Source organism: Seriola dumerili, unplaced genomic scaffold (assembly GCF_002260705.1).
Source record: "Seriola dumerili isolate Sdu_G_001 unplaced genomic scaffold, Sdu_1.0 BDQW01000273.1, whole genome shotgun sequence".
Taxonomy (NCBI): domain Eukaryota; kingdom Metazoa; phylum Chordata; class Actinopteri; order Carangiformes; family Carangidae; genus Seriola; species Seriola dumerili.
The window spans coordinates 2,185,724-2,248,367 of record NW_019174528.1 but is presented as its reverse complement, the minus strand read 5'-3'; the positions used below and the strand labels follow the sequence as shown (position 1 = coordinate 2,248,367).

The 62,644-nt window shown below is 41.4% G+C and overlaps 3 protein-coding genes and 1 long non-coding RNA gene across 5 annotated transcripts; 1 reads left to right on the top strand and 3 right to left on the bottom strand.

Moving 5' to 3' along the window:
* Window positions 1–5,522: 5,522 nt before the first annotated feature.
* Window positions 5,523–16,017, bottom strand: LOC111230611 (glucocorticoid modulatory element-binding protein 1-like). Of its 2 annotated transcripts, none has more exons than XM_022757407.1 (10): window positions 15,978–16,017; window positions 14,327–14,519; window positions 14,000–14,052; window positions 13,766–13,881; window positions 12,028–12,131; window positions 10,075–10,223; window positions 9,247–9,372; window positions 8,996–9,133; window positions 8,570–8,707; window positions 5,523–7,410 (listed from the first exon to the last, which is right to left on the bottom strand). In XM_022757407.1, exons 2-10 carry the CDS (start codon window positions 14,452–14,454, stop codon window positions 6,557–6,559), a joined length of 1,806 nt encoding a protein of 601 aa, XP_022613128.1. In that variant the 5' UTR covers window positions 14,455–14,519; window positions 15,978–16,017; the 3' UTR covers window positions 5,523–6,556. The 2 variants fall into 2 exon arrangements, with proteins under 2 accessions (XP_022613128.1, XP_022613129.1); XM_022757408.1 differs by having other exon boundaries at window positions 8,570–8,692.
* Window positions 16,018–19,026: 3,009 nt separating this feature from the next.
* On the bottom strand, window positions 19,027–23,860 carry LOC111230590 (ras-related protein Rab-39B-like). Its single transcript, XM_022757375.1, has 2 exons — window positions 23,476–23,860; window positions 19,027–21,658 (listed from the first exon to the last, which is right to left on the bottom strand). The coding sequence occupies exons 1-2, from the start codon at window positions 23,688–23,690 to the stop codon at window positions 21,217–21,219; spliced, it is 657 nt and encodes a 218-aa protein (XP_022613096.1). The 5' UTR covers window positions 23,691–23,860; the 3' UTR covers window positions 19,027–21,216.
* A 706-nt stretch (window positions 23,861–24,566) lies between these two features.
* Window positions 24,567–26,765, top strand: LOC111230573. The gene is made up of 6 exons (XR_002665450.1): window positions 24,567–24,623; window positions 25,460–25,519; window positions 25,758–25,810; window positions 26,006–26,058; window positions 26,286–26,362; window positions 26,556–26,765. It is a non-coding gene; the product is annotated as an uncharacterized LOC111230573 (long non-coding RNA).
* Window positions 26,766–26,827: 62 nt separating this feature from the next.
* LOC111230572 (CTP synthase 1-like) lies at window positions 26,828–35,284 on the bottom strand. Its single transcript, XM_022757353.1, has 19 exons — window positions 35,032–35,284; window positions 34,147–34,331; window positions 33,876–34,046; window positions 33,688–33,788; window positions 33,421–33,537; window positions 32,764–32,847; window positions 31,970–32,050; window positions 31,721–31,872; window positions 31,464–31,596; window positions 30,760–30,848; window positions 30,548–30,642; window positions 30,375–30,437; window positions 28,727–28,770; window positions 28,535–28,631; window positions 28,387–28,442; window positions 28,200–28,296; window positions 27,945–28,089; window positions 27,739–27,830; window positions 26,828–27,116 (listed from the first exon to the last, which is right to left on the bottom strand). The coding sequence occupies exons 1-18, from the start codon at window positions 35,139–35,141 to the stop codon at window positions 27,746–27,748; spliced, it is 1,905 nt and encodes a 634-aa protein (XP_022613074.1). The 5' UTR covers window positions 35,142–35,284; the 3' UTR covers window positions 26,828–27,116; window positions 27,739–27,745.
* Between the last annotated feature and the right edge of the window lie 27,360 nt (window positions 35,285–62,644).

The following is a 62,644-nucleotide window of genomic DNA, read 5'->3' as shown; positions in this document are numbered from 1 at the left end:
TATACAGCCATGAGTGACACCAGCGAGTTACAAAAAAAGGGTCACTTCTGCTTTTCTCTGGAAATCAGCTCCTGAATTTGTATTGCAGTCAAAGGGAGAGGTGGAGGGTAGTCCCATCACATCCTCAAAAACCGTTTAAGATATCAGAATTAGACTAAAACTGGGTGATACAAGACAAAAAAAATGTCTATATTTTTGATATATTGTCAATGAAGGTTGGAAATTGTGGGATTTAAAAGAATTTGTGTGACCTTTTTTGAGGAAGATTTTCAGGGATGGCAGTTACAGTTTGCAGTTAGCTCCAGTAGAATAAAGTAGACTACACCACTGTACACAACCACACGCACACGCTTTGTCAATTTCTGCCCGGATACTGCGTTAGTAGCACCTGCTGAGACCTGAGACCTACTGTTTGCTATCAGCTTCTGAATTTGTATTGCAGTCTATGGGAAAGCTATGATGGTTGAACAGTTCCTGTAGCTCGAACCTCAAAGTAAATTCAATATGTCTGCTGCTGTAATACTGTTGTAGTGTCCAGTCTGAACTGTAACAGGGCTGCCAACTTTTCAAAAAGCCTTGGAGTGAGATTTTTTGCGGGGCCAACCAAAATTTTGCCGTATACACGCCAATTTTTTGTTTGGCCCATTGCCATACAGCAAAAAACATTTACCGCTTACCGTACATCAGTGGTTCTGAATGTAATAGCCTTAGGCCCTACTCAGAGTGTACAAATGGAACCAATTGAATCAACAGTAAGACACAAGACACAGCATGGCCCATTTCGTGCATATTTATTTTGGGGAAAAGTAAACAGATATGTAGTATACATAGAGTATATGTTGAAACATTTAAATAAAAATGAAAAACCCCAAAAACATTTTTTAAACATCCCCGATCTATATGCCTCTAATAATGCAGAGGTTAATGTACAGTAGGGGGAGTAGGGAAAGCTGCCATTTTCAAACTAACAAAACAGACTACTCATCTCAGGCTACTCATTTCAGTCCTTGATGGCTGTGTGCTTGGTTGTACTTGCTCGTGGCCTTTTTTGAGGCCTTGATGATGTCCTGGGAGGGCTCCCACTTGAAGCAGGGCTCCAGGCCAGCCATCTTGATTTAGGTTTAATAAAAGTGATGTTAGTTTAATAATTATGCACTAGTATATTAGTTACAATATGTTTTTTTCTGGCGTACAATTTATGTTGGGCTTATTCTGAATTCAATTTTAATATATCTTAAAGGAATAGTTCACCCTAGAAACAGAATTCAGTCAATATCATGTGTGCTTTGTTCTTCCAAAAAAGTCCATTTAGAGACCCCCGGGTAGCCAGTCCTGCAGCGAAAATACTTTGAATGGCCGTCAATTGCGACCGACACGAAAACGTCCATAAAACTACACAAAAACTTTGTAATATTCCTCCATACTGCTCGTCCGCGACAATCCAAGTGTCCTGAAGTGGGAACATCCAGAGTTTACTCGCAACGACGTTATTTAGTACATGTTTATAGCCGAAAACGGTGGCTATGGTCAGCCAGCCCGGATGCGCACAGAGGCAGCTTCTTCCTGGCATATCACAGTTAGATCTATCTCTATAGCTCTGGCCAGGACGAAACTCAGCGTGAGAAATCGGGGGTGTGGCGTGAGAGCGTGTGAAGTGATTCAAATGAGTGTGTCTCACGGCCAATGCGTGAGAGTTGGCAGCCTTGTAAATGTGAAGAGGTTTTGTTTCCCAGAAATCATGTAATGTTACATCATTAAACTTTACACTACAGGGACCAAACGCAGGGGTGAAGATGGTCTATAAAATCTGTTGGCAGCAGTTACAGCCATCAATGCTGCTCTACTTCAGGTGTAGCCTGGGTTACAGTCCACAGTTCTTGTTTCCTATGGTAAAGTAACAAAAAAAAAGGAAAGAAAACTATATGAATTCAATTTAATGATCAGAACTTAGGTGTTGACAGTACAAAAATGAACTAAATGTGTGTGCTCCATGTCTAAAAATGCTATTGAACAAAGGGCAAAATCAAAGGAAACTGTTTGCTAACATGTAAACAGTATCAGTTACTTAACTACAGCATAATTCCTCCCAGTCCACTTCAGTGTATTTTTTTGTGCTAACTGCAAGATTTATTGTATGTGTGTAAATAGACAACACTTTGCTAACACATTAGCCATAACAAATTTGTAAGGTAATAAAACTTGCTCCGCAGGAGTGAGTCCTAAAACACGGAAATAAGTTAGCTTTTGAGCACTTCCGGTTCCCTCCCTCATCAAGTCTATGGGTTTTTCCATTTATGCGGGTTACATGAGCTCAAGATATTTTTTACGTTTTATGCTACGACATTAAAATACGTCAGTAAATACTCCAGACGTGATTTCTTTAAGCTTTAAAGTCTCTTTAAAAAAATACCGGTTGCTAACAGGTGGCTAAATGAGAGGTTGTCGGGGACGTCAAACGTCATCACGTCGGATATGAAAACCGATCAACTCACCGGTTCACCTTTACAGCCTCGTTGTGTTTACACTTTTACAAACAGCTACGAACTTTGTAAGAGGAAAGGCTTTTGTAGAAGCGGTAAGAACTAAATCAAACTAGAAGTTGAAAGTTTAGTGGTGGTGACGTTGAAGTCACGCGACCGTGGTGTAGTTCGTTTACAGCCCAACATTTGCTTTTTACTTCTGGTGATTGTATTAAGGCTTCAAAAGGTTCATAAAGTAGTGTTCATTTGTGAAGATTTTTCTATTGAACAAAACGTGACAGTATCATAAACGTTTGTTTCTCACAGTTTATTTTCTGTAATAATCCAAAAGCCCACGTAAAAATTCCTTTTGGCTTTTTGTGTAATTGATTAGTCAATTATCAAAATTGTTGTGGAGTAATTAATTTCTTAGTTGAGTGACTATTCTCTGGTATTTTAAATCCTGTCTCAGAGTCTTCCTTTTTTTTTTTTTTTTTTTATTAACATGTATACAGTTGTGGAGTTGACACCAAGTTCTTGTTATTATTGAGACTAATGTCCATTTACAAAACATGTTGGTACTAGTTTTAAGAAACTATGCATAACTCTCAGTCTGGGGCCTGGGTAATGACTGCAGCAGTGGTCCCAGTTCACCGGCAGGATAGCTAACAGTCGACATGTATAGAATAAATACTGGCTTATTATATAAGACCCTGCATAATTTAAAAGGACATGATTTAAAAACCGACTGAAACCCTTCTCTTACACAGGACATGTTCTGTCACTGTCTGTCACCTCATTTTTAAATCAACCATATGTTTGAGTTTTTATTTTTTTATTTTATGGGCCTGTTTTCCTCCTCTGATGCTATAGATAGAGCACGAAGCCGTTCTGTGTGTAAGATACACTGACTACGAGATGTCACGCTCCTGCATCTATTCTCAGCTAAACCTGCTATAGCCGAGGCGTTACTGACTAAATGCCAGCTGCGTTGGCCCCTCTTCTAACAGCCTCTCAACCTCTCGAGAGACTTTCCCCAACATGTAACCGATGCTCGCTCTGCTCCCGTTTTCATTGTCCTGTGCACATGTGAGGAAACCCAACCTGTAGCTTATGGAGCACCTCTGTAATTTACCCGGACAGCATATCCTCTCCTCCTGCACCTCACAATGACCCCTTCTGTTCAGTCTCTCAACCTTTTAGCCCTCACTTGGCCCCCCAGCAGCTCCACATTCAGCTGCTGATGTCAGGATGTTTCCCTTTTGTACTTCACAAACACACACACACCTAAAACCAGTTCATGTCAGTGTCTTTTTCAGCCTTGCAGTTTGTGTGTGTGTGTGTGTGTGTGTGTGTGTGTGCCTGTTTTTGTGCTTGTATAACCCAAATCCTCATGCCCTTTCCCTAATACAGTGTCTGGGAGTGTTAGGGGCTACAAGAAGAGTGGACTGTAATAACCAGAGAGCCCCGGTGCCCTGTCAGCACGGCTCAGCCTCCAGAGAGGCCTGCCCATCACGGACAGCACCCATGACGGTGCAGATTACACCGCGTACTGCAATAAACCTGACACATGGAGAAGTCGGAGATTACAGCATCTATTAATGCAGCTGTGGCTGTGACCCTCGTCTCCAGTTTCAGGCCGTAGTGGGGCGAGCACACAGCGCACTCTGGTGGCAGAAAACGGACACAGCCACTCACACTTTTTTTTTTTTTCAGTTTTAATCTGATATTAAAACACATTACAAAGTCAGTATGCAAATACCCTCATTTGTTAAATTAAATTATTGGAAATGCACAAGTCTTGAACAAGTCTTTGTTGATGTGAGCTAAAGCCAAGAGCATAAATTCATCCAGGTTTGCACCTTAGAGAGAGAGAGAGAGAGGCCAGATGGAAAACTAATAAATATGACACTACTTTGTACAAGTGTAAAATACAGGCATACCACATTAGACATTAAGTATATATATATGTTCTTTTATATATCGACTTAAACAATCAGTCCAGTAGCTCACACTACCTATGATACTGAGAAAAAGCAATTCGATGTTCACAATGAAGGAAAAAGAGTTTTGTGAGTGAAACCAAGCAGTAAAGAAACCGCTGACAGTCCAATGAGAGGAATTCAGTCCATTGCCGTTTAACTATGCACAGAGGAAAAGGTGGCATACCCAACAGTATGGCCAAATTGTAAAGAAATGTTTCGAGAGCAGGCGTCGATGCAAACATCTTCCCGTCGTCCCAAACGGACGTCACACAGTGCAAAAACAATACAGCTTGGATGCGACACTACGACACAACAGACAGTGCAATTATTCCCAGCCTTAAGTGACCCCCAACACTGTAACTGGTAATGAGTCTGATCATCAGCGGAGCAGGCTGAGAAGTTGCAGCCTGCTGCTCCTGAGTCAGTGTAAGAGGATGTGAACTGATGAATCATCAGCACCATCGAAGCCCTGCACGGAGACTTTACAGTTACAGTGAATTCTCTTCAGGTTGTTCATGGAGGCTTAAAGGATAATTCTGTTTTGGTCTCATTCTCTCAGCTCCGGTCATCGTTTTTTTATTTATTTATTTTTTTATCAGTAATGCACCAACCAATGTTAATTACTGAGATCTGGGAACAAAACATGTTTACAGCTAAGTCTGATAAGGAAAGAACTATGAGTGGTGAGATGATAACACGGGTTGTAAACAAGCAAAAGCGTTGAGCCTATTATCTAAACCAAGAGTCCCAAACAGAACAATTTCATATTGACAGATTTAAGGACTGATATCATGACCAAATTAAAAATTTCACTCTAAGGCAGAGTTCAGGATTATTTCAGCCCTGAGTTTAAAAAAAAAGAAGAAAAGAAATCATTGATAAGATCGAGCCTGTCTGTGAGATGCTTCCACTGAGGACTTACTTTACTTTGTAATGCGAATGCCCTGGTTCGATCTTGAAAACTTTGAAGAGTCGTAAAGTCCTGTCTGTGAGTGTTATAAACTGTGGTGCAGTCTTTCACCATCTGAATAAGCCTTTAAATGCAATCTGTTGCTGTCTGACCCCCCCCCCCCCCCCCCCCCCCTCCAAGTCAGCCCTCTGCGCTGTTCAACGCACGGCTGAGTCCCCACTACACTAAGTACAGTGCGTTTAATATCTGGATAGAAAAACACATACTTTGGACCTTTTATCTCATTCACCTTCTGTCCAGCTCTCTCCGACTCCTCCTCAAACGCTCGTTAGCTCGCGGTTGCTTTCCAAGAGTAACATGAACACGGCACCCACAGGCCCGGCAGATCGAAGTAGGTGAAGACTGATGACCTTCTGTGCTGCTGACAAACTTTAGATCAAAATCAGTTCATTGTTATGTAATCATCATTCAGGTATTTTTTTTTTTTTGCGAAACATATTGTTTCCTCAAAGCCCCGCAAAGAATGCTAGAAGGCCCGGTGCTGGTCCAACGTCCGGGGGTTCGGACACATCTGATCGTAAGCACTTTACTTGGAGGTAAAAATAAAAGTCACTGTATTTTAAAGCTGTTAAGTCGACCACAGGAAGTTCAGCACGCCGCAAAGTCAGTCTCTAAACTGTGATAGTTTGTGTAATAATAATTCCCGTCTTCAATTAAATAAGTTTGGTTCACTTGAGGGTTTGTTTGCAACCTGTCTCTGACTTCCTCTAAGTGACATCTGCATCGTCAGATCTCAGCACTTAACTGGGTCAGTGCAGGGTTAATACTGCTGACGCAAACGATGGCCAGAACCAGGAGAATAAGAGCCGAGCTGTAACAAGCTGGAACTATCCTTCAAATACAAAACAAACAGGAGGGTACATTTCATTCTTTGTTGTGATGCCTCTTTGTTTCAATAAAAATCAACAAGAAGTTAAGAGGAGCATGTACACACACACACACACACACGCACACACACACACACGCACACACGCACGCACACACACACGTGCGCCAAAAAAGGAAAATGGCTACCCTAATGCTTGGTCTTAGGCCAAGTCAATCTGTGGATTTGGAAATGTGGTGTATTTACAGTTTCACAAGTCTGTGATAGCTCAGTACAAGTTCATACCTGCTTTGTTGGATAAAATAGGAGGTGTGTCTCATTTCACCTTGTTTTCTTCCTGAGTATTTTCTTCTATCACTACTATCTGTACACCTGACAACTGTCCGCTGGCGTCCAGCTGCAGCCCCTGAACCCCATCAGTCTGCCCCTCCTGCATTTGGCACTGCGTCTCCTCCCCCTCCGCAGCCATTGTCACCTCCATCCCGCCCTGGACAACCATGGCGGCCCCTTCTCTGCCTGGCTCACCGGTCAGCTGCAGCTCCATCACCCCCACCGCCTGCTCCACCGGAGCCGGGTTGATCTCGATGACCGTGTGCTCCTGGCCAGTGTCCACCTCGCCCTGCATCATCTCCTGCTGCACCAGCATGGTGCCGTCCACCACCTGGCCTTCGATGGGCACCACCTCTGTGCTGCCGGTCTGCTGGCTCAGGTGCACCAGCTCTACGGGGCTCACCATCGTGCCCAGCTGGCTGGAGTCCTGCATAGCTGTGGTGCCCAGCAGTGTGAGGCCCGAGGACGGGTGCAAGGTGATGGTGTCCGCCTTTCCGTCTCCGGTCACCATGTAGCGGGTGAAGAGCTGCGAGCCGGCGGGAAGCAGGGTGACCGTGTTGGAGGACTGGGCGAGGGAGGCGATGGGCAGGCCTGCCACAGTGAACGGCTGACCCACAGAGGACAGCGAGATGGGCGAAAGAACGGTGAACTGCTGAGGTTGCAGGGTGGCCTGCTGGCTGATGGGGGAGGTCAGGAGGGTGGTGGTGGAGGCGGGCCTCTGGAGGCGAGGCCGCTTGGTCTGGCGCTTGGTGGGAGTTTTGTTTTTGGGAGGCTGCGGGCAGGAGAGAAGAGCTCGAACCTGCTGCTGCTTCCTCTGTTCTTCCAGCTGCACCTCCAGGTCTGCACAGAGCAAACAACATGACACACGACTGAACATGAAGACCGAGCAAACTATGGATTCACAAGTATTTCAGATTAGATTTTACACAGCCTAATACTGATGTGTGAAATCAATATTCAGCAGAGATGATGAGATGCTGCTTAAACCACCAAATGTCAAGTCCGATCTCCAGTAGAGCCCGACCGATTTATATTGGCATCGTCGCATTTATTCTCCAATATGCGCTGATATGAATCCTTTTATTAAGAAGCAATAATGCAGTGGGAACGCTCGGGTCAAGTCAAGTTATATAGGCAGCATTTTATTTACGTTTGATCCTTTGTTTTCATTCAAAATATATAATATGTACACATATTTGTTGTTTATTTATTTATACCGACTCATTAACACGCCATAAGTTGTGGTTCATCACCATGTAAATGTTTCATACCTTTTCCAAGTGATTTCAGGTCACAGCGTCACACAGTGATGCATCATCGTCACATTTAATACGACTTATTAACAAGAATTAAGATATTGGAACTAGATTTTCTCTCAGAACGACTCCTGATCCTGACTGATATTTGCATTTGTAAACATTTGACAAAAGTCCCGAGTGAAATACAACTAAGCTGCAGCCATAGTCTACAGGCTTCATGTAAACAGTCAGGTTTACACTGTATAGCCGAAGCAGAGGCAGGTGTTACTGTGTGGCAAAAACCTGTGTAGATCTACTTTTTTCACTCTGAAAATTCATCAATAATCTTTCGGGAAATCGATAAAGAATCGGACGAATAAATAATGGCTTTGGTATCAATAAGGTCTGATCAATTTCCATCCATATCCATGACGAAGTTTAAACTAGACAACTCACTCAGCTGTTATTTGATGCGTTGTGTACCTTCAGATGCTTTGCACAGTTCGCACATACAGGTGTGGATGAATCTGTTCATATCTTAAGTTTCTGTGACTGAACAAGTAATTAAATGATCAGGGAAGAAGAGGAAAACACTGACGCCACGTGGGATTTGATCTGAAATTCACCCCCTGGCTGCATTTTGTTGTAGCTAGAATAATTGATGTTGAGTCATGTAACAATCAGACATCAGCGTTCATGTTTCTATGGTAAAAAACAAACCTGACAACAAATCCAGTGGGCTAAATGGATGATGTACTCACTGGTGAGTGTGCTGAGGACCTGCTCCTGGCTGGGATCCGTCTGCTGCCTCCTCCTCTCCAGGATCTTCTTGACCGAATCGAGCAGGCCAAACACCTGGGCGAGGTTACTGAGCACCGCCACCTCTACCAGACAGGAATCTGGGATCAGTGCGGCAATCAATCAAAGGGTCACTTTGTCAGTCAGAAAGGAAGAACAAATTCAGCTGTTGTACACAATGAATAATTAGGTATTCAGTCAATACTCTTATAGAAACCAACAGCAGCCTTTCTAAGAGCCCTCTGCTGTTGGTTTGTCATCCTTCAGCTTCCGCCAGCAGCTGAATTTGTTCTTTCTTTCCGTTCGTTTATGCACCTTTACGTTCTGCATAGTCTCTGTTATGAAGATGCAGTTCCCAGCAGCCAGTGTACATTAGTGTTATTCTGTACCTGTGTCCTGTATGGCAGCCAGATCCCTGAGCTGCTGCACGCTGTTCAGCAGCTCCAGCAGCTCAGTGCTGATGTTGGTCACCACTTCACCCAGCAAACCCACATCCGCAATACCCTTCCAGAAGTTCAGCGTGTCCTCTGTGGCCAAAAGAAGAAGAAGAAGACCGAGTCACTGGCGAGCTCTGTATTTACTCATGTATGATCTCCTCAACATATTATCATTATTGTGAGACGAATGATGTGCGGTGGACCTGAGATCTCATTGTGTTCCTTCTTGTCTGCAGACTCCAGTGAGATCGAGCCCCAGTCCATCTTCCCGCTCAGAACGTCTGGTCTGTCCTCGCCCACTGCACCGCCATTACCCAGAACCACCTGAGCTGCAGTCATATAGGAGAGCACCAGAGGCAGACTGAAACAACAATTCAGGGCGGGAACTGCACTCAACCTGGACCGCTAATTCTGTAAGCTAACCCTATATGTTCCAGAGATAAAAGATAAAAAAATATATGAACTCTAGGTGAGGACAGTAACAGTTTGGTATAGATAAAGATCTTACAGATCGGGTTATTTGTGTAACCAATGAAAAAATCAAAACATCTTCTTAGTGACACACAATTCAAATACAATTTCAAATGTATTTGTTATTTGCGTGAATCTGGAAACAAACAGCTTGTCGTCAGGTGGTTCTCAGCCCGTGTCCTCCACTGTAATGCAACTTATCGGTTATTGTCACTTACATCAATGCACTTAAATACTGTTTACAATAATAATAATACAGCAGTGTAATCACTGTGTCAAAAAGAACATGATGAAGTGTAAAACAGCCAACATATAACTTTATTTTTGTCATTATTTTTCCTTTTTGTCATGAATAATCACAAAACACTTGATTATTTGAGACAGGCTGTTATAAAAATAATTGTTGCTTTTGTTTTCCTTTTCATACGGTTTATAAAATCTGAAACGAGACTGACGGGGCAAAATCAGAAAATCACAAAAATCTAAATAATGCACGATCCTAGTGGTCGATATCAGTTTTTTCAGAAACTGGCATCGTCATGACTATGGCATGTTCTCACCTTGAGAGGACGTGGGCGTGTTAAGCCTGCTGCCATCCGGAGGGAAGCGTGTGTTGTTGATGAGAAGGTCAAACTTGGTGCTGCGACACGTGTTGGTACACAGCGTGCTGTGCTGGTAGAAGTCAAGCTGACCTGAATCCATCATTTTTCTAGAAAGCAGAAATTAAGAACGGTATCAAACAGCAAGAAAATAGAAACAGGAAGAAACAAAAGGACCATATTGATTTGAGGCTAAATTTGCTGGTTCTATATTTAAGTTGTGTTATCAGTTATAGATATTTAAAATATGATTTATTTTGTCCTCGCTAAAAACAAAGACTGACACAAAAGTTTACATCATTTATTAAAGTCAGAGCTGTCTCTTATCGTTTTGATATACATGCATTTTTGAGCATGTGCTGCCGGTGTACTGTGTGAGGTAGAACAGCTGATTCACGCAGGACTTGCCCACACAAACAGCCTGGGTGGTAAGAATAAAATCTGAGCAGGTTAAAAAAAAAGACCCATATGGTACAAGCATCCCACAATGAAAGCAGTGCAATGGCTGAAAGCAATATTTGTGTTTAAAGATGCTCGATGGCGGCCACGAGGTGCAAAATAACATTCCACAAAAACAACAGCTAAACAGAAAACACAACGTTTCACATCACGGAAAAAAGGTAGGGACAACAACTCTTGCCAGAGATTGGACAGAACTCAAGTCAATTCAGATTATATGAAAATAAACCCCATGACTGTCCGCAGATGTATGAGGACACAAATGGAACAACTTCAAAAGTAAGATATTGAAATCATTTCAGTAAAGCACATTCATATGTCATATATAATATGTCAGGATATCAACACGTTTGAAGCTTTAAAAAACAGCAGGACTGACTCCTCAACAAGCGACCAAGTGTCATGTTATCAGAGGTGCACAGACCAGGCCAGCGGTTTGGATACAGATCTATGTGGTTGACTCTAATGCAAGAAACATGTGTGAAAAAGAGATACGGCAAAACGAATGCTTAGTTATCTGAATCCATCCTGTCTGGGACACATCATAGATTTATTAGACACAGATACATATAAAGTAGTCTCTTATTTAAATCTGCCACTCCCTGTGTAGCATCATTACTGCGGTACAACACCAGGACCAGCTGATGATGGATGCCAAGAAACTGCAGTTTTTGAGTTGTTCTTACATGAAGAAAAGAAAGAACTTGTATTATATTTACATGCCAAATTCACAAGATGGCATGAATAATTAATTTGTTGTAGACAGCATTTCACAGTGTCGTAGTATAAGTTTCCCTGACTCAACACGTCAGAAAAACGCCTCGATTTCTGGAGGGAGTCTGGGAGAAAAAAAAAAGGAGATGCCTATATGAATTATATATTGCTGATGTCTCAGACTACTTCCTTATTCCTTTAATTTCTCTATCATAAGAGCTCGACATGTGTGGGATTGTTTGGCCTTGACGGAGGCGTGCGCTCCGCTGAGAGCCATTCTAGTTTGATAAATGTCACCTAGATGTTACTGGTTTCTGCACCTTCGTCTTCACTTTCTTCTTGTTAATGTGAATTTCTGACAATCCTGATTCGGTTTTCATTCTAAGTTATTATTGTTTATTGTTTTACATGTAGAGTTATTTTAGTTATTTTAACTATTTTCTGTATTTGGCTTGTTTTTTTTTCTGCTTTATTGATTTAGTGTGGTTTTAGTAATTGTTTGTTTTATTTGTTGTTTTGTGTGTGGTTGAATTCTTCAAATTTGGGTTGGAATTAGAAAACAGTATTTACACAGAGTCACATCTTTGTTTGTTATGTCAGCAGCAATACATATGCAGGAGTCTGCAGTGCATTGCAGACAGCGATGATGACTAATCATGATGTGTAGCGCAAACAACCAGCACGCAGATACAGAAATACCTTTGGCTTTTGGCTCACTAATCCAAATGTAAGTGCCCTCACCTTAGCATGACTCCACCCATCCTGATGGCTCTCTTCCAGTCTTTCAGAGTGGCTTTCCCAGAGATGTGCACAAACTGTTTGGGGCTTATCAGCTGGTCTTCATACTGGTGGAGAGAGTGTTGGTTAAATGACCATAGTGAGTTCATTAAGTGCAATGTAGAGGATAAAATGACAGAAACAGCTAAAAGCAAGACTACTGTATTATTATAAGTGTGGTATTGGTTTGTTAATACTGGCCTTTAATTTAAAACAATAATATCAATACATTGGTATTTTAAAGCCATAGCCGTCATGCATCATGCCCAGACAGTGTTTATGTTGAGGTGATATTATTTAGTGCAGAAGTGCGCACTACGACAGTGACTGTAGGGGTCAACCCACAGTGGACCAGCCCTTTCCTGTAAGGGTCTGTGGGCAACCCAAAGTGATACAAACATCAGAACGAATAAATTAAAATCTCCACCAACAAAACAACAATCTAATCTAAAAATGTAGCAATAAAAATACTGTCTTCCCAGCATGTCCGACCCTGCCAGCCTGTTCTGGAGCTCCCGGGTGGCGCCCCATCCCATAACATTGCCAGGGGCGGCAGTGAAGTTATTATTATTATTATAATTATCATTTTTATTATTGTCATTAGTGGTGGTGGTGACGGGTGAAGTAATAATAGCAGTAATGTCATTTTTTTGTCAGGAGAAAGACAGTATTGGCGCCTTTTCTTTTTATCCTTTCAGACTCTCTCATGTTTCTTTTATTCATCTTTTTCACTTCACTCGCCAACACCTTTTCTCCCTTTCTCTCTTCCTCTCTCCCATCCACCTTATAATGTGGTGCACTGGCAGGCGAGCACACACACACATCATAGACCTGACAACAAATATCACTTTGCTTTCTTGTTTCCTGGCTAGACTCTTCTTAATTGGCCCGTCCTATATTTACAGTTTTGTTTTCCCTTTGTTCCCCAGTCAATGCTTTGTCTTCTGTCTTGCAAAAAAAAAACAAAAAAAACAAAACAAAGCTGTGCAAACTGTTTGCCTTGGATTGACAGATTGATTTAGTTCATACTTCTGTTTTACAGCCTAATGTACTGTGTCTTTTACGATGCTGAGAGCAGCCTGCCTCCTCTTGCACCACTTGTTCGTATTTCTTTTGTGAGCCTTGTTGCTCTGTTACAGTCAACATTTTATTTTCATTCTTCAGAACACCTAATGTCCTTCGATGCTCATTACAGGTTCAGCTAGAGCAGCTATGATAGCACTATATCATAGCACTATGTTGGCAAGAAAAACCTAAAAATTCTTTCAAGCATAAAACAGAACATTCATCTTATTTAATTATTCATGACAGAATCAACCCAGGCAGCCATTGCACATGCCCACTTATAGCTGTAATCAGCACAGAGCTATTTGAAGCTACCAAGTTTAAAGTGAGACAAAATAAACAGGTGGTTCAATGCAGTTATTCTTGGACACATGTCAGCAGAACATGTTTATTTCCTGCTGGGTGATTGACTGTTCAGACGCCTCAATGCCATCTAGCTATGTACAGTGATGCTTAATAACAGCCATTTGTACATTTTTTGTTAAGTGTTTTTTAGGGTTTTAATAATACAGTTTATGTCTCCTCTGACATGTTATCAATCAAAATATATTCGCATATTGACGAGCCTTTGAGGACCAGAAGTGAAAGGTTGTCATTTTGATTCAATGTGGACTTAAAAACCATAATGAATACCAACCTTCACGCATTTCACATTGATTCCCGGGCACACAAATTTCTTCACCAGCAACACAGCTTTACTGTCGCCGCATGTTATGGGACAGCCGATCTCTACGTCATCTCCCTCAGTTTGTTCTAAAAGAAAGAGAAGATACGCAACGTTTAAAATGTATTTTTTTGTCACGTAACCTGCAAAATGTTTGAATCACTGAATCTTACCAGATGTCCAAACATCTTTCTGATAATGTCTTACCTGGATGTGCTTCAACGGCCATGACAGCTGCATCTGTTTCAGCAGATTCATCTCTGGAAAGAAAACATATGGCATTTTTACTATTTTTTCTGGATATTAGAGGATGTTGTCTATCTGCAGATAGGATGATATCTATGTTGTATCTACAGTAAGTACTTACTTTGGAGTAGTACTCTTTGTCGTAAACCTAATAGTGGTTAATCATCTGGCATTACTGTAGCTGTTTGCTACCTTAAATTGTTTTGTAATGAACTCAACTGTAATTCCAGTCCACATCCTAACCTACACCACAGTCTTTAATATGTGACACCTTGCTTCAGTACATACCCTGTGGTGATTGGTTGGAGCTGGAGGATGACCTGAGTCTTATTAGGGTCATCGGGGTCACCCTCTCCATCAGCCTTTACCATTACCACCTCCCCCATGGACACCGTGACCTCATCGGTGGTCGCCATCACACTCACAGTAAGACTCAAAGAGGGCCTGCTTTCACAGAACAGCTACCCAGGAGTTTGTTCATCTGAAGGTGGAGGAATAGAAAAAGAACACAATATGAAAAATGATATCAAACCTTGGTTTTGTTGTGGTGTGAAGAAGAAGCAAAAGCAAATTGATTTTTTTTTTTTTTTTTTTTTTTTTAATCATATAAGATCTTTTTTCAGTCAAAGCTACTTTCAAAATTAAAAATAAGACCAATCAGCCACAATTAAGCGCCTCTAGGGGTTGGGAAACACACTGCACTGAGAACTTGATGTTTAAATGTAGTTTTAAAAGCCTATGTTTAGATTAGCTTAACTTTAACTAGCTAACGTTGCGGAGCAAACTGAACTTTTAAACCAACATACTGCAGTTAGACCAGCTGAAAAAATACTATTTGCTCTTAGACTTGGTAGTTAGCTTAGCTAAATGTTCCAGCCTAACCAAACTTCATAAAGAAATGCGTCATTTTTACATTGACGTCTTCTTGGCAGATAAGAAACATAAATAACAACCACTTTTGGAACAAAAAGGTTAAATTTTATTTCAGCAATATCAAGCTAGCATACCATGACGTTATATCCACTAATTAAAACATATTTAAAAAAAAAAAAAAAAAATCATATTTCAGAAAAGCTTCCACTGATCACGAATTAATTTTTGTCTGTGAACTAATGAGAGCAATATTAACTAGCTAAATATGAAACTATATTTTTAAAATGAACGGTTTCGTGAATGTGCACAAAAAGAAATTAATTTATCACAAGACCGCAGTGACTGGTAAATTGACGTACTCCGTGTTCAGTCAGGTTATCTGTGCATTACTGCCAATGCACCCCCGCTTGTCAAACTGTCAAATTTGGAGCAAGATGTAACGGTAGTGTGGTGGGTTTCCCCGCGCACTGGGGAGTTGAAACCGCAGTTTGGGGGTGATTTTGGGGGATGGTATCCGATATGTGGTTAGTAGACCACTCACGGGTACACTAGTGCTAAATTCATCCTTTTTGATGCAGATAAAAGACTTCTATTTCCAAAGTTGGGTGGGTTGTGACGGCCGCAGCGGGCTGCTGACTGATTTTCGCTGTTGAGATCCACACAGCTCAGATCGGCGGTAGCCATTATGGCTAACGCAAGGGCGTAACTTGATGTGTGGGAACTGGACAATATTGTGAACTATACTGTCCGAGACGGGTAAAGCTTTGCATTTACAGTGTGACGGTTACGTGCCGCTTGTCTATGAACCGTACGTCCCTTCGTAACTCTGCATTTTAACTCTCCGCTCCCCCTCAAAATGACGTCTCCCTGTGCGGCGGCACGTACAGCAAACAACGGCACGGCGACGGCGTTGCCCCTCCATTCTGTACGAGCCTGGCTAGCTGAACCCCCTCCGCAATATACCCGAAACCCCCGGCGAATACAACCGTTTGTTTCGTAAGAGCGGTTGGTATTTTACCGCGAAGTATATTTAAAATCACACAGATAGAAATAGGCTTGTCCTTACCGTTTTATGAAGAGAAACACATCCCTAGATTGTGGAGAGCTGCTGCACATGCGCACTTCGCTGATATAGCTTGACTTCCTGCTGAACTGCGCTCGCTTTATTTTCACGCTCTTGTAAACCCGGACAAAATTCAACTGCAACTCACTGCGACTACAGTAACTTCGTTAGTTATCTGTATAATATAAGAGTAGAGAGCATTCCACATTTAATGACACCTTCTGTTATTATACACCTAATTTATTAAGTTACATCTCGTAGATTGTATGGATGTATTTTAATGTCCCGATCAGTGGTTTTGTTCGTGAAACATTGGCATTGTATAATATTTGAATATATTTTGAATGCTGAAGCGTCGAGCAGTGTCATTATACACTCAAACATTAGTGAGGGTTGGTCCCCATCATAAAACGAGTCTAACTTTAAGGTTTCTGTGTAAATCGGCTGTCGTTATTGATTTTCAGTTTCAACACACAATAACAACATAAGAATTACCTGTCGACCAGATGTGATAAATTAAGATTCGAGGTGAGACTCTCAGCTTTCGTTTTATTTGTATTATTTTAAACATGATGAGACGGGGCGCCAGGACATGTGACCACTAGCAGCCCCTGGTTTAAAAATTGTGCTTCCGAAATCTCTTGATGGCGATTCCGCAAGAGGAATAGTAACCACTACTCCTCCTGTGCAAATCACAGCAGAAGCCCTTTTTAACGTTACACTTGAACATCTCATCGAATAACCACAGGTGGCACGTACCTCACTCAGAGGTGCATGACCTGCAAAATTACCTCTGGGTAGATGCGTTTTTATGGTGTATTGTATAATTGCAACATACACTGACAGTTGTTATTAGAAACATTTACGTATTTGCAATTAAAAACAACATTTGAGAACAGATGGATGCGTGGGTTTCACTGCCGAAGAGCATGACGGGTAGGAAAAGGCGGGGCAGTAACATTATGTTGGCTCTCATTTGTTGCTGTACGGCTACCATCTAGTGATGCCTTCACGTAATGTGGGGAAATCCACCAACACCTTGAAAAAACAGATTTCTGTAGACTTGACTGCTTTTAAATTTGATCAGTTTATATAATTTGTATTTCATGCTGTTTAAATGCTGTTAAAAATCCTTCTCCACCTTGTGAGGAAATAATTGTGTGGTGACAAATACTACATTACTCTAATATTTGAATTGAATTTTATATTTTTTGTCAAATTTAGAGATCTCTTGTCTGAAAAATATCAGAATTGGCACTCAGCATTGACCATATGTAATTTGTGTGTAGTAAATATAATATAATATAATATAATATAATATATAATTTATGTTTTCCAATAGGCCTACTGAAGACACAAATTCCTGAACTTGGAAACACAAATCTCATGTTTTATAAAATGTCGTTACTGAAACCTGACATGAGTCTGTTGTGTTCATATAGTCTACACTGTCACATATAAAACACTTTTAATCTCTATGCCAAACTACAGCTTGCAGCTAAAACAGACTATCTACTGTTTTTCCCACTGGACTGTAGCAACAATCACTATCAGCTGCTAAATCAACAAATGTACTAATGTCACTGAACTGAACTAATGTAACTCTTTGGACAGAGGGTGGCATGGTCGCCATAAATAAATCAAAAACAAAATAACCAATCTAGGTCATGATTATTCTCCCCCTGCCAGAAGAGGGCACCAAACCCTTGTTAAAATAAATAAAAAAAAAACAACCAGGCCAAACTTTATTCATTGGACATCTATTTATTTTTTTTAACCAATCAATAAAATCACATCAAATAAGCGAATCCCTTCTACATAATATATAAAATAAATAACATTTATTCGATAAAGCTGTGAAATGTGACCATGGGGCTCAGAAGCTGTACAGGTTTTTGCTATGTACCATCCTGCAGGCCTCACAGCTGCTGATGTTTCCTGGTACTGAAGCCCGATCAGTGCAGGGCTGGTTTATCATTCCAGTGGATAACACAATATTATTAACGGCACAGTTCAGCATTTCGGGGGAATTTAATCATATTCACAGTCTCTCTGAGTGAGATAAGAAGATTGATATCAATATGATTTAAGATAGTGGTGTCAAACCTCATCTGACTCTTAAAATGAAAGGGAATAAGCATATTTCCAGATATGTTGAGCTACTCCTTTTTAGATTTCAGTAAGAGAGAGGCTGGATGTGGACTGAAGATTGGTTCTGGCCACCATCATCATCATAATCATCATCATCATTACTCACAATGGTCACTGTTATGTACAGTCTGTAAGGTTACAAATGGAGCTGCAAATGTAGTCTAGATTTTTAACTGTTTACCATTGGTGGATATAGAGGCGTCTGCTACCAGCCGATGAGAAATAAGCACAGATAATGAGTCCTTCAAAAATTCAAAATTTTTCTTCTCGTCTTTCAGTATTGTCCTTTAAATTTAACCCGTGCTTTCAACACTCTGAGGCTGCCAGTTCCACACTGTTCAGTGCAGTGCTCACGAATGACACTCATGCTCATAGGAGAACAGTTTGCTCTTCACATACACATTCAAACAATATCATACAATTTAACCCTGTTTACATGAGAGACAAAAGTGAGGAAGGTAGTTGTATTAAACACAGTCAGACTGGCTGTCAAACGGTGATTTTGGATGGACGTTTAAACTCGATTGCAAGGCATAGCACCCCTGTGATGAAGTCCTCACCTTCACCATGAACATGAAATGTTAAAGTCTGATTGTCAAACGAACAAAAAAACACATATACCGTATATAATACACTGTACTTAAACCTGGCTATAACATGTGGTGGTTTACCAGAGAGAATACAGTTTGATTCTGTACAGAAAAGTAAAAAATAAAGGGGTCGGTGCAAATGTTTTACAATACATTCCTTACCGAATACTAAGCTGCAACCACATACCGTACAGTATGTTTACTAGATCCAGCATTTATCAACTCAAAGAAAAAATGTAGGTAAGCTTGATCACATGAATGCAAAGTAAAAACTGCACAATGCATAATCTCTTGCTGTTTACACGTGTATGTGAACAAGTTTTTTTTTTTTTGTTTGTTTGTTTGTCATGAGATGCTGGTGAAAGGTGATTGAGTGATTGGTGCGAGGAGAGGTGAGCTCCCAGGGTAAGTGTACTGTAGTCTATTGTACCCTCCGGGCTGGTAAACAACAGATTAATGGGCTCTGCAAGTCAAAAGACTCTGGAGACTTGAAAGCATACATGATCCTCTGTGTTAAAGGTAGTTACTGCCACCATGTGCGGTGTAAGTCATGTGCACAGACATGCATTCATCATAAATACATCTTACTGCTAAGAACGGCAAGCTGACCATCACAGGCTCCAATTACAGCTGCTAAAGTTTTGTCAATGGTATGTCAACGTTACTTAGTTAAGAAAAGAATTTCAGCAACTTAAACAACAGCTTTACACTTGAGTATTTAGGTTGATGAAAATCCTGCCCCTTGAAAGTCAGCTGATCTACTGTAAGTGATCACTTCTGCCAGATTTCCATGATTAAGAACAAGCACTTTGATAACTTTAAAGAAATAGTTCTATACTTTGGGTCTGAGGGTTAGCCAATAAGATAGAAACCTTGTCTGTGCATTAAGTACAGAGCTAGAGCCAGGGGGCGACTAGCCTAGCTTAGCATGAAGAGGCAGGGGGAAATAGCTAGCCTGACTCGGTAAATCTTTGACTAGCAGGATGCAAGATGCAGATGGTGAGCACAGGCGTCTTAATGTCTTAACAAATTTACCACACATGGTGATATCACTCAGAAGTCACCAGGAAGTTATTTTAGCTGGCTGGAGAGAGCAAGGCTAGCTGTTTACACCTACTTTAGGCTAAGCTAGGCTAATTGCCTCCTGGATCTAGTTCCCTACTTAACACACAGACATTACACTAACATTAAATTTTCTCATCTAACTTTTAGAAAGAAAAAGAATTTCCCAAAATGTTGAACAATTCTTTTAAGGCCCTGTTGAGCAGGCTGAACGGGGGAACTGTCAAACCCAAACCGGGTGTCGGGGTTTCACGTGGTTTGCTGGACTGCTGCGTTAGCTTTTGCAGTGCCATGTTAATGTGGCATCCTCAGGTTTTGACAAATCTTGCTCTGGGTTTTCCGCTTGGAAGCCAGACGACTTTCCTCCAGACTTAAACCAACATTTCCTACTCACTGATACTTCTGGAATGAAACATAAACTAAGCAACACATCCTCAGGCCTGAATGTAATATTATTTTTGTGCATTGAGCTTTGAATGAAGGAAGTAGCTGTTTGCCTAAGCTGCAGGTGAAACTCAAACTCCTTTTTGTTCCTAATCAAACACATCTTTACTATTGCTGACGGCATAATTAAAGGTCTGATGACTGAGAGATGAATCTCTACTTGATGTCTTGCTCCTGTTGATGCTACAGTATAATACAAACCTAAATTAGACCTACCATAGTTACAGTATCCTATCTTTATGTATACACCTTAACTAGAAGTATTCTCTATCTTCTTCTTTTTTTTACAAAAACATTACTCATGTATTCACAGAATGATCAAAGATTGAAGTCAGTTTGGCGTAAGTGCACGTACAGCTTACAGTAGCAGGAGGAGCACATTGATTTCAAATGGTGACACTTATTGTAGAGAGCACTGTGTCTGTTCACACTATCATTTAAATAGCTTTTAGTGACCTTTTAGCTTTCATTTCTATAGAGTTCACTATTATTTACAATATTACAGTCACACAGGATTGCAGGCAAAGCATTGCACAAACTTTGACAGTTATAAACCCACAACAGTGCCGTATGAAATGAGAGTGATGCCAGACCACGGTACGCCACAGTCCATGGATTTACCTGTACCTTGAACACCTGTACCTGAAAAAGGACTATTGGCTACACTCTCAGTCCCAAGACCTGATCACCTCTGCATGCTGTCTGCGTTTTCCGAACCTAACAAGGCCAAAAAACAGCTTGGCTCATGCTACACCGTATGGATTTAGAGATACAACTTGTTTATAAGACACACATCAGGATGTACACAAGCCCCCTGTTGGAAAACAATCCCAGCTGTCCCACACACAGAGAGGGCACGAAGCACAAAGGTGAAGGAGTGATGGGTGATGATATCACAGGGTGCTGAGCCTGAGTGACTTGTTTTCTAATGGACAGCTGTGAGACGAGGCAAGCTCTTAGTGAGACAGGACAGTGTGTGGACACAGAGTTCTCAGTTAGCAGTGGCAGCCTTTTTCGGCAGACGCGGTGGCTAGCTCCTCTTCGTCCTCGGTGGGGTAGAGGACCTTGGCAGTGAGACCGCTCTTCACGCCATCCCAGCCGTCGCGGGTGACGATCTCCCCCATCTTCATCAGCTCATAGATGTCTCTGGTCAGCAGCTCAAAGGCCCGGTCCACGTTGCTGTTGCACTTGGCCGACGTCTCCACGTAGCGGATGCCCAGATCTGCCGCCAGTTGCTCCGCCTCGTCTCGGGTCACCTTGCGGTCCTTGTTAAGGTCGCTCTTGTGGCCGATGAGGATGTAGACCATGTGGTGAGGCAGGATGTGCTCACTCACCTCCTTGTGCCACTCCCTCACATGGTCAAAGGTTTTGCGATTGGTGAGATCAAAAACTAGCAGCCCGCCCACCGAGTTGCGGTAATATGATGTCGTGATGGACCTGGTGGGCAGACAGGTGACATGTTAGTCAGTATAAGCAAAATCATCTTTGACAAAAACCTTAACTTTGTCCCCACATAACAGAATCCTCCATTATAAGATCCATAGCTGGTCTATGCCCTTTGGTCCAAGTCAAAGGTCCAGGTCAAGTCTCAAGTCTCAAGTCTTGTAAAGACAGAGCTCAAGTCAAGACTTTGGTCAGTCAAGATAAAGCCCAAGTCAAGTAAAAGTGAACAGCAATTTGATATTTGCATTTGTCCTATTTACTTTTATTTCTGGGATTTTACCAGGTCAAAACTTGAGACTTGAATGTTTTCGCTTCTGGACTGAAGTGGGTCAGGTTTCACAGAGAACAGGTCCAAGTCAAGTCTCAAGTCCTCAATTTTGTGTTAATCAAGTCCATGTCTCAAACTACAGCTTTGACAAGATCCATATTCTCCTCACGCCGGCATGAAAAGAGACTTAAAATCACACAACTAGGATAAATCATTCGATTTTCCACCGTTTTTTTCTCATTAAAGTTTTACATTTCATATTGAAATGTAATGTAGTACTTTAGATCCAATTAAATTAATTCACAGACTGTTATCCCATTATGAGATGCAAATCCAGGGTCAAATTAACCTACAGTTCACAAAATGAGCTGCAGGCCCCTGATTGACCCTGAGCCCTCTCACTCTGTGGGCACTGTGACTGTATGCTGTTGCCTTTAACTACAGCGCACTCTTCAGACTTCAAATAGCAGCTTCATTCTGTTTCACCAACCAGTCCTGTCCTGTAATACCCCACTGCAGAGGGGTAGGTGTGTCTGATTTTATTTAACACTGATGTATCTAAGAATATGCTCCATGGATGCACAATATCCACTGAAATATATAAAAAGGTATTAAAACTAGGTTTTTACATAAGGGCTCCTTTACAAGAAAGCACCTCAAAATTAAGTAAAAACACAGGAGCTGCCTTCGCGTCTTCATCAGTCCAGTTATAGAGTGATTTGGTGGTTCATATTTAGTGGCTTTGCATTTCCCCACTGGGCCTGAATTGATCGCATTACCACAAACCACACAGTAAACACAGGATCTTTTGGGGCCCCAGAAGAGGAAGTTACCCATCTGGGACAACCTATTTACCCACATACAGGCTGCACATGCACAAGGTAGCTAAAAAAAAAAAAAAACCTGTTGGTTTATCTGACAAACACTTATCAGAGCCAAGACCCACTGAGACAGAAGAGAGGTGAAGCCTGAAGGAAAACACCCTCTGAAGCCTGAGCTTCAAAAGAGAAAGCAGATCTAAGAGCAGAACTGCTTCTCCAGTCAGAGGAGCGCTTTAAAGCAAATTGTCCATGACAGCAGGGACACATGAAACAGAACAAGCAACAGGGCAGTTGGATGCAAAACTAGATTTGGATATAGAGTTTTCATCTTCTGTGTTGCCCTGGAGACCGTGCTATCTGAGGGAAATCAAACCGGGGCCTAAATATGAGGAGGCTGCCCATCATCCGTTAATGAATGCAATGATGCGCCTCGAATTGCACTGTTTTCATATATAGGCCATGGCATCATAAGATCGAGGCCTGTATAATCGTCTCCTGACCCTTTTCTCCACTGTCCACACTGGCTTCATTACATCACAATGAGAGAGGAAATGGCCTTCATTTCATTTAAACGGTTTCATTTTTTTTAAAAACGCGACAGCGAACCAAGGCCTCTCCATTATTTAACGACAAATCTCGACGAAGACTGGTCGTTATATTCAGTTTTAGGGTGAAAAAAAAAACCCAAAATCATTTAAGCTTAATTTCTTTCTCTTTCGTACCTGAATCGTTCCTGGCCAGCGGTGTCCCAGAGCTGAAGCTTTATTTTCACCCCGGGCTCGATATCAAGCGAGCGGGCGTAAAAATCTACCCCGACAGTCGGATCCGCCACATCACTGTAAATACCATCCGTGAAGCGCTTCAGCAACGACGACTTCCCCACTGTCGAATCCCCGAGTAAAATGATCCTGAACTGGTATTGCCACAAAATATCCATGGCATGACTAGAAGGGGGATACCAGCGGTGTGTGTGTGTGTGTGTGTGTGTGTGTGTGTGTGTGTGAGTGTGTGTGTGTGTGTGTGAATGTGTATGTGAAACAAAGCCCTGAGCGCGGCGTGTTTACATGAAACCCGGGCTGTTGCTGCGGCTCCTGCTGCTGCTGCTGCTGCTGCTGCCTTTCGCTCAGGAAGAGACGCGGAGCACAGAGCGACCGCAGCAATCATGTGATAGATTTTACCTATGCTCCACTACGCGATATTACAACTAGAGACCTAGTAGTGGTGAATGAGGCAATTGTATCTTATGAAACGGTCAGAGATAAGCTGGATTTTAAGGCACAAGATACGAGTATTCAGGTTTTTATAAACTCTAACTAAGTCATAATAAGTCAGCTGCTTTTGTAGTAGGAATTTCAGTGTTAACTTCCAACGTCTTTTGTCTATATTGTGTGAAATTCTGTCAGTCAGCTTGAAATATCAACACGTAAGAGCAGTATTTCGCAACTGTTTTTGAATGCAGCACCCTTCACTGTTATCTGGACACCACGCGCCGTAGATCAGCGGTTGGAAGCAGGTTGCTGTCCGTGGTTCTGAAAGTAGCTTCATTTCCAGCTATAGTTTCGTTTTACTTAGTATTTCTCTCTTTATACACGATATATAATAACTACACATTATAGTGTTACGTAAAATCTCAGTTCGCGTCGGTATCAATGTGTCTAAGTGACAATAAAGCTAAAAGACAACAAGCGGTCATAAAAAAAAAAATCTTGAATGAATACATATCCCGTCATGCAAGTGGTCCGCGTGAGCTCTGTGGGCCAATCAGCGCGCTGCTGCCCGACGCTAGCGTGTATAAAATCAACGGGACCCTCCTTTCTATCTCTTCCCTTTCCTGTTCTTCATGAGGTGTAGAAGTCGGCATTTGATGTCGGTAAGGCCTCAACTACTTTTCAGTTTCTGACACAAGTTACATGTATGTGTGTATTGGTTTGCTGCGAATAGCTTTAGCACCTACGACCGTTGAGTGGAATTTAATGTTAGTAAGTGATTGGCTAGCTTTAGCAATGCAAAGTGCTAGCTGTTTAAGAAAGTAATGTTAGCATGTAGCCCGCTGTAGTTAGGCGGTGTCTGGTAACGCTTTAACTTGAAAATAGAACCAAATTATTTTTGTACAATATCGTTAAATCATATTACGCTGCCACGTCTTTAAATTAAACTTTGCTAGGCCATAGTTTAGCAGTAGTGCTAACGGTACATGATGGGTTTAATGCGTGTAGGCCACGTGGCTGAGTCCTTCACTCCCTTCAGAAGTCTATTACCCATAATGCATCTTTAAAAAATACAGATTTTAATTTGTGTTGCAGACGTCCTCGTCTGTTTAACCTTTTTTTTTGTTTGTTTTTCTCAACAAAATGCTTGATAGCAGACGATGCTTTAAAGTCGATCTCATCTCAGACTTGTAGCGCACTGTAAGGCCTACAGTCAGAGTAGATGGCGTTGCATAACTTTAAAATAAAATGGCGCTACTTTAAACTGCATCAAAACAATTCTATGTAATAATGTGGCATATGTGCATAGCTGCTGATAGTCAACCGTTTAATTATGGTATTGTATGTGAGTGTGAACTGTGTTTCCTGTTGTAGCTGTTAGCAATCTATACCAACATTTTAAAGTTAATCTATAAAATCCTGACTTACTAGATCCTTCTAATTTAGCTGGCTTAATGTGGACAAATGTGTATTTTATTTTATTTTTTTTTCTCTACAGGTTCAACCACTAATAGCTCTGTCCAGCCTCTCCAACCATGGATGTCTGCAGACGATGCAGGTATGTTCTCAGGAGTTCATGTATCTTTATATCAGGCTCCTATCGAAGCCGTTCATGCTGTTATGTAGCAGTGAACGGTCAACAGGAAGCCCAGATGAAGACTTTCACCGACGGTCGCTGTTCAGTTTGAAAATAACTGCTCCAGCAACATTTAGGGGAAGGACACTTGATCTGAACTAAAAGACTATTAATCAAAATTACTAAGTGATAAATGTCTAATACTTCCGTCTTTCTGCAGGTTTTGGGTTTTGCTGATGGTGAAAGGACAAAATGGAAACCACTTGCATGCAGGTAGTTTAACCGAGCAACTTTTTTTTTTTTTTTTTTTTTTTTTTTAATAGTCCTGGCTGTGATTACAAACTTGCCCTCACTGAAACTAGGTCTGATTGAGACATTTATTTTACTGAGCCACATTTCTTTAAAGTCTTCTAATAGTGTTAGTTTAAGAAAAAAAAAATATGCTTACCAAATTCTGCTTCTCTTCAGGTGATCCTCATGGCTGACCCAAAAGTTACTGCATGAGGACAGCTCATGTCAAGGTAAATTTTAAAATATTGCACTGTATTAATGTGACCTGAAGTCCAAGTTGAGGCATGCTATCCTAAGGACCTGGGCTTGTTTGTAGTCCAAGGTTCTCCATGTGCATGCAAGAAAATTGGGTGGTCTTTGACTGTTGTGGCCCTTTTTTGCCATCAGCAGCCACTCAGCTGTCCTACAGATGTTCTGTCAGATGTTGTCATGATTCTAAACAGGATGTTTCCTCCAGGTATCTCTCTGGCCCATGATGTAAAGTCTGGTATCCTCAGGCTGTGCGGGCTCTCAAACCTTCCTGGTTTCTGAAAGGTATGTAAAAGGCCTCTGTCGTATATTGCTTGAGTTCATCTGATCTATGATGACCACTTACTATAATGAGGACTGTTGGATGAAGCTTGCGGATATGGGACTGAGATCAGCCATAACCTAATGTGTTTACAGGAGGCTCTTGAATTGTGATTTTTAAATGGTGGACTTTTTTTTTTTTCCCCTTTTCTCCCAGGTTCAGTGGCATGTTGGTGACGAGCGCTGGGAATCCTAACCTGTCTGGGTGAACTGCTGCAGGCCATCCAGAAGACGGGGTGACACCGAGTTAGAAGTGTTCACTCAGATTGACCTAACTGTAAAGTGTGGTGCTAATGAGTGGAAAATCCTTGACCTAAGTTTTAAAACTTGCATCATTGAATGTAATAAAATGACTTGTCAACCATTACTGGAACCGCTTTATTATATTCCATCTTACATTCACATTATTAAAAGGAACTTTGAAAGAAGCTGCAAATGGTTGTCACTCCATATAACGGTATCTAATTACAATAAGGCCACAATAGTACAGCTGTGGGGGGGAGGGGGTGGGTCTGATAGTGGTATAGGATCTGCATATGACAAAAAAATGCCATCCAATGTCAATTCCTGAGTCTCACTGTAGCCAGATTCAGCTTGTGTGAAGGCAACACATTTCAGGCCGGGAAACCCTGAACACTTGCCTCACAGCTGCCTGGAGTCAGTGCTGCAGTGACAAGGAAACCTGCCGTAGTCCACTTCCCAACAAGTCCAGATTTGTCTGCAACAAAGAAGTTAGACTTTAGTTTTACTGACAAGTTTGTAGAGGACTAATGTTAGCTTAACTGTTAGCACTTCATTTCATTAAATATAAAGTGTCATGATCTCATGTTGGCAAACACTGATGCTCAGTCATGAGCAATGAGACAAAGGATTGGTTGAGATATAGTTTGATATCAGTACAGTTTATTTCATGTAAATAGTCTTTGTGGAGGTTTAGTCTTTTACCTTTTTGATATTGGCTTCTATAATAGTCACCTTGTTTTCACTCAGGAATTCAGGAGTTTTATCACATTGTGTAGTTGAACATTTTTATATAAAAAAAAAAAAAAAAAAAGCTGGAGGCTGAGTAATTATACTAAAGTACAATTTTAAGGTATTTCCATTTTATTCTACTTTATACCAACACTCCTGCATTTCAGAGGGAAATATTTTTTCTACTCCACTACATTTACTTGACAGATTTAAACAGAAAAGATGCTGCGAGGCCTGTAACACTTCAGGTCACTGGAGCGTGACCCTGCACTGCACTGGGTTCCTTTTTCACCCTCAAGAAAAAGTTGACCCCCCCCCTCCCAGTGTGTCTTTGTATAATTTGCACTCCGAACTTGAGTCTTCTGTACCTCCAAGTCATTCATTCGAGATAGAAGGCAATTTGAGCTCTGATATCTCGGAGTCTGGGGTGCTGCTGCCGCTCCGATCGCTGTATGTGTCCCTGTGTCAAACACAAGATGCAGCCATTAAAGTGCATTCAAGGAAGAAAAGAAAAAAGAAAGGTCTGCATACTGGTAGCGTTTATACGAGTGGAGAATTGATGGTGCATGTTTACCGTGGAGACAGACGGCAGCCCTTCTGTAAGTAGCCCTGCAGCTTCCCGGCAGCGGCCAGCAGTAAACCAAGGTAGGGGGGCGATGGCTTTATGGGACGCGAGGTGAACTCTGGGTGGTACTGAACTCCAACGAAGTATGGATGATCTGGAAATAGAGAATGACATGTGAATGTAGATGGTTGTTGTTTAAAAAAGTCCTGACTGTTAACATTATTATCCACAATAACAAACAAATCAGTGTTTCATTTTCCATACCGTCCAGTTCTATGACCTCCATTCTTTCCCCTTCCACATCTTGACCCACAAAGCGGAAGCCCTGGTCTTCAAAGTGACTCGTTAGCTCAGGATTGACCTGCACAAGAAATGAAAAATAAAATTGAAACGCTGACTCCACTGTAAACAATGTTTCTGATGCTGCTGATGAACTGACCGGTCAACATACCTCAAAGCGATGTCTGTGCCTTTCATCCACATACTCTGCGTCTCCATAAAGTTTGCCTGGAAAACAGAACAGGTCTAAAGCACCGTGCTGACGCAACAAACACATCAAAGACTGGGTTGGTTTAAAGAGAATTAAAAGTTTTTCTTACGCAATACACTGGTGTTACTCTTGAATATGGTCCGTCTCTTCCCTAACCTCATTGTGCCACCCATTTGCCCAGGGTTGTGTTCTGGCATATCGATCACCTGCAAAGATTACAGTTTGACTCGTCAGTAAATTCACCTTTTTTTTCCAGGTCAAATTACAACTAGATGGTTTCTGAATTTAAAAAAGAACTCACCACAGGATGCTTTGATTCCGGATCAAATTCTGTTGAGTTGGCATCTAAGTGCAAAACAGGGAAAGGACGTGCAGTTAGTTATGTTAGAGTTTATTCACTAGCCACTGCTTCCACTCTTTCTCTTGAGCACCTACATGTGTGAATTCACTGTGTGTGTTCACAGAGGAGCTTTTTCGGTCGTCCATCTTGCTCGTCTGACAGAGCAAATAAGCTTCTATTATCATCATTCCAGCTGTCCATACAGGCTGCACCACGGCTCACATTTCACTTGCAATATGTGAGTAAACATGACCTGAGTGTACTTTCATACCGTCACGCTACAGTGATTGTGCCTGAACGCATCCTGTCGCATCATGTTAAGGCCCTTATAAACTGTGTTATTAACAATTTTTTACAGGTTCATTACATGTCAAGCTGTGACATCTCCAGTAAGATCTAAGTCACAGGGCCCAGTGCATCGTAGCCTTTGTAAAATGGGGGGAAAACAAACAAACAAACTTTACAGAAATGGTCAACTGAAGTTCTTTATCTGTCTCTCTGAATATCTGCATGTCTTTGGTTTTCCACTGAGTAAAACAAAGAAGCTGAAGCTGTGAAAAGCAGCTGAACTCTTGCTTATTCTACAAAGACATGATCATTGGTACCCGTGAGAAGTGGTCAGCCGGACCAGTGGATTGTTTGATGCTGCTTCACACTGATCAAGAGACAGAAAAGAGGAGAGTTGTCTGAGGAAAAAGCTACAAGACCGTCTCCACACAGCGTGATGCGCAGCTTGTGACAACAGCTGCTAATCTTATTAAGGAGTTTCAGGACCGTGGGACTGTAGCCAACGATGTGGGCACAAGAGGAAAACTGACAAGACTGAACAGAAGGAAAGTTCAAATGGTGGAAAAAAAAAGACAAAAATCAAGCTGACCTCTAAGATCAAGGTGCAAGTGTTTCTGAATAACAGTGAGCTCTACGGAGGACGATGCAGAAAGAACCCACTTTAGAAAGAGAAATAAAACAAAGAAGCCCAATGGAGTTTGCTAAAAAGCATGTTGACAAGACAACAATGCTTCTGGGAGACTGCGCGTTGGACAGATGAAACAAAGGAAAGCTTTTCACTAAGTCACATCAGCTCTGTGTTCACAGAATTAAAAAAAGAAAAAAGAAAGAAGCTTTCAGATAAAAGAACACCACCCCCACTGTGAAACATGGAGGAGGCTTGGTTATGTTACGAGGCTGTTTTTCTGCATCTGGCACAGGGAGCCTTCAATCTGTCAGTAGATGTGTCTCTTAGTACAATCTGTGACCACTGTTGGACGGATGAACAAAGATTTCACAGAGTTTCTTTCTTACAGTCCAAAATCACACTGGGGCTTTCAGACTTTTTTAATATGCTAACCCCCGATGACCTCTGCAGTCTCATTTAGCTGCTTGTTAGAAACCGGCCTTTTTTTAAAGAGACGTAAAAGATTAAAGAAAGACGTATTTAATGTTGTGGAATAAAACATGAAAATCTCTAGAGCTTGTGTTAACCACAGACTTTATTTCAGCCCTCTAACCAACAAATCTTCAGATTTTACCTTTTCTGTAAAGAGCTTTTCTTTAACTATTACTACACTAACAATACTCCCCCATTGTGTTGCTGCACGTGAGGACTTACCTTTCCAGCCAAGCATGTTTCTGGCAAATTCGCACACAGCCAACTGCATTCCAAGACACACACCTGCAGGAACGACGCAGCAAAGATGTGGTTTTCTCAAGTGCATTGCACAGAAAGTCAAGATAATGTTAAAAACAGTGTGATCCTGCAGTGTCACGGCAGCTCTCCCGTACCTAGGAAAGGTTTTTTCTGTTTCCTCGCCCAGTTGATGGCGTGAATCTTTCCTTCAGTTCCTCGGACACCGAAACCTCCTGGAACAAGGATTCCACTGAGGAGAGAAGAGAAGGAAAAAAAAAAAAAAAAAAAAAAAAAAGCTGTTAATGAAACTTAAAAAATCTGAAGTCCAGGTTGTTATTACTTCCAGAAATGAAACCTCTGGACTCACTCAGCACTGCAGAGTTTCTGCCAGGCCTCGTGGTATTTCACCGGTTCCTCCTGCAGGGTGCTTGGCTCCAAATGAGCTGAGTCTATGTACTGAGGAGAGGAGACGTATAAGCTTTAGGTTGCAGGTCTAAAGAGTCAAAGATAAAAAAAAAAAGTTTTTCCATCTCACGGTTCCTGCTTGTACCTGTCCCTCTTTAATCAGATGATGTGTAGTCACTGTGATGCACTGAGTGACTTATATAGCGGGTGGAAGAAAATTCAAAACAGCCAATCATATGTGGACACATACATATCTGCCTATGGGGCTTCTTCAAAGATGGGTCGGCTCTACACTCATGTGGCTCCAGGTCAATCGTTGTCTCAGGCTGGTGGGGGATGTTCAGTAGAGGATATTGGTGCCACTGTGTTTAGTTCATAACCTGGAGAAGTGCAGCTAAAGGGTGGTGCTAAAGGGACCTTGTCCAAAAATGTGTCCAGCGTGAGACGACGAGAGAGGGGGGGAGCTGTTGTTCACGGCTCTATGATAAAATTAGGTTTTAGCTTTTATAAATAGTTAAATATTTTCGGAACCTGTGGTGGGACTGATCAGACTGTGGCAAAGGAGTAGGGGTTCTTCCACACCTGAACTTAGAGCTGTCCACTTGTGAACAGATCACCCGAGACTGATGTTAGTACCAGGTCTGAACAGGACCACCGTGTACGTACCTTAACCTCCAGTTTGTGACTAATGGCCAGGGCTGAGTGCTCCAGTGCCTTGATGACAGAAGCGTAAGAGTCTGAGAACTTGGTGTACTTCCCCACCAGCGCTATAGAGCAGTGCTCCAGCAGTCTGTCCGACCTGCGAGGAACACATGTGCGTTAGTATACCATTTCAAACAAGACCTGTAAAACCATCAAACCACGCAGGACAGAAGAGAACAGCAGGGGCAGTTTGTTTTCAGCCATCTTCATCTTTGACTCACCTGTCGGACATCTCCTTCCATTTAGTCAGCATCTTCCTGGGTCGGGCCTCGATGGGCATATTCAGCCTCCTGCTCAGGTAGCTCACCACACCCTGGTCCTCCAGCAGTAGCGGCACTCTGTAGATGGACGACACGTCCTGCACGCAGATGACCTGGAACGAGACGGGTCAGTGAGTTGAGAACTGCCGAGCGAGTCGCGGCTCATCGAAGCGAAACGATCAGAGTGTGTTAGCGTCAGCGGCGATGTACCTGTTCAGGTTCTACGTGGCAGAACATCGAGATCTTTTCTTTAACAGAGTTTTCCAGAGCGGTGGAACAGCGACACATGATCTGTTGGCGAAGATGAGAAGGAAATTTAACGATCAAATGATTGACAAACTCCCTTTTCTCTCTCATCTTTGAGATGTTTCGACGGGCTTCCTTTCCCACAAAAAAACACAAAACAAATCTCAACTTAAGGTTCCTAAGAGCATGAGTCCGCAGGACTCTAACTAAACCTGAGCAAAACACAGCCATCAGGGGAGGAGGCCCCGGGTAAGAGAGGGAAACATTTTATTGAGGAAAACTTGTTCATATTTCTCAGAGTAAGCTATTAAAAAAAGTATTATTATGTTGTGTATCAAAAGTTAGAGGCTGGTGATGTTGTGTGAGGAGAATGTTTTCATTACTGCCGCTAATATAAAATGAATGGCACAGTGTCCCTCTGCATTGTTCCTTCATGGCCACAGTCTATTCTCTCCGAGTGAAAGGTTTCAGCAGAACATTGCCGTCATGACAACACTGCTGAGTGTCACTCGGACCTCGCTGCCTCAAGATGTCACTGTGATTTAGGTCACGTGGCCTCAAGAGCATTTCACACCCTTTATTAAATTCAGGCTTTTTAAAAAAAAAAGAAAAAAGGTATCAGTCTGTTCTGGGTGTAACAATCAGGCCGACCACAGAAAATGAGCTTCCACATCTGGAGTGTAGCGCTCTAAATTCCATGATGTTGAAACATTATGTTTTATATTTAAACATTCTTACGCAAGTGATTCATGACTCACCAGGTCAGGGGACAGACCCAGTCCTCTCAGCTCTCTGACGCTGTTCTGTGTTGGTTTGGTCTTCTGCTCTCCTGTTGCACTGGGCTGGACACAACAACAACAACAACAACAACAACAACAACAACGGAGACAACATATACATTAAACTGGCTGTAAAGAACCTGCTTGCTAATCTTCTGTCTGTGCATCTGTGACACATAACGTGTAACACAAGTAGACAAAAACACAAGAAACTAACAAAACCCACAATGCATTTGCAGATATCCACGACAGTTTATCAAAAGAATTTTGTTTCAACATTTACAGCAGCTACTTCCTGTTTCATCCTAACAACAAGTTGTCTTCTTCCTTCCTCCCACTGAAGTGTTTTAATCACCTTTTAGCAACTGTCATGATAACGTCACGTTGTCAGGCTACTAGAGCTCTAAGGGATTACTAATACTAATGATTACTTTAATTAAAGAGTAAAGAGTGATGCTGCCATATATGCTAATTATAGAGGAATATATTGTTATCACATATATACATCCTCTGGATAAATGAAGACATACGTTTATTACACATTCGGCTGCATTTACAGTCAGTTGTTCTCCAACAGCGGCCGACATGTTTGCCCTCATGTAAAACCTGATCGGCCTGAAGGTGTTTCTCTCTTACCTGTGGTATCAGACTGACGTGAATGTTGCAGAAGTTCTCCCTCTTCACTTTGAACTGGAACTGCCTGAAGGCCTCGATGAAAGGCATACTCTCTATGTCTCCCACAGTGCCGCCTAACTGCAAACACACATACACACACACAGATGTTATCAGCGACAATGTTAGCAGCTTCAGCTTCGGCGGAACCTTCAAAGAGGAAATAACCCTGGACAATAGAACGTAAAATCTGAACCCTTCTGATATGATAAAATGAACTGCACAGCTTACTTCTATTACACAAACTTGAGGCTCTACGTCATCGTCATCGACTGGTACAGCGGCCTGTTTCACAACCCATTCCTGGATGGCATCTGTGATGTGTGGCACCACTAGAATGAAAGAAACAACATTATTCTTAGTTAACCATTTCTCTTGAACGTATCACGCTCTTTAGAGCTTAAACAGCAGTTGTTTACCCTGCACTGTTTTGCCCAGGTAGTCTCCCCTCCTCTCCTTGTTGATGACAGACTGGTAGATCTTGCCCGTGGTCAGGTTGTTGTCTTTGGTCAGCCGGATGTCAAGGAAGCGTTCGTAATTCCCCAGATCCAAGTCTACCTCACCCCCATCGTCCAGCACGAACACTTCACCTGGACAGAGACAGAATGACACAATCAGACTACATACTTAACACGTGGCCCCTTTAATTATGAATGTGTCAAATAAGACTGACCCTTCCCTCTCACCTACCATGCTCATAGGGTGAAAATGTGCCTGCATCTATGTTGATGTAAGGGTCGATCTTGATGGCAGTGACATGTAAGCCGCACGACTTCAGGATTGTGCCCACACTGCTCGCAATGATGCCTTTGCCGATGCCTGAGATGACTCCTCCGGTTACCAGGATGTACTTCATCATTGTGCTCTGATGTGCTCTGAATGATTAAAATCAAACAGTTCATGCAAAAAGCCAGAATTCACAGTGTATTGTGCTTTGGGAAACTTAACTTTTCTTTTTATTTATTTGTGATTTAAAAAAAAAAAACGTGATCTATACATGTTCAAAGAATAAAAATCATGTAAGATGTTTGGAGGTAGATCATTACTGCCTGAAAGAACTGAAGGTACATTTAGTGGATCTAAGTTCACTTTTAGGAAAACATTGTGTTGACAAATAAGTATGTTATCTTTGGTAGAGGTATTGTACTAAATTACATTTTACTGTGGGGGCATATTGAATTTAGGATGTATGTAAAGAAAATGTACTTTTGAATAAAATATAATACTTCAATTTGTATGACTTTTTAACTAATATGTTTTTGGCTGTTTGACAGGAATTATTTGGAGGGGGAAGAGAACATTTATAGAGACAATTTTGCTGTTTAACTAAACAAACAACGGCTAAACCTCCATGTCGTTGTTCTACGACGTGAAAACGAGTTGTTGTTGCCAAGGTAACTAAGCCAATTACACAATAAATGATTACCGTCTAAAACCACTGGTTAATTAACGCGACAAAAACTCGATGGTCGCCAAATTTAAGAAGTATTTGCTAAGATGAAACAAAGGTTCTCATTCCTCCCACAACACAACACTGTACAGAGCATGGCACATTTGAAGCGCTCGGTAACTCACGCGGTACAGGCCGCGCGGGTGGGAAATCCCCACTTCCGTTTGGCGAGAATACGACAAGTGAGCGCACCGCCCGTCCAAATTGCCGTCGTCATCGAAGTCAAAGACAACATAGCGCATTTAGCTTTAGGCTAACTGTTAGCTGTGATATCAATGCGCGGCAGTTACTCTCAGACATGTAAAACCATATCATCGTTTGAGATATGCAGTGGTAAACGGACGGATTTTAAAGTTGCTTTACAAACTGCCACTGCTAACTGAAGCTGTCTTTAAATAGAGAAGGGTAGCTAACATGCTCTCCATTTCTAAGAAATGCATCAAGCTAGCAAACTAGCTAGCGACAGAAGTAGCCAACATCGAATTCAAAATAAAAGCATATGTAGCTATTTATTAACTTTTATATGAAAACCGACATAGTTAAAAACGATCGTTTGGAATATAATCGTCTGAACTATTGTCGTTATTATGAATCATTATACTGCTACGCTCCAGCTCAGTGTATTTTCATTTCAATTTAATTTTGATTTTAAACCGGAAGTCCAACTTACTTATTGTGTCAAGCTTGTAACTCCACGGTTTTTGCTAACTAGTCTACAGCCTCTCTTTCCACAGCATCAAATTTCAACTCACCAAAATATTCTTCGGCCAGAGCTCCCCTTCAAAACAAATCGTAAACGACGAAAAACAATTCACAAGATCTTTAGTCAGAGACAAAATTTCGACCCAAGCAGCAACAGCTTTTGCTACTGTGCTTTCCTACAAACCCATCTATCCTCAAATTTGCTCTACACGTGTATGGACCACGACTCGGGGCTGCAGTACATCATTCATTACACACTTACAACGTTGTGCTACCTTCAGAACGCCTCGGACATTTACCAACGAACATTGTCGAGTTCATCACTTGAAGTATTGACATTTTCGAGTTGTCAGGAGGTATTTAAAGATTTTTGCATATTTTGGTTGCTCTCAGTGAGAACCACAAATAAAATGATCCTCGTGATCCTTTTTTTGTTAGTTTTTATTGATATTTTGAAGTAGCGTGCCGTCATTAAAGCAGAAACCTATTTAGCATCTAAAAGATAAAATTAACGGTATTATCTTGTATTATGCACTGATTTTGTATATATGAAACATGTCTTTATAACACTATAAATAAAGTTGTGGCTAAATATTTGAAGATGTGTTTCTTTAACATCAGAATAATTTAAGTCAGCACAAAGTTTGAAATAAGAAAAATTACAAATTCATATTATTCAAGTATCCTAGTAATGGAAAAGATTTAACTAACAAAATATATACACAAGTGATACAAGCTATATATATAATATATGTCTTTTGAAATCTGGTCAACTGACACAGTATTTGCTTTTTAGTGTATTATAGTGGAATAAAAGTACATCGTAATATAAAATGGATTCAGTAAGGTAAAGTATTAAGCAGCGAAATGTCGAGGTATCAAAAGTATAAGTACTCATTAGAACGGCTACTTTCAGAGTGATATATTATTATTTATATGACTAGTATTTATATGATTAGTAAGATCATATAAATAAAACTGTTTAAATGCCTGTACAGTATTTGATAATGTAAGTTAATTACAAGCACTTCAAAACTACCAAGCTACAGTACTTTAATACATATACTTAGTTACTTTCCACCACTTATTACATGCATCTATGTCATCAGCAAATTCCTTACATTACTTTTCCCTGTTTTATTATCATGAGCACCTGAAGGCAGCACACTTTCCATTTTTAAATCAGCAGGGGGAGCTCATGTTTCACGTTTGAGGGCTGGTGTTGAGCAACAGAAGAGGGGAAAGTAGCATTTTCTTCATGTATAAAGGCCTTTAGACAGCCGATAAAGAAGACTCCATGTTTGGTTTAGCTTTACAGATTGTAGGGTAGATTATTTTTACTTAAAGATCAATGCATCATTCTTTTCTTGTTTCCAAGTGGCAGTGGATCAAAATGTCTTGAGTCATAAGTCTTGGAAAGCTTATCTGTGAGGAAAATGAATGTGTTCACACCTTTCTTTTTCTAAGGAAAACAATAAAAAATAACTAGAATATGTTATTATGAGTCCAAGAATAGAATAAGGTTAAATGCCAGTGTCACAGCCATTGTGTCCTGATAATGGATGGAACAATGTACCAGTGTGACTCTAGTGATAATGGAAGCTGCTGCTCAGAAGCAACAAAGGGAGACTGAATTGGCCCTGAAACAGAGGCTGGAGGCAAAGAAATGTTGTTTTTTTTGTGGGTTTACAACACACAAGTTCCTCCTTCCCTCCCTGGCACAAAACAACACATTCTGCTGCTCTGCTCCATATAATAAATGGCCACGGTCCAAAGTGGTTAGTTATAGTATACTGTGGAAAGGTCAATGGTCCTGTGATGTGGATCTCAGTGTATTATCCTCATTGTGTTCAGTGAGATATGAAGTCCAGGCAGGGAGCGCTGCGCTCTCAATTTTGTCAAACTGTGACTCGTTCAGATTAAACAACAAGGCATCCGCGGAGCCCACTGTTTGGATCATCTGCAACTGGTCTCATTGGGTTCACTGTGTGGGTGAGCGCTAGCACTGCAAATTAAAATAACAAAATGATGGAGTTAGTGACTGATGGCTGACTCACAGACGGATAACTGCAGAGATGATTGATGCCTCCGTGAAACACCCAAATTTCTACTTGTGAGCCTTAGCAGCCGGCTTAGTCTCTGGAACACAGGAGGGGGGCTTAATGAGAGTTTTAATTCATTTTTGACCGGAGCTGTGATTGAATTAAACTCCCACAGAAGGGCTGGATCCTCTCCTCACCACAAGCCATTTCCTCCTATTAGAGATGTAACAGAAGCAGCAGGCAGAGAGGCAGGTCAGCCTGAGATGAAACTCTCCGCGCTGCCTTCATCTTATGGAAACATATACTCTTACATGCGGTTTGCATTCGCTGCTGGTGCAACCTGTGGTCTGCTAATGTTCAACGCTGCTGGACTCTGCTTTATTCTACATGTGTAAAGAAATAGTTCAACATTTTGGGAAATATGCTTCTTTGTTTTCTTAACTGGAGTAAAGAAAACACTCTTGTTTAAATGTATAGAGTTAGGATGCATTTAGCCTAGCTTAGCATAAAACCGTACACAGGAGCCCAGGGTCGTGCTGTCCAAAGTGAAACAATAATATACACGGCATACAGTCGTCATTTATCACCAACAGAAAGTAGTAGTCCTTGACATTTACCTCTGTCTATTTGTGACTAAAGCCCCTTTACACTGGTCAAAAATGTTTAAAAAAAACACCCTTTTCCTGCTGTAACATCTGTAATGAGCACACACACTGTAGACCTGTCACTTGTTCAGCACGGTGCTGCTAAACCAGAAACATTGCGGCTACACTTTCCTCCGAGACTGAATCTGTAGCCCCGAAATAAGTTTTAAAAACACACAATCACCGATTGAAGCACATCACATGGAGGCTCCGTCACTTTTACAGAAGCACCAACCCCTGAGTTTTACCAGTTTGCACAGCGGCTAGCAGCTCACTCTCTTTCCACTGCGTCTGTATGTGTGCTCTGGAAGTGCATGTGATGACATCGCTCCCCGCAGTTGCCGTGTTTAAAAAAGCTGCTTATACCTGCTAAAGTTGGTGGAAAAAGAGTATGATATACTAACTAGTCAATTCACCCATTGTCACATGGTTCGACGCATTAACTGCTGTCTTTCTTTGGAATTAATCCTCATGGGCAAAGAAAGTAAAGCTCCTTATTTTGTTGGTTGTTTAGAGTGTAGGTGTGTTCGGGCACGAACAGACTATATGTAGGACAAATGGTAAACCATGTTTGTCATTCAGCTGCTGCTACATCAGTTGTCATCTTGGCTAAGAACTCATACATTTTTGGGGGCAGATCCAGATTGTTTATTATAAATTTTAATATTTTTTCTCTGAAGTCTGGTGTATGTCGTTTGACAGTGGCCTTGGCGGAGGTCTGTGCTCTCTGAGTGCCCTTCTAGTTTTCATATTGTTACGTCACCAAGGGAGGGTTGGTTGCTGTCTTGTCAATAAGAGAAAGCAGAGGATGGATGGGTGGAAGAACGGACAAATATACAGTTACTGAGCACTGGTACAGATTCTAACACATTTTTACTGACCATGCTCACAACCAAGACCGTCATCCCAAGAAAAACACCATTTCAGCAGGTGCCCAAAATGACATTTGTTTATGTTATGAGAAAGTGCGGCAGGAGCAGAGAGGGAAGTAGTGTGACGTTATTTTAAAGCCACAAAGTACACGTAGGGAGGAGGCCGGGGTTGTTGGACAGGTCAATAAAATTTCAGACTTTGCCATGGGACACCACTGTTTTCTTACTGTTTTCTACCAACAGTCGACATTGATTTCTTTTAACCTTAACAAAGTAGTTATTTTAACCCACACCATGATATTTCCTTCGACCTAACTAAATTGTTTTTGAACCTAAACCAAACCAAACTTTAACCACAGTGTTGTTGTTTTTTTTCCAACAGCGATTTGGAACATATGATGTCATCCTGCCAACAGTGTTTTAACCACAATGAGAGACTGAAATTGAAAGGCCACAATGACAGCCACGGTATTGCAGGGATTTTAGTGGATAAGTAGCTCTTTAAAGGAAAAAATTAAACCTGATAATTTTCTTTCATTCTGAGAGCGAGATTAGAGGACTTTGGGGGTCGGATCTCGCACTCAAGTTCCAGTAGAATAAATCGAAAGCTTCTTGTTGTTTCTTGCTTGTTTTTGTTGGTGTTAGCATGTTAGCATTACCAGTTCATAACAATGCATCAGCTGGTATTTTGCGCATCACAATCCTGCAGCAACATGTCCACAAATAGAAGTTAGACAGTACAGTGTGTACGACTGATTTAATGAGACACAATTATGACAGAAGAATTAATAATCATTATGCTGGTGCAGTTTTCATTTCTGTTGATGCGTGGAGCAGCCATCTTGGATTTTGAGGTCATGGTTGATGAGGTTCTTCGGACTTCTGGGGGCTCTCCAGTTGAAATTTCCAACTGGGAACGTTGTTAGCCTAGCTTAGCATAAAGACTGGAAGCAGGGTGAAATAGCTTTGGTGAAAAGTGGAAACTTAAACATACCTACAACTCCAAAGCTCACTAAATCAATGTTCCTTTTTTCTTAACCAGAACATAAATGAAAATGTAAAAACTAATGTTTGTAGTTTTAGGGGGAGCTACTGCTGTATCTTTTAGTTTCGTTTTTTTTTTAAGGAATAGTTTAACATTTTTCACTTGGGATCAATGTAAATCTCTCTGTAAGATTGCCACAGAGATGAAGTCAGAATGTGTTTAGCGTTGCCATGTCTTGGCAAAACGATGCAAAGTGGGGGAGACAGTTAGCTTGGCTCTTTCCCAAGCTCAAAAATACATCTGCCAATACTTCTAAAGATCACTAATTAACATGTTGCATCTTGTTTCTTTAATCCATACAAAACAGACATGCAAAAATGACAGTTCGTAGCAAAAGTCTGACCAGTATCAGTTTATATTGGCAAACTCATAGATCAGTCTGATCATGCTGTCTAATACATCACATTTCACATGCGTGGTGAGCCTAATCCCACTCATCCACCGTGAAAAATTTAGATCTGTCTTACTGGAGCTTTAGTAATGATGTGGGGGTTTGCAGTTTAGTGCTGAGGACTGCCTTTGCATGTGAAAGTGTGAGCCCACAGCAGAGTGGAGTAGAGCTGTGAAGGGGGATGGGCAGATTACTTTGTCTTACACCATGGTGATGATGGCTCCCTTTCTCTCTCTCTCTCTCTCTCTCTCTCTCTCTCTCTCTCTCTCTCTCGTGTTCACTGTCTCCTTCCTGGTTCTCAACCTTCATTTAGACCAGTACATACAGCAGGTTTGTTCATGTAATGGGCTGATACCAGATACTGTCATTCACTCATATCATAAAAGAGCTTTCTCACTTACCATGGCTTCATATTCACATATTACACATATATTTCTTGCATTATTATTATTTTTTTTTATAAATTACTGTGTTTTAATGGTTTAAAAATATTTCTCTCTTTACTGAAATGCTTAGTATATCACAAAACCTCTCCCTACCACTTGAGCTCTTAATTTGAAAAATTAAATCACACCCCCAAAAGGGCCTTAATTAATTATACTTTAAGGGATATGTATTTCAAACAATATGCACATATTTAGGAGACCTCCATCTTGAATTTGTGATTCATTTTTGGGTGAATTTGTCATGGACTATCTGCACAGTTTAGGGTTAGTTTTTCCCCCTTAAAATCTGCCAGATATTATTACATTCTTAAGTTGTAAGGTGCTCCGTGCTTGGCTACTGGTGTCTGACGGGAAACAGTGACAACACCAATAAGTTGGAAAGTGATGAAGACGTCTACCTTTTTGTTTTAAAACGCATGTCTTTTGCTGTTTATTCCTGTTGGCTCCATTTTAGTTTGAAGACTCTGGGGTTGTGTTGTAGTCTGGACGGGCAAAAACGGAGACCTTTGGAAACGATGATGTAGACACCCGCGGGTCTCATCTTCCTCGACTACCAGTGGTGAATACATCATGGATAATGAATATAAGTGTTACTGACCTTGTTGTCTTTGGTAGCAGCCGTTGAGGAGTTAAATTCTGCATTTTAATGCTACAACTGTCTTTTCTGTTCCTCATTCATAGTATTTTTTCACAACTAATTAACTGCAGAGAAGACATTCTACTTCCTGTTTACACCGGCTATAAAGTCAGCATTGCATGTCACCTATCTCAGTACGCTTGCATGCTTTCTCAAGGCGAAACATTTTGCAGGTCTTAAATCATAAGGGTCATTTTATTGTCTTTTATTATCTTTGCACAATTAAAGGAGACGATAATTGAATATAAGTTTATAGATTGCTCTTTAAAAGGTGAACAAGACGTGTGTTTAATTTCTCATTGTGCATATTTAACCTTGCTGCTGTGGTCTTTATGTTGTTCTGACAGCATTTAATTCAGACAGGTTGGACGTGACACCCAAATCTTATTTTGTCTGACCTAGTAACATTGCCGTCATGACTCTCGCATCAAAGTAACTGGGGCGCTTAGTCAGACGTGACACTGAAATGTTAAACTGCCACTACACTTTGGTAATGAGGTGTATGGTTCAAAGAGGCTTTAGGATGATAAAGCTATCATTTGTCCTGCCGCCCTACAGGCGCAACAAAGCAAACATCCCCTGCACCAAAGGAATTTGTCTGGGTTTCACTGGAGGATTTACACCATTTTTGTCACATACACGAGTCTGTCAAGAGACTGCGGAGTGCAGCGCTGTGTGCAAACATCAGCACGCTCATTGATTTTATCTGATGACGTCTGCGCCAGACAGAGGAGCTTGTGAGCAGCGCTGTGAGGAAACATTAATTACATGACATCATTAGCCACTTAATGGGCTAACGGTGTATTTAGTACGGGGGTCCTGAGAGCTCAACGCCGCTGCAAAGACGCGCTGTAAAGACTCTCAACAAAAAATGAGGATTCAGCGTTGTGCTGCAGATGTAGTCACTTCCAGCATCTGCTTCCACTGCCTCTGCTGCTGCCGAGCCATCATGGCCACAGATCACCTCAGGCTCAGGCAGAACGTCGTCTTATGTACATCAAGATAAGTAACAAGTGTTGGGTCAGGTAAGTGGGATTTACAATACTTCCTGCCTCAAGGCAAAAGAGGTTACTTTGATCTATTAGAGGATAAAGATGGAAAATATGGAAAGATGGATTTTTTTTTATTTTATTTTTTTTACTGGAAGGTGATTTCAGCAAAATTTTTTATCATCTCCCAGCTTATAATTATTATAATTCTTGATGATGTTGACTAGTTCCAGTAAATTTTATTATCATTTTATAACAGGAAGAATTACAGTTGATGTTTCAGTTATATATATCGTGTGATCACCAAATGTTGTGTTTTTGGCCACATCCTTTATCACCAAAAGAGGTTGAAAAATATCTTAAATAACATGAATGCACTTGTGTCTGTCATAAAACAGGGAGCAATCAAAAATGGGACTGGAAGCTCATCTACACTTACTTCCTGATTGAGAAATCTGGATCAGGCCTTATACCCCGCCCATTACCACCTGCTTGCTCCAGGTGGACAGGTGAAAGAGAGTATCAAGATGATTAGAGGAGGAAACGTCAGAGAGACTCAGCCACGTTTGAGCCTCAGTCAGACCCAGACTCAGAGGAGGAGTCTGTTGAGACCAGAACCAGAGACCAGAAAATAATGTACACAAAGGAAGAACTCCTGGCTTTAAAGTTTACCAGATATGGAGTTAAACATCCCATACCGGCTGAGCTGAAGAAGCTGTACCGTGGATGCAGAGCCGGGGCTAAGCTAAAGGCTAGGAGATGGAGATATAAGCCTTTTCTACCATCGATCCCCATGGGAAATGTCAACTCCCTGGCTAACAAGTGTGATGAACTGGAGGCACTTGTGAAGAACCAGCGAGCATATCGCGAATGTAGTCTCATGTGTTTCACGGAGACCTGGTTAAACGACAACACTCCCGACCGATGTGTGGATTTACCCGGCTTCACTGCAGTACGAGCGGACAGAGACGCCAGAGCAAGTGGAGAGAATAAAGGTGGAGGTCTGGTTCTGCTTGTGAACAACAGATGGTGCAACCCCCGGTCACATCACAGTGAAGGGGAAGATCTGCTGTCGGGATATTGAACTGTTGGCAGCTGGTCTTAGACTGTACTATGTACCGAGGGAGTTCACACACATCGTTGCTATTGTTGTTTACGTTCCTGCAGTTGCGTGTGACATCATTCACGAGACTGTTGCGAGAGTACAGACCCAGCACTCTGACATATTCATCGCAATATCGGGGGCTTTTAACCATGTCTCTCTCACCTCTCACCTGTCTGGCTTCACTCAGTCTGTTGACTGTCCCACAAGGGAAAATAAGACACTGGATCTGTTGTATGCAAACGTCAAGGAGGCCTACACTGCTTCAGCTCTACCACCACTTGGCAGATCAGATCATAATCTGGTTTTTCTTCAGCCTTCCTACAAACCCTGAGTACTGAGGCAGGCTGCAACCACCTGCTCATTCAGGAACTGGACCCCGGAGGCCAGTGAGTGTCTAAAGGACTGTTTTGAGTGCACAGACTCACAGGAAAATGATAAAAGCAAGGACCCTGACCTTGATAAAATGGTTGAATGTACCACGGAATATATTAACTTCTGTATGGACAGTGTAAAACCAGCAAGGACTGTAGACTGCTTTCCAAACAACAAACCCTGGATCACCAGTAACACCAAGACCAACCAGAAAAAGGAGGCCTTCAGGGATGGAGACAGGGAGCAGCTCAGGTGTGAGCAACATGAGCTGAGGAGGAGATTAAAGCAGGTGAAGGAGGACTACAAAAAGAAAGTGGAGAGGAAGATGCAGCACAACAACACCAGAGAGGTGTGGAAGGGGATGAGGACCATCACTGGCTACATCAGGTGATGTGGACAAGGCCAGTGAGTTCAACCTGTTCTACAACAGGTGTGACACAGCCTCACCTGTTCTCTCTCCCACTGCTTCAGCTGCAGCTTCTCCTACAGCATCTCCTCCACAACCTGACACTGCAGCTGCACCTCCCTCCACACTGGGGTCAAGTCTCCTGTCCTTCACAGTGGAGGAGGTGAGGGCGGAGCTCAAGAGTCCTGGTCTGACGATGGCCTTCAGTGAATGGAGCGACAAGAACTGCCTCCTTCTGAACACGTCCTAGACCAAGGAGATGGTCGTGGACTTTTGGAGGTCTACGCCTTCAGCCAGTCAACTTGAGTGGATTCACTTTATTGAATGTGTTTGATCATAATGAATTAGAATTTATTGTTTTTACACTTTACTTGAATTAGGATATTTTACTTTAATTTTATGTTTTTTGTTTGGCAGCCGCTGCTGCGAGTCATTCTACCGTTTTTTATGATCTTTATTTTTTCACAGTGATATGGGTGTTAACGAGGTTAAAGACATGTTGCAAGTTTCAAGGTTTTGCAGCTCCTTCATGGAGAATGGCAGTTGTTCAGTAACAGGAAATAGTGTACTAACCAATTTAATTGCAAAGAGATGAAGATTTGTTTTGACTCTATAACTGCTGTAAATTTGTCCATCATGAAGGATAAAGCTGCAAACTTTAAGATTTTCTGATGTGCAACATTCCTTTAATTTTGACAACTTAAGCTAGAATCTATCAGCACTGACTCTAGCCTGTATCGGTCTACGCTTACGTCTCCTCTGTTTCATACTCACTCCCCATCTGTTAATGCTGCAGCATGTGCAGGAGCTGCTGAGCGGCCCCAGCAGAGATGTAACTGAGCATGTTTATATCACAGAAACTTGAACCGACGCTGTAGAGCAGCGCAACGCTGATGCAGTCGTCGGGCTTTAAGGTTCACTCCTCCACTGCGACTTTTATCTCATTTAATTATGCTGAGAGGTTGACATCGGAGCAGGGCTTTTGTACATGCTGCGATATGTCTCTGTCATCTGGGAACATCAGTGGGCAACTGTACCCCCATGCCTCGCCCCCCTTGTGCAGACTGATCTCTCCATCTTCCTCCTTTCATTCATTGGTTAATTACGTTACTCATCTCTGCCCCGGCCTCAGCGGTGTCAGTGGAACAGCTGGGGTTGTTCCTGCAGCACAGATCCTGGGAACCTTAAATCAAAACTCCTCCTGGTGCTATTGATTGAGACAGAGGGGAGGAGGGAGGAGCTAACCCAAAGGACGGGGACACTCACTGTCCTTGGTTGGGTTATTCCTATATTAAACTTTCCCAGAGAGAGGTCTGTGTTGATGTCCTTCTTGGTGACAGATGCTGTTGCTCCTGACCATGACCATCTTGCAGGGAGAAGCTCCAATGATATCAAAAACATGTCATTTAAACCAGCTGTTTTCTTCTGAGACCTTTATTCCTGCACTTCCAAACTAGAAACACCTGCTCTCCTCGAGTGAAGCTATCAGCTCACCTGAACCCTTGATTTCAACAAATAAATTATAGTGTACATACAATCCTAGTGGCTGTACACACAGTATTTGTTTTAATGTGTAGTGTTTTACTTAAGAGAACATTACTGAGACATTCCCAGTTAGAGAAAGGTTGAAAACAAAGCAACACAGCGTTTGCCTTTGGGCCCTGAAATCACTAAATCCGCCCCTGGAACTGATGGTAACGACAGTCAGGCTGAGAAATACACGGCTAAGACTGATCATTTTAGTAGTTTTTGTTTCATTAAAGCTGGAAAAAAGATCTGACTTGTGGTTAGTCTATAAGCTGATCAAACAAAAAAAAAAAAAACAGGAAGCCGTCGTATTAATGTCTCAACGATACTTGCGTAACAGTTAGCTTCCTCAAAAAACCAGCTGGTCAAATAAGCTTCATCATCATCAACCTCACCATGTCACTGGTGCTTTGCCTGGGCTCTGAGGGCTGTGCTGGATCTGACTCTGCTGGTTTGCTGTTACCCTCATCTCTGCCGTCTGTCTCATGTTCCCCCGTGTCATCCTCATCGACAACAGCGATGGGAGAGGGGGTGGGACAGAGCCACGTGGACCAAATTTAAGCGCCTACAAGCGCAATCGTATTAAAGCGGCCCCGCCCACCCCCGTCTGGCCCAAGTAACAGCATTTTTTAATGTCTCTGTTTTGAAAAACTCCCACTGCTCCTGACGACCAGTCCGCCCTTGCTGGTATATACTTATGTCTCATACAGGCAGAGCTTCGTTTTAACAGCTGGCCTGGTGACCTTCTGTGGTCTGGTAGCCAGCATTTGATTGGTGTGGTGTACCACAGCTGTTTCATTTTGACTGGGAATGAGGGAGGAGGGAGGGAGGGAGGGGGGGGGGGGGGCTGTCCCATCCTATCCAACTATTCTTACATCCACCTGGATGAACAGCCTCCTGCTGTTATTGTGTTTAATTTCTGCTTCAATAAACTGTGGCACAAAGCACACAAGGCCGGCTAAATCACTATTACCTCATCTGCTATTAAGTCGTAGAAGTCTGATGGCAACAGCAGCAGTGACTGTGGCAATAGCTGTAGTGGTAGTAGATGTGTGGGGGGTGGGGGGTAAGGAAGGGAAGTAGAGGGTAAAATCACATGTTCCCAGGAATGTCAGGCTGTGTTGTGGGTGAGCAGTGTGAAGCTCATGGCCATCAGCATGAAAACAGTGGAGGAGCTCAGTTAATCTCAAGATGGAGTGGGACAGGCCGTGATTCAGGACTGGTTATGTTGCAGCCGAGCAGCTGTAAATTATATAAACATGGGTGATTATTTATTGGATCTGAATTTTTAAAGGTCAGAGGAAAAGGCCAGACTGAAGCTGCCGATGGACAAACAATCTTGCAACAAGTCCTCAAACTTTAACAACACACTTTGGTCATTTTTTCCAGTCCAATTCAATTTTTATTTCTAAAGCACTTTTTTTTTTTCTTTTTAAAAACAACACTGTTGAAGTGCGGTACAATAACAATAAAATACAAAAGAGACATAAAACACAAGCATAAAAATCAAAAAGACATAAAACACGTGTAAAAACAACAACCTAGTAAAACAAAATCCTAGTGATGAACTGGAACATGCTGAGTATCCCTGCACTACATGCTGTTTAACGCCTCGGCCAACAGTCACAGGAACCTTCCTGAGTTACAGCGCTGACTAAGTGTTGGTGCAGAACATTATGATGTCACAGTGACCTTGACCTTTGACCTTTGACCACCAAATTCTAATCGGTTCATCCTCGAGTCCAACTGAATGTTTGTGTGGGTGTTCGTCACCTCAGAGGTAATGAAATTCCTCTGGGTGCTCCTGATACAAGGCTTATCACAAGGACATGAGGTCACTGTGACCATGGACTTTGACCTTTGACCCCTAAAAATCTAATCATTATTCACGGTTCAGCTCTGAGTCCATGTGAACGTTTGTAAATTTGAAGAAATTCCCCTCATGGTGTCACTGAGATATCTCGTCCACGAGACTGTGACGGACGGACGGACGGACAAGCTGAAAACAATATGTCTTCAGCTCTGTCTGTCGCCGGCGCCGGGTCATAAATAAAATCAGAAAGTGCCGTTAGAATCAGTTTTGATACGATTTACAAATAAATAAATCATCAGTCAAAGCTGCAGAGGTGGGTGACACTAACTGTGTAGTAAATATACCTTCTTTCATCACCACCTCGGTGCAGTCGTTGGAGCTGATCTTATAATCTGCGCTTTTCCTTTAGCTTGTCGAGCTGCAGCTCACACGGGGAGGGAGACGCAGGCCTCTGTGATCTCCATATAGGAGCGGTCTGCTATCGCCTCTGGCTTATTGAATTCCTTCTAGTCACCACAGGAAGAAAATCCTAATTGACAATTTCACACCGGCTCCTTCCTTCCCCTGTTATTCATTTCCAATCATTAGTCCATGATGGCTCTTAACAGCATTCCATCTCTTTATTAAAATTACATACACATTTCCTCCTCTTCCCCGTATCACTGGTGCACTGCTTACCTCTGCTTGGAGTGCCCTTGTGAGGCTAGTCTTTGAGGGGCGCGCTGAATTGGTTGTATAATTGTCTGTTACGTAACTGTGTGAATTAGGCAGGAGATATGTTTAAAATGAGGGCACGGATTGGTGGCAGTGAAGAATACTGTGTTCTAGCTTTTTGCCTCGCAGAATAAAGAGGGAGGAGAGTTTATCCAAAAGTGTGTGTGTGTGTATGTGTGTGCGTGTGTGTGTGTGTGTGTGTGTGTGTGTGTGTGTGTGTGACAATAGCAGCGAGGGATGGAAAAGGAAAGACAGACACAGATAAAGCTGGAGTGCAGCAGCAGAGGGATAGATGCATAGGCATGGTGTAACAGCATGAATCATCACAACTTAGCTGATGGACATGTGGCCTGAATCCTGGTGCCCCCCCCCCCCCCCCCCCCTTCGGAAACCTCCCATTTGAGAAAAAAAAAACTGTTTTTTATTTAGTTTCCATCTTTTGTGTTAAGGCTTGCTGCTGTTGTTTGTTGCACTGCAGTACCAAGAGATTACCTGTGAATCAATGTGTAGGCTGCTGCACTGTGAAGCCATTTCTGTGATTACGGCTTTTAGCTGCGTCTCTCAGCCATGCTGGCTATTAACTCTCTAATCCAAACACACTGTAAATGAAATAAAATGAAAGACTTCCTGAATGCAGAAGGAGTTTTGTACAGAAAGGACAAGATGAAGTGTTGCAAAGAATAGATTGACATTTTCAAAAATAATATTTTCCATTTTCTTCCTGAGACTTTCCACAAGAAGTTTGATACCACAGTAAATATTAAGATTCAGACAGCTCAGAAATATAGATTAATATATAGGGAATAGAATTTGTTGTGCGTCATATTTGTAAAAAAAAAAAAAGTGTTGCAAAATATAAGTGAAGAATTATATCGTAGAGGTAAAAGTATTTCTAATTTCACAGGGGTAGGCAAGGTGCTACAAATTAGTTTTTATAATTGACAAAATATGTATTTGTACTGGGTCAGATCCTTTTTGCTAATGTTCAGTAAAGTACAAAATTTAACTAAAAACTATGTCTTTATAATTTAAGCTGCACTGATGAAATGACTGCGTGTAAAGTCGAAGCGGTTGCTGCTGGTAACGAGCCTACAGGGAATTTTCCCCTGACTCTCATCAACCTGATTTCTAGCAGCAACATGTCATGACCTGCCCCTGTGACTTCCCACTTTTAGTTATTTCCTGTTTTATTTTGAAATAACTAACCTTATGTGTCTGTTGGGGGTTTCACTTTCTGCCCTCCTGTGCCCCTGCCCCATAAGTTTCACCTGTTCCCAATTACCCCTTGCATTCCTTTGTATTTAGTCTCTGTCGTTCCTGTTTTTATAGAACACCTTTAAATTTTTATTGATGCCCATTTTTAGTTTCGCTGGGAATTAGGGGGCGGAGTCAGGCACTACCAAGATGGCGACAGCGGAGCAGCTCACTCTGAGCTTCAAAACTGCTCGTCACAAAACCCACTGAGGTTTCGTCCGTGGTTTTTCTCTGTGGTTTTGCTGCCTGAGTTTTGTATTTCCTGAGTTTTGTTTCCTGCCTGCCGGGACTCTAAGGTTTTCCACCTGTCAGCCATCATGTGTATTAAAGTAGAGTAAAAATCTCGAAGATCTCTGGTGAGTCTTTGTTTGCACTTTTGGCATATTTCCTGTTTTATTTTGAAATAAGTTTTAAGCGTGTGCCCATTGTTGTTTTACTTCCTGTCTTTGTCTCATTTTCCATCCTCTGTGATTGTCTGCCCCGCCCTGATGGGTTTCACCTGTGTGTAATTACTGAGTCTGACTCACCTGTTTGTAGGTGATTTTGTTATTGAATTACTTTTTTTTTTTGCACCAACCGTCTTTTATTTGAGCTGGCCTGCATTTGAGTCCTGAAAACATCATAACATTTACACAACAGGAATCTGTTTTCATGAGTCTTTTAACTTGTTATGGAGTTCTGCCCCAAAGTGTCCAAAAAAACAAAGACAAAACAAAGAAAACAAAGAAAGAAAAGAGTATAGCTGTGTTTGTGACACTGAAAAGTTGTCCTCAACAGTGAAGCCATTTATCAATTTCTTTATGTTTTTATTCTTTACTTGACCTAAAACAAATAAAAATGTTATTTTTCTACATCTCATTTTTATTTTTTCACCCCGAGTTCTTGAGAAAGTTCTTAATTCCTGGGAGCAGAAACAACCTGCTGCTCTAAGTGCTAACGCTGGTTGAAATCAAACCAATTAGAAACGTGATAAACGCAGAGAATCAGACTCTTGGGTAAGTAACCTTTAATTTGATGTTTTCATCTGGTCCTGCTAAACTGTTGAGTAGCTAAATCTACACTGCATTTGTTCTGTTTATCTAAAATGGCAAGTAATTAACCACTGACCCATTTCAATCATGGCTGCCAACTGTGTGCACTCTAACTCTATTTTGTTTTCTGCATCTACAGTAATATAACAGCTAATGTTGACTACAAAGGAAATTAAATGTCATGCCATGAAACTGTTTGGATTAAATCTCAGCACAACTAAATCAGTGTTTTTGATTCTGAAACACTATAGGATTCAAAAGATAGGCAATAATATATTTTCCCAATACAAACAGAATCTGCATGGTGTAAATAAAACAAGAAAAACATGATCTGTCAAAATTAATTTGCTGCAGGGAGTTTTTCAGCGTGTTACACTCTGTCTCCCTTTCCCTCTTCTTCCCAGCAGTAGCCTCTCATTATGAAAGCTATAGGTTTGGTTCTATGAAACGGTACTCGACGAACAGGAATCCTTCTTGAAATGTGTTTTCATACACACCTTTTCTTCTCTTTTTCCTCTGATCCACAGCAAACACACTCATGTGTACAGGGTCCACACGTTTATCCGCAGCACTTCAGACTGTGCTCTTTGTTTGCTCCATGAGCGCCTGGGTAGTTGTTTTTTCTTCTCATCTGAGGAGGGAATAACTGATACTGAGGCTATATATATGGTATACTGTATATATAGGTTATATAGATGTTAATTCATTCTGTACGTTTGACATTTTGACAGTGTTTATACAATTCATTATTTAAACATTTATGTTCACACAGTTAACTATTTACGTATTTATATTTACACAATTATTATTTACATATTCACAGGTTTATATATTTACATTTGCATCTTTTAAAACATGAATCCATCACTGTCTTATTCACCTCAGTCTAAGTCCGTCTAGCCCCTGATTGGTTACTTTAGCGACATGTGACTAGGAGACAGGAAGTGTTGTTGTGTGTAGAAAACATAGGCCATGTTTGGAATATCCACTCTCTCAGTATACAGTCCACTATATAGTGAATCGGCCTTTTTGTAATTGTGGTTCTAATTTTCAACCGTAAATTTTAGCACTACAAAATTGTTGTGAGGCACACAAAATATGTAGTACACAAAAGAAGATGTATGCCTACATAAATCAAGCTAGACATGCATTGCGGCCTGCCTTGTGAAAGTGCTGCAGGAGAATTCATCTCGCTAACATGCTAGTGGCTAATGTTAGCCGCTAGCTAATGTGCTTTTATAACTGAATAGCAGTTGCTCATCTCCTTTCAAAAATAATTAAAATGTCTGTCAGGATCATATTTTGAAAACAACACAAACGGACGAAAACAGTAAGAACTGACAAAAACAGAGTAAAGATCAATGTGTAGACACAAATTCAAATGTACACAATACATGAAAGATGTGTAAAAATTGCACTTGTAAGATAGCATGTATTTTATTTTTTTTTATTATTTATATATATATATATATATATATATGTAATTCAAATTTTTATTTCATATGTCATGCAGATGCTCTGGTGTTTGTTTATTCGTATATCCAGCACATTATTAGCATTAGCAATTTAGCGTCTAAGAAGTGTCTGAAATGTATGATCTGCTGTCTGTACTGTATACGCGGCGGAGAGAAATAAACGTGCTGCTTAAAAAGTTAATCCGTCACTATCCAGCTGTTTCTTTTATTGAGAGAGATCTAAACAGTATACAGTATATAATATGTGTGTGTGTGTGTGTGTGTTAAAGTAGTCATGAGTAATTCTTGAATCTGGTTGGTGAGCTTTAAGAACCACCACCACCTTAATCATGCAGATACCAGCTGTTTAATTTCTGTCTACATCTACGAAAGAGTATTTTGAAACATTAAAGAGCGTCTAACTACATCGAGCACAGTTCGCATGAAACGAAGCTGCATCACAACATTGGATGTTTCCCTGTCCCCTCCACACATCTCTCCCCCTCACTAATGAGCCCATTAGCAATTACACATTGAATCAGGCTTCTATGGCAACACAGCATGAGCACAACATTTGAGATGGTGAAATTTACACAGCATCTACCGTCACGGCTGTTTTTTTTACTTGTCTGAAAAAAAACCCTGTCTTATATTAAATATTTAGATTATATGCAACAGTTTTATTATGTGAGATGTCAAATCTTATAAATCTAGACCCATGAAATGAATCTTGTACATATCTAGAGAATAGTGAATCACGCTTATGTAAGATATCAATTAGTGATGGCAGAAAATACATCATACAATATATACATACCTCAGGTACAGAGATAAAAATATTAAAAGTCTCATCCAGTCTAAAGGTCTCTGTCCATGTGCAGTGTGATTATAGATCAGGTCTAGCTTCTATATTAATACTGTGAAAGTATCAAAGCCTCAGTCCACAGAGAAATGCACACAGCCTGTATTCAGAAACTGAGCCTTAAAACCAGCCGTCAGGACTTCTGGAACTTTGTGATGTCACAACAAAGCAGTCACCAAGCCCCGCCCACCTGGACCCCACCATCCAAACCTTTGCAGGATTTGGTTTCTCTGAGTGTTTTTACCTGAAATCTGATATATTTTTATTAGATCACTCAGAAAACAGTCAGCCAATCAGAAGAGAGGCTCAGAGCCTCCTCTCTTCTGAATGGCTCACCGACCTGTTGTTACTAGAGCTCCAGAGAGAAGCCTGAGAGAGGAGTATGTAAAACTACACTGAGATGGTTTCTGGTTCTTAAAACCACAAATATATCTTCTGATGGATCAACACTTCAAATAAAACAAAGAAGAAGAAGAAAATATGGAGCTTTAATTATAAGATCCTTTTATTTATATTTTTTCCCCATTTTAAAAATATATTTGTAAGTAATAGTAGTATTTGTATTGTAGTAAGACCTATTTCTCTCTCCCAGTTTTAAAGGACATATCTTACTGAGTGTTCTGAATGCTGTCACAAAAACTCGTTCATATTAAGTCTTGTCTGAACAATGACCACACACTGGAAGCCGAGCAGAAAGCCTCCCGTCCTGCGGAGGGGCGAGACAAGATGACTCATACAGTAACGGCGCACACTCTTTGAATGCATTCAGTGTCACACCTGGCTGCACACACAAGAAGTGATGAAGAATGGACAAAGAATGAAAAGCTCAAGAGAAGTTCAAAAACCTTCTTACTTTTCTCACCTCTGCACACTTGGTCGGTCACTGCATGAAGTGAAGGTGCTTGTCGGACTGTCAGTTTCAGAAAGTTACAAAAATAGTCAGAGAGAAACGTGTGTGTGTGTGTGTGTGTGTGTGTGTATGTGGGGGGGGGGGGGGGGGGGGGTTCGGATGCTGTTCGATCATTCAATTTGCACCCTGTAGCACACTCTGCAGTAATGTGGGCGCAGCACCACGCTGTCATGGTGGAGACGAAGCTATAGGGGTGAAAATTAAGCTCTCGATTTACTGGTCATGAACTTTTGCAAGTGACAGAAAAGTTTGCAGATGCAGTCAACCAAAAATAAATTTCCTCCTTACAGTGTTCTGAACTCACTCTTAGGGACATTCAGAAGGAGCTTGCTGCAGAAACTGCTGCTGCTTTTATTCTGAAAGAAGCTGCGGAGGTTGTTCAGGCATCTGTTTAGGATGATTAGGAGACACAGTGGGCAGAGCAGGAATACGCTGGAGGGATTATGTATCTCATCTGACCTGGAATCCACCAGTAAATAGAGTAAAATGGAGTCAATAACTAGAGAGAAGTTGATCCTTGCTACTTTGCTTAGCGTGTAAGCTAATCAACCTCCGAGTCTGAGGCCGTGGTACTCCTGTAGGTTGGAACGAACTGTGATTCCCAAGCGGTGGAGTTCAGGTACCTTGGGTGTTGTCCACAGGTGAAGGTGTGATGGGGAGGTTGTACTGCACTGTAATGGTAAAGAGGGAGCTGAGTATGACGACAACGCTCTTAATTTATAGGTTGACTCAGATCCTAACTTTCTTCTATGGTCATGAGCTTTGGGTAGAGACTGAATTAGTGGGACTGGGGGTATATATATATATATATACATATATATATAGCATTTAATTAGACTTTAAACTCGTGACAGATCTGCCAGCGGGAAACCATCCTTGCGAGGGAGCATTTCTGCTCTGTGAGCGCACACAGAACAGTCGCCACGAGCGTGACAGCATCCTCGCGAGGCACAGCTGCGGTCGCATGAGCACGGGGCTCTTTCACTTTCACTTTCACGCTGGATTGTGTGTGAACGTCATGGTCTACAAGACTGACCTGTAAACACATATGAATAAACAGGGGAGCTGTAGTTTCTCTGGATGAAAAGCACCGTAATGTTTACATTTCACTACTTTCAATGGTTTATGATCCACGTGGACAAAAAATAAGTTTTGTCTCCAGTTACTCTTGATAGTTTTTCATTTTAAAGAATCTTTATAGACTTTATCATCGCTAAACAAAGCTAACAGTAATTCCAGAGCAGCATACTTTACACAACTAATACAAATAGTAAATACCTAAATACAGTGTATATAGACAGTATATATATATATATATATATATATATATATATATACTGCAATTGTCAATTTATTAGGAACACCTTGGTAAAACTAAGACAGTCTAATACAACGCTGAGAATGTTACAGGGATTACTCGTCTTTGAATGAAGGACATCAGTCGTTTCAGCGTCAGACTTTAACACAGGAGACGCTGTCGTTCCATAACCACAACTCAGTGGTCGTTATTGTAACCATGGCGACAAAGGTCCCCTAACCTCAACCAAGTATTTATTTTAACTCAAACCGTGATCTCTCCCTGTCTTTCTGGACCTAAACCTAACCACACCTCCAAAATAGGTAAAAAGTTTAATTTCTGAAACGGTGACTTTGTCGTTTCAATAGTGGCGTCAGTTCAGAAAATACCTGCAGTATATGTGTTGGACCGTCAACATATTTTGTTGTTTAATTTTTGAAGGGTTTGTTGGTGATTTGTTGTTTTTAATACTGTATGTGTGATACTAGACACAGTGCAATACTGTGGTGAGAGAAGCAAACCAAATATTTATTTCTATGAAGGGTAAAAGATTATTGCTGCGTCCCACTGAGGAGCACCTCATGTCTGACAGTTTTTTGTTTTGTTTTGTTTTTTTTTCATAAGAAGTGAGACATAAAAATAGCTCGTGTCAGGAGCGATACAGTGATGTGAGGATTTTCGTTGCAATTTACTGATGTGGGAGTTGTTAGGGGCCGAATTGGACTGTTTCACCCTGATCCTACACTGATTGCAAGGCCATAGGGGAAAATCAGTGAGTGCTCTCCACAGTCTAATCAGGAACAAGCCTGAGTTTTTGTCATACAACTCGACTCAGTAGAGAGATGCAGCCTAATGAATAAAGGAATTGTTTCAACCTACCGAAATCTGCCGGTCGCTCCAAAAACTCCTCGCAGCGCAATTAAGGCCGGTGTAGATGTACAACGCAGCGCCGATGTATCAACAGAAGTATGAGTGCTCGTCTGACTCATCTGTGCTACTTCTGGCTGCCTGGTTGGGGAAATAATGATGATGATGATGATGATGATGATGATGATGCAGTTACTGTGAGTTATTGTGAAGGAGCCCAGGGGCCCAGGCAGTGACCTCAATGGAGTCGAGAGTCATGAATGACAAACAGCTGCTTGAGGAAGGGAAGGTGTGAGGGAAAAACTCTTTTAAAAGCCCACATTGATTTCTCTGTTTCTGACTTTAAACTGCTGCTGTAATCTATTCTAGTGTTCACTCTTTTGTGTTTGCAAGTCCTGGAACAACATCGGCATACTGAAACATTCACACTGGAATTTCTGTGTGCAAGATACACTCAGTTTATTAGATATAACTAGCTAAAACTAACGTAGTCTAACATACAGATAATCAATACTTAACACCTTCTAACTCACTGGCTGCACCACAACAGCAGGGCCAGCCCTTTAATGGCGACTGACTGACTGAGTGATCATATTTCCACCATTGGTCAGCCAAATGCCACATGACTGGACCGTGAGTGGGTGCCAACCGTGGGCTCAGGGCTTTACTCATGTCACAGGCAGTCACTCAGCTGCTCTGATTTCCTGGGTGGTCTGAAGCTGCAGGGAAGCGGAGGAGCACTTCCAATACACTGAGCCTCGCCTCCATTACGGCAAGAGAAGTCATCGCTAACTTCTAGAGAAACCAGCAGATCTGACCACGATGTAAACAACAGAAACACCGGGAACTGGAAATGAGACAGTACGCTCACTGCGGTGCAGTAATAAAAGCCCTGTTAAGAAATAAAGGGTTTCTGTCCACTGAAACGCTAGAGGGCCTTTAATTTGAAACGATTTCAGGAAGTGTTGTTTATATTAACAACTAATGCAGTAACTTTAACATGACTGATTGACGAGGTTTTGTATTAAAATACCACTATGACCAATTAGAGTTAGAAATAAAGGCTGTTGCCTCCCCGGTCACAGCAAGTCTTAATGGGCCACGTCTCAGTCAGTAATTCAAACTCGCTCTGTTGTCTGGTAACGGAGAGACAAACACGTAAATGAAAGCAGCTTTGTTGTGAATTCAGCTGTTTTAAAATACTGTATATGTGAACACAGAGAGGAGAGAACCGGGCGTGATGATGTCAGTTGTTTACAGCGGTTCCACAACCGTTTTCAACTACGTCCTCAAGGTCAAACATTGACGGTCCGGCCGTATACTACAGGTTTTTGACATAGTCTTGTTCTATAAATATCCCCTCCTTCCAAAATTAATACAGCTCTCTCTCCTTCCTTCCTTCCTTAAAATTTCCAAACCCACCCCTCCACCTGAGCAGTAAAATCACTGACTGTGATGGCAAAATATCTTTAATTTTTAATTAAAGGCCAATATTAATCTGCGGCACTGGCAGGCGTTTATATCTCTGTTCTGAGTCCACCTTGTTTGTTTACCAAGACAGTAACAAACTGTTTCTCCCAGCGTGACCCTGGAGAACAAAATGTCTCACACTAACTGGGAACACACACAGCTTGCTGATAAGGCTTTGGGCCTGTGTGTAAAAACACTCATTACTCTGGTCTATTACTCCTCTAGCTCCAACACGTTACTGCAGATCTTGTGTCATCAGAACAGAACAACAAATGGAAAGTACACAGCACGAACTCAGCAGAGCAGAAACACACTCACATGGCCCCGCATGAGCAAAGTCTCATTTCTTAGACTCCTATTATATTCATAATTAAATAACCATTCATCGTTTGCTTTCTTTCTGTTTTTAAATTTTGTAATTTTGTTGTGAGTATATGTCTTCTTTTTTTGGTCTCTCTACTTATAAATAGTGTTTAGTGTGATGTTAAAGCTAACACATTCAAACAATAGGAAAAGTAATAGATCAGTGGCGCTGTATTTAGGAGCAGAGATGTTTCTTATGCTTATTTACAATGAACCAAACAAGCCGACATAATGCCCCCCCCCCCTCCGTGTGTGATTTTGGAGAGGGTGCCAGTGTTGTGGAATCAGAGACGTCGATGTCTTTTTCCCCGTCGATCCAGAAGTAACACCGGATTCTCTTTCCTTTTTAATCTCATCTCGATATTGTTCCGCAGGTGGAGAGAGATTTCTAGAGGTCAGGCAACAGTCGAAGCTGCAGAGTAACCTGTGTAATCTCCAAGACGGCCCTCCGTGGGCCATTAGCAGTCACTTCTTAATCCAAGCCCCATCTTCCGCCTCCTCCAGGAGTCCTTTGGCCGTCTTTAAATGTAAACACCAGACGTTGTGTGGTAACTGGTCTCAGTGGCGAATGGCCTCACAACACTAATTCACAGCTGTGGGAAAGGCACTATTTCTTGGCGTTTTAAAGAGCGGTTGAATGTTTTTTGGGAGCAGCCTGGGATACATCATTTTAGAGACAGATACAATGGATTCAGAAAGTTTCCACAACCCTTCACTTTTTATACATTTCCTTGTGTTGTAGATTTATTTCTTTCTTTATTTTTTAAAAAGTCGACAAAACACAATTACGAATGTTGTGTGAGTTTTCTCCTCTCGCTATTTCATTCCGATTAAACGTGATGATAGATTTCCTGCAGTCTGCCTTTCAGTAGGAACTGTCTCCCTGCAGCAAAAATAAAAAATATAAAATGTGTTTCCATTTCAATTTTGTGAAAAATTGCTTTGTCGAATAATCTGAAATTACTCCATTACTCGTTTTTAAGTTTGCAATTTCAAATTGCACATTAAGCAGGTTAATGGAAACTCACCTCCTGATTTGCACCTTCCCCTTTTTGTGACTTCATTTTTCATGCAGTGATCCCGTTCCCCCATGTGAACCTTTTTTTTTTTTTTTTTTGAAAAATTGTGTAATGACGTACTTGTTGGGCGATGTTTCACCCACCTTTGTTTTCATACTATATTACTGCTCAATGCCATAATCTATAGATTGTGATGTAACATGCTCTTCTGTTCCTCTCTCCCTTCTGTATCCAGTTGTGTTGCTGATCAGATATAATTGCTCTTGATCCACAGAAGGTCAGTGGCTTGAATCTGCTGCAGGGAGCAGGTTGTTGGGTTGCTGACTGAGAGGAAGCAGCGTTTGGGTCCAGAGCACTGCCGTACAATGAATACATTACCCACAATTTACTATTTACAGAACCACGGGGGAGATGTTTCATAATCAGGAGGTGGAAGTTGGTGGAGGAATCAGGAGGCTTTTATTGTTATAAAAAAAAAATATCAGTCAACAACGGTGTTGGGCTACTGTATGCAGCAACATCACAAAACACACACACACACACACACACACACACACACACACACACACACACACAGTGTCGTTATCTTTATCAGACTGTAATTTTCACTTAACAACGACATGTGTTCCTCTCCCCGTCCCTCTCAGCTCATCACACCCCCCACGTACGATGAAATCCACAAACACAGAGGTTCAATTGAGGAGCTTGGAAAAGAGAGGAGAAATAATCCCGGGTCCCGGTGGGATCAGATGTCACCAGCAAAAACAAGCGACAGATTGCCTAAGCCCACGGCCAGGCTGAAGGTGTTCTGCAGAGCGGAGGGAGGTCATTACTGTTGGCCCTTCTGCACAGGAGGAAACATGGGGGGGGGGGGGGGGATCAACACAACACACACACACTCTTCTCTGATAAAATACAGCAGGTCACATTCGAACTGAAAACACTTACAAAGGTTTTCTTTCTTTTTGTTTTTGTTTGTAACCTGCAGCAGCAGATCAGCTGAGTTGCAAATTGGAGGGAAGATGAACAGCTTGACCTGCTCAGTAAACGACAGATGGAACCAGCTCATGCAGATCGAGTACAGGCCCACAGTGCATAGACCTTATTGATTATCAGTGTATTGGAATTTAAAAAAAAAAACGGTGAAGAGAGGAGATTTACAGATTTTGAGGAATCTTTTTTTTTTTTACCAGTTTTAGTTTTACTCAACATAGATATCTTCTGGAAAGTTTAGTGATACTGTTGGTTTGAGCATGACATCTGTTCCTGTGGTAAAGAAGCCTGTCAGATATTTAATTCATAAATGCCAGAAGAAAAAACATCTGCAGCAATTGGAGCAAAAAAAAAAAAAAAAACCTCTGTGCTCAAAGAACCAAATATTTAGATATATAACAGGGTTACTCATCTTTTGTTCTGCTGATTCAACCAGCAGAGATTCATATCCACCCACCGTCGGACGTGCTCCAACTGCAAGCTACCTATAAGACTGTTCAAGTAGAAAAAGCACAGGCTTATACTTCTGCAACCTGGCGGCCAAAATAATCAATCAGCCACCTGAATAGCTCAGTTACTACAACAATAGCACACTCAGCTTTAAACAAAACAGACTCACACTCAGAACAATTACTCTCATTACACAATGACGAGGTTTGTTATCCAAAAAAAAGGCTAAGCTGTCTCAGATGAGAAGATGAACTCATAAATACAGGCCCCCCGCTGTTTGATGATCTACGTGGATTTGCATATGAGACAAGAATCATGACGCTTGTCTTGAAAACTTGCAGGTGTGTAACACTGGAGCTGTAACCCCCGAAGCACAGGCAGGAGGCAGAACAGCTGTGGTTTTAAAAAAACAGAAAAAAAACATTGTAAAACTAGGTCAAAAGGCGGCAACAGTCATCAAAAGAAGCTGATTCAGAGGGTAAAAACCAGGCAGACAAATCAAAAGATGGGGAGACGGGTTCTTTTTATATTTGTCATGAATGTAGATATGCAAAAACACAGCATTCTGGGAAAAGCTGTTAATGAAAACAACATTTTTATTCACTGACCAAATCCACCGAATCCAAAATAAATAGTAAGTATAGAGATGTTAGAGCACAGAAAAAATGATAATTCATGTAAATTATTACTTAATTAAATGTAATGTAAACGTAAAATGTAGCAACTAAGTGTCATGTCAGTTGTTTTGTTCAGAGATGTGTCTCTAATTGTAGCTAAATGTTCATGGAGCCAAATTATTATCTAGCTACATAGCTAACGTTAGCATCTGTAAAGTCTCTGTTGGTTGGTTTGGTTTCAGTTGTTTGGCAGTTTGAATTCACATGCGTTTAGCACTTTGTTAGGAACACCTGTACACCTGTGTATTCATGCAATTATTATCAGCCAATCATGTGGCAGCAGCCAAACGCATAAAACCTTCAGTTAATGTTCACATCTACATCAGAATGAGGAAAAAAAAAACGTGATCTCAGTGGCGTGATTGTTGGTGCCAGACGGGGGGGAAGCTGCTGATCTCCTGGGATTTTACTCGCACGACGGTCTCGGGAGGTTTCACTCAGAATGGTGTGAAAAACAGAAAGCATCCAGTGAGCAGCGGCTCTGTGTTGATGAGAGAGGTCAATGGAGAATGGACAGAAGTGGTTGGAGCTGACAGAAAGGCTGCGGTCACTCGGATAACCACTCTGTAAAACTGTGGCGAGCAGAAAAGCTTCAGAGAGTCTGATGGATCCGGGTTTGTGCTGAGGCGGCAGATGGCAGGTTCAGAATTAGGTGTCAACAGCGTGAACCCAACCTGCCTCGTGTCAACAGTCCAGGCTGCTGCTGCTGCTGCTGCTGCTGCTGCTGCTGCTGGTGTAATGATGTGGGGAATGTTTTCTTGGCTCACTTTCAGTTGCTTAATACCAATCAATCATTGTTCGAATGCCACAGCCTGCCTGAGTATTGTTCATTCCTTCATGGCCACAATAGAGAGCTGCAGGGATGGCATATTTTTCTCCGCCAACCCAGACAATAGCATCGACGAAAAGACGATGGGATTTTTCCATTGAATTTTGGATCATTGCACAAAATAAGAATCTGTGATAAACAAAAGGTTATGAATCTTTAAGGTTTTTGTTGAACACCAGTCCAATGGAAAACCATTATCACCCATTCATACACTTCTCTCAGCATCTGATCACGTTGAACCACAATCTGGAATATTAATATACTTAGGCTTTAACTAAAGACAGTTTCTTAAGCAAGTAAAGTCAGAATGTATCACTATTGTGGTCAACGGTTTCAAACACTTTCTTTAATAAAATAAAATAAAAACGAAACACTTATCAGATGAGGTTCCGTGGTCTTTGATGTGAAAACGTTTGAGAACCACTGTCAAAGTAAAGTGCACCATGTATTACAGTAATTTGATAATATAATTGAGATGTATCACAGCCGTTGTAATTGAAATCAATATGAGCTAGCACTGACTTAGCTAACTGAGGAAAACTAAACAACCTGGAGAA

Coding starts and splice junctions, on each gene's coding strand:
- LOC111230611 (XM_022757407.1), bottom strand. CDS start 14,454: ATGGCGACCACCGATGAGGTCACGGTGTCCATGGGGGAGGTGGTAATG. Junction 9,134..9,246: donor GGAACACAATGAGATCTCAG/GTCCACCGCACA, acceptor TTTTGGCCACAG/AGGACACGCTGAACTTCTGG. Junction 8,708..8,995: donor GGCTGCCATACAGGACACAG/GTACAGAATAAC, acceptor CACTGATCCCAG/ATTCCTGTCTGGTAGAGGTG.
- LOC111230590 (XM_022757375.1), bottom strand. CDS start 23,690: ATGGATATTTTGTGGCAATACCAGTTCAGGATCATTTTACTCGGGGAT. Junction 21,659..23,475: donor GCTGGCCAGGAACGATTCAG/GTACGAAAGAGA, acceptor TCTGCCCACCAG/GTCCATCACGACATCATATT.
- LOC111230572 (XM_022757353.1), bottom strand. CDS start 35,141: ATGTTGTCTTTGACTTCGATGACGACGGCAATTTGGACGGGCGGTGCG. Junction 31,873..31,969: donor GCCACGTAGAACCTGAACAG/GTACATCGCCGC, acceptor GTCTCGTTCCAG/GTCATCTGCGTGCAGGACGT. Junction 30,438..30,547: donor ACAGAAAAAACCTTTCCTAG/GTACGGGAGAGC, acceptor TCGTTCCTGCAG/GTGTGTGTCTTGGAATGCAG.